Here is a 67,924-nt window from a genome sequence, read left to right on the forward strand (position 1 = left end):
CATCAAATAATAAAAGAGATATGAAATGCCTCTTTCAAATAATGAAATACAGTAGGTTTCGATTAGATTTGAGGAAAACATTCTTCTCTGTGAGGGTGGTGAGGCCCTGGTAGAGGCTGGCGAGGAAAGCTGTGGCTGCCCCATCCCTGGAGGTGTCCAAGGCCAGGTTGGATGGGGCTTGGAGCACCCTGGGATAGTGGAAGGTCCCTGCCCGTGGCAGGGGGTGGCACTGGGTGGTCATCAAAGTCCCTTCCAACCCAAACCATCCTACCGTCTCTGATAATGTGTCGGGGAAAGGGGTGACCAAACCCGCAAACTCTCCCTTCCCCGGGGGAAGCGCTGCCGGGAGGGCAGCCCTGAGGCCGCTCTTTAGGGGCATTCAAAGGGGGTTTTATTCTTTCCACAGCAAAACCGAACCCACGCCTCGTGTCAGGACTCGATGCTACTTTTCTTCGAACGCAAGAGCCTCCCTCGGAGCAGGGGGGGTGGCCCGGCACCCCAGCTTTGACGCGCAGCCCTGGTGACTCAAGCCTGCGTCAGGGGCTGCGTGGCCCTTCGCGTTGATTTTTTTTTTTTTTTCTTAATTTATTTTTTTTAAATCGCTTTTCCTTTCTTTCTGTATTTCCCGGGAGCCGAGCGGAGTTACCTCCCTCCGGCGAAGGCGAGCGGGGCCGGGCGAACCCAGCGCGCATCCACCGGGCGGTGGCGGGGCGAGGAGGGGGGGGACCCGGAGCGGAGCCACCGGTACCTCGGAGCTTCACGGCAGCGCCGTGCGGAGCCGTTCCCGGTCACCGCTCGCCTTTCCCGGTCACTGCCGCTCCCGTTTGCCCGGCTCCCCGCTGCACCGGCAGCCTCACACCGGCCCCCCCGCCGCCCGGACTCGCCATTCCCCCCCCCTCACCGGAGCGGGGGGAAGCTGGGTGATTTCTACCGGGAATTTGCGCCGTTTCCTCCGGGACCGGGCCAGTTTCTCCTGGAATCGGGTCGGTTTCATCCTGCCAGGGAGCCGCCGCAGCGCCGAGGTAAGGATGCTCCCCCCGACCCCCGCTCCGGGCTCTCGCTGCCGGGGGTCTCCCCGCCTCGCCGGTGGCTGCCGGCTCCGGGTGCCCCCTCCCCAGGGGGGTCTTTGGGAGGGGGGAGATGCTCAGGGCTAGGTTGAGGAGGTTAATGGAGGAGACACCTCAGCCTGGAGGCATCAGGCGTGGCCCTAAGGGTGGAGGGGGGACATTTAGAGACAGCAGACGGCTTAAGCCACTCCAGGGGGCTGGGGGTCACCGCCGGGGGTGGCACTGGGTGCCTGCCCGGCTCGTGCTGGTGGGGGGCTCATCCCGTTTGAGGATGGGTGGAAATGGAGCCTCCAGGTTGACCTTGACAATAACATTGGGAGAGGAGAAAGCATTCGGCTGCAATGAATATTTCAGTCCCGGCCCCTGGAGTGGTGGGGGTTGTTGCCCCTTCTTTTATTTTCATGCTGCTCCCTGAGTGTGGATGGTTGGGTTTGAGGTAGAAAAATGGGGCTTGGGGTCGTGGTTTTGTGAAATTCCCGGTGTTGGGTGTGGGGAGCCCTTGGCCCACTCCGTGCATGCTGGGTGTACCCAAAGATGTGTTTTTTGGGCTGGCGTCTCGGCCAGCTCCAAATTTCCGTTGTCCCGGGAATGTGGGGCTCAAAGCAGCTGAGAAATCTGCTCCCAGCTCTTTGTAGAGGACCCAGAAGGTGAAATCCTGCTTCCTGGATCACGCCTTGTGTCTGAAGCACCTGGGGTTTGAATCCATCAGGAGCTGATGTAACTATTTCTGGTCTTGGTAGGAAAAAAACCTGGAGCACCGCGGCAGCTGAGCTATTCTGGGCAGGGCGGAGAGTTCCTTGTGAATATTTCTCCAGAGGTGTCAGGACTAGGTCAAGGAACCTGGCTGGGGGTGTGACTGCTCCAAGGGAAATAAAATGTGGGTCTGAGCTGTCCACTGGGATGAATTGGAGGTGGCTCTGCTAAAATAAAAGGGCTCAGTTTAAACCTGGAGTGACTCCACTGCTACTTCAGGCTTGCACAGAGCAGGGAATCTGGAGTTACACGAGAGCTGGAGTCATGAGGATCAAATTTACCCCAAATCAGATGCTGACCTGTGCACGTCCAGGCGAAACCATCGCCTTGGGAGGAGAGGCCCTGCCTTTACCCCGTCCGGGCTGTGTTTGGAGTTGTTTGTTTACAAACGTGGCAGCAGCTTCATGAATTACACCAGGAAAAAGCAGCGCTTACGGCGGGGTTTGGATGCCACCCGTTTGCTGCTTTTTAGGATGAATCTTGGCTGGTTTGGGGTGCAGTCAGTAACCTTTGGCTGGAGCGGGTGAGTTACGACGGATCGCGGAGATCTAAGTGGAAAACGATCGTCTGGCGAATCAAACCGAGCCCTGGAGGAATCATATGATGGTTGGCTTTGCTCTGGTGTCACGTTATTGCAGCTGCGTGTGTTTTCGTGCCACTAAATGAGACATGAAAGGAGGCCAGAGCTGATGAATCAAGGGGCTCACACGCTTCGTGACAAACCCGAGTGCCGAGGCTTCTCCTCCGCCCGTGTCCCTCTTGTGACCCACGGGCAGAACGGCCCCTTCCGGAGGTTTCTTGGCACCTACCGGGGACAGGAGTCACTGTAATGTCACAGCCTGTGTGAAAACCTCCGAGGTGGGACAGGCACCCACCCGGGCTGGGCAGAGCAGCCCCCTCCGGGCTGGTGTAGCCCCATCTCTGCTTTCCTGAGGAGGAATTGGGGGTTATTTATAACATCTGGGCGCTGGCGAAAGCCTCCGGGGTGGGTGTAAGACAGAAGCGGGGGCAGCTCTGATTCATCAGCGCTCCTGTGTCATGATGCTAAAGCGGGACGCGGTTTGCACGGGAAGGACAAGGAGCGTCCCCGGCCCCTGCGAGGGAAATGCCGGCTGCGTGGCACCGAGCTGCCCTCAGCCCCAGCCAGCCCACGGCCTGGGGAGCTTCCCTCAGGTGCCCCCCGTGCTCTCCCATCTTCTCACGCTGCCCCCATCCGGAGTTTGTGCCTCCCCAGGGGTGGGTGTGAGGAGGGGACAGACCTGGTGGCACTGGGTCACCCCGTGTCCTTTCCGCAGGGTGGTGGGAGCCGGGTGCTAATTAGCAGGGCTCGTATTAACGAGGGGAGAATGGGAGCAGCCCTAAAACCCTTCCCTGTGGAGCCGGAGGCCGAGCAGGGAGGAGCAGACCCCGGGATGGAACCGATTTAAGGTGGAGGTGTCTCGGACCAGCCTTGGCTGGTGGAAAGGGGAGGTTTGTGTGACGGAGGCCATGGGAAGGTCCTCGGAGCAGGGCAGGGGTGGGTCAGAGCTGCAAAAAAACTCTGCCTTGGGCAAAAATCTCTTCTTGGGGCTTTGAAGAGAAGTTTGGATGCTGCTGGGAGAGTCCTGCCCTTGGTTTCTTGTGGCTTGGAAGAGCGGGACGCTTCCCAAAGGACCAGCTCTGCCAGGGCAGTCCCCATCCCACCACAGAGGCTCTCCTGACCTCAGGGAGCAGCAGGAAGGGGCCTGGAGCTGCTTTTCTCACGACTTGGGCTCGAAGTGGGATGTGCATCCAGGTCTCCTTCCCTTGGCTCTTGGCTGTGCAGCGCAGAGGGACGACGGGAGGGATTCATGGTCCTTCCCTTCTCCTCTGCTTCCCGGGTTTGCTGCTTCCGGGGTGACCTTGGATCTGTCCCTTCTCCTCCCCGTTCCAGTGTCCCCATCTGCACCGAAGAGCTTGGCCCTGGGTGCAAGATTCCCCTGGCTCTGTGTGTGCCAGGGAGGATGAGGAGCTGCAAATTGATGCTCAGATCTCCAAGCATGAAGCTGAGAGTAGATTTTCCACCTCCTGAAATCCCTCAGTTCCTCTGTCCCCACTCCTCCCTCCCTTCCCTGCTCCGTGACCTTGACGGGGCAAGCTGGACCTTCCCGGGCCTGGGGAGCTGGATGCTGCACCAGGAACATCTTTCTCCTCTCCTTTAGGAGCTGTGGGGGATTTGTGTGGAAGCTGAGGGGGGAGAAATGGTAATGGTGGGGCAGGGAGGGACCAGCAGAGAGTCCCCAGGGGTTGAAACGCTAATTTTTAATTCACCCAATCTCATCTTGTGGCTTTTCCTGCCTCAGTTTCCCCTTTCTGGACCCAAACAAGGGATAAATGTAGAATTTGGACACAGAGAGGAGAAATTCCCCCTCGCCACATCCTTTGGACCCAGAGCACATTTGCTGCTGGTGGCTGCTCTCCCTGGATTCTGCAGTAAATCCCCATCTCCTCCCTGCCTTCCCCTGCGCTCCCAGGCCCAGCTGAAAGCTTTGCTGACACATTTCCAGCCCATTTATTGCTTCCCAAGAAAGCAAGGATGGGCTGAGGCAGGACACGTGGCTCAGAGCCTCCCTCCTCCCCTGACCCCTTTGTGGTGCTGCTAGCAGGGCTGGGGGATGTGGGGGGGGGGGGGGGGTCTTCACTCATCCCAAATAGCAGCTTCTTCCCCGTGGATGCTTTTGGGATTGATGGGAGCCTCTGGGCAGGGTTTAACCCTGGAGCAGGAGCTTCTCCATCCCTGCCCTTTCCCTGGTGGGTTGAACCCAGTTTGTCCCATGGCAAACCCATTCCATGTGCCTTGGATGCACTGCAGTGGTGGTTCCCATGCCAGTCCAAAGGGATGTGGAGCTTGAGGCCACCCTGTGTCACCTGGAGAGGAGGACATGGGCGGGGGACTCTCACTCTGGGCGAGCAGGAGCCCTGGACTCAGCCCAGGGCTCAGGGAACAGCAGCTGCTTTGTGAGGAGTTAAATCTGAAGGTATCCCCTGGGACTGTGGAAGTGGGAATCCTGCTCAAGGACACACCCAGGGACACGGAGCAGGAGGAGGTGAGTTACCCCCAGGGACAGCCCAGCCATGCTCCCCCAGTGTCTCCCCTCGTGACGCCTGTTTGGAGACACCAGTACTGACCACTGCTCAAACTGGTCCTTTCCCTGCTCCTGCTGTGGGAAAAGCCGTGTTCCCTCTCTGGGTGGGTGGCACCAGCACTGGTTTTTACCTGGGCAAAGCTGTGGGTGCAAAGGCAGCCCTGGTCCGGCAGCACGAGTGAGGTTCTTGCAAGCCCTGGGCTCTGAAAGACCCTAATCTATCTTCTAAAGAGAGAGAAAAAATGCACATTTAAGAAAATTAAGGTCATGGGGACTAAGTAAACAAGCTGAATCTCCATCTGTCAGTGACAGGGTTTTCTATCTCTCTCCAGCCCGGAAAGCTCCTGGTTGTCAGCTGATCTGCCTTGTCTTTCTCACAGGGTGGTTGTTATTTTTGGCAGATGAATTTTTGATTAAATTCCCCTTTCAACCAAAGGAATTTGCGGAAATACCTTTCTCAGATGGATTTGGACTGTGCTTTTTGATTTGAGGGTGCAGACCTTGGGGCTGATGAAAGAGGCTGGGGAGATTAATGGGAGGAGCCCTGCTGACCCCGCGTTCCCTGGATCGTGTCCCTGTGCTGCGGGGGTTGGTGGCTCCGTGCGGGTTCTGGCCGGGCTCATCCCACAGCCCCGGCAGGGATGGGGATGGCGAGGGCTGGCTGTGCTCATGGCATCGCTGCTGGGGGTGATCCTCCCTTCCTTCGGGCCTGGATCTCTGCCAGGCACCACCACCATGCCCAGGCTGGGGCTGAGCCATTGGGAGATGGCAAGAACTCCCCAAAGCAGCCATGGGGACACTGGGCCAGAGCCATTCCAGGACCAAGATTTGGATCTCTGCTACGGTTTTCCCCTCTGGTTTAGTCTGGGAGCAACTCCTGTGGGCAGGGAGACTCGTACCTCTGTCCTTCACCCTCGTCCCAATGTTCAGAGAGGCCTTCCCCACCCTGTTAAAGCAGCCAAGCACCCCAGCTGATTCCCCAAATCCTTTGGGAATGTTGGAGTGTCCTCCAAGGCTCTGATAGGGCTTTGTAGGTGCTGGAAGGACCCTGCTGCTCCAGGATGTGGGTCCTGGTACCTCTCAGCTCCTCAGAATAACGCAGAGGAGACCTAAACTGAGGAGAGGAAGAGGCTGAGATCCAGAGGGATGTTGTGGGGTCTGTCCCGACACCACGGTGCTGGCCTGGCTCAGCACCACCTTCCCTGGAGCTGGGCACCTCCGAGGGGTTGAGGTGTCCCAGGAGAGCTGTTTGGGGCACTGAACTCTGAGCTTGGCCAGCACATCCTGGATCTTCTCGGCTCTATCCCGAATCCTAAGAGACGCTTTAGCCCCAAGGCCAAGTGCTCCTGGCGCTCTGAGTCTCCCTCGCTCCGAAGGAGCTGCTGAGCAGGCAGGGAGCAGCAAACAACCCGTGGGTGTTCACCCAGCTCTGCACAAATCCACGCAGAGCCTGACCCAAACCTGATGGAAATCCTGTGCTTCCCTGGCTGCTGGATGAGGCCCTTCCCACGCTCTGTGCCCGTCCCCATCCCGGCTGAGGATGCTCCAGCCCCGGGCAGCCGCGTGCCGGTGATTGAGCGGTTTATGTGAATGAGCCCTCGTTAGGAAATGAAACATCGCCGGCTGGGCTTGAAAGGATAACTCCAACGGCTTCTCCGGAGGAGCCGGATCCAGGGAAGATGTGGAACCGAGGTGGTTGCCCGGCAACGGATGCAGCCGACAGTTGAAAATAGATTTTTTTCTTATAGGAACAGGGCCTGGCAAAGGGGGAACTTCCTTCAGGGGTGAAAAAACACCTAGGGGAGGGTGGGTGGAGGAGGAGGTTTCCTGCTCTCGGTGCTTTGCTCCTGGGCTGGAGCCCCGTGCATGAGATGGGGATGAGCTTTGCTGCCTGGGCTGAACCCTCTGCCCTGGAAAGGGTTGGGACTGGGGGCTGAATTAGATCAAAAATGTCCAAAGGAAAGAAGAGCTGGGAATGGCTCTGGAAAAGCCCTCAGGGTGGAGGGGACATGGTGCTGCTGCCCAGCTGGGGTGGGACAGGTCTCTGAGCACAGCAGCATCGCTCTGCCATGGCCCAGCCAGCAGCGGGGTGTCCCCTGGGATGCAGAGGACAGGGAAGAGGGAAGCGCAGCTCTTCCCGAGCTTTTCTGAGATGAGGGATTTATTATGGGACTTCTGTGTTTTCTCCCCTGCTGATGTAGCACCACAGTCCAGTCTAGGGCAGGAGCTGCCCATGTGACCCCAGTTCTCCCAGTACGGAGAGGACGGACATGGTGCTCTCCCAGTTTGGGGATCCCCAGCCCAGTGGAGCAGATTTCCACGATGTCCCCAAGATTTTTGAGGCTGGGTGAGATCTGCAGGGCTGGGCTGGGCTGTGGGCACCTCCTGAGGTGCTTCTGTGTGGAATCGCTCCTCCTGACCCTCGCTGAAGGCTGGGGAAGGGAAGGGGCCGGGATTGACGGCTCTGCCTTGGCTGCTGCTGTTTTGCAGCCGTTACCTGTCGTGAAGCTGCCTGGGGAGATTTAGCATCGGGCTCCAAGGCTTTTAAGTCACTCCTGATAACTTCCTGGGATGCAGAGACAGCCTGGGAATTTGTCACTGCCCCCTGAGCGCTTCCAAGCTGTCATGGAGCGAAGCCTGGGCTGTGCTGATGGTCAGGAGGGGAAGGAGCAGGGCAGGGAGGGCAGAGCCTCAGCGAGGGCTGAACGTGGTGTCAGGCCTTGTGAGGTTCAGCTGCTGCTCTGGAGGCATTAGAGGGGACAAGAGGTGTCACTGTCCCCTGGAGCCCAGGGAAATTCCTCTCTCTGGGACCCAGGGGCCTCTTCCCCATGAATAAGAAAGCTGTGGCTGCCCCATCCCTGGCAGTGTCCAAGGCCAGGTTGGATGGGGCTTGGAGCAACCGGGGACAGTGGGAGGTGTTCCTGCCCATGGCAGGGGTGGGGTTGGATGAGCTTTAAGGTCCCTTCCCACCCAAACCATCCTGGGATTCTGTAATTCTCAACCAGAACGTTGCTCCTGGCCCATCATTCCTGGAGAAGGGGACCCTCCAGGTTCAGGTTCAGGTCCCCAGGACATGGGGGGACGGGCACTCTTCTCACCTGGTGCTGCCGGTCCCGCCAGGACACCTGGGGATGAGACAAAACCAACTGACCCCAGCTGACCCCTTCCCCACCCAGGTCCTGCTGATGAAGAGGAGGTGAGGCCCGAGCTGTAGCTCACACCTGTGCTGCTCCCTGTGGGACATTCATCCTCTTCCCTCCTCCCATCCTGTCCCCGGGGCCGCCGGGAGCCATCCCGATGCCGAAGAACAGCAAGGTGACGCAGCGGGAGCACAGCAGCGAGCATGTCACCGAGTCGGTGGCCGACCTGCTGGCCCACCAGGAGCCCGTGGACTACAAACGCAGCGTCCTTAACGTGACGGGGGAGACCTGGGACAAGCAGAAGGAGGGAGATGAGGACCTGGACGCGGAGAACCGGCCGGCGTGGAACAGCAAGCTGCAGTACATCCTGGCGCAAATCGGCTACTCCGTGGGGCTGGGCAATGTCTGGCGCTTCCCCTACCTCTGCCAGAAGAATGGAGGAGGTGAGAGATGGGGCAGAGGTGGGATCAGCCCTTGGAGAAGGGGGTGTGACCCAATCCTGCCTCGCTGCACGTTGGGGTGTGGATGCCGGCACAGGACAGGGGTAATTTGGGCTCTAAAATGGGTTATTTGTGTTCTAAAGTGTGTTGTTTGGGCTCTGAGGGGGTGAAAGGGCTGCCAGAAGCTGTGCTGAGATGTGGGAATCTCCAGGACGGCCTCTTCCTAAAGGTTGTCCACCTGCCAGGTTGGGAGCCAGGATTTCTGGCTGCAAGCCCTGATTCTTGTAGGGACTATTTGGAAATCAGGGCCCAAGAGGGAAGAGACAGTCCCTCCATTTCCTTGGGTCCTGAAGCCACATTTTGTGGTTCCATCCCCTTCCCAAATCCTCCTTCCAGCCAGCCCCTTCTCTCATCCCACCCCACGCCTCCTCCTCGGGCTTCCAAGAGGGCCAGGTCTTTCCCAGCTGTGCTGAGACCCACCACCCTCCATGACACTGACAGCAGAGTGGGTTCCTCATCATTAACCCAAACCCAGTCCCTTCCCAGCCGTGTTGGAGGGAGCCAGGCCCAGCCCAGGGCCCCCCTGAGCTCTCCTGTTCCCAGTGCTGCATCCTTCGCCGAACCTGCAGCGCTCTCAATAATTAAAACATCTCCGGTGTCATCGTCAGGATGAGTCATTCTGCCAAACAGAAACCCGTGCAGTCAGCACTCCCCCCCCGGGGCTGCTCACCCCCATTCCCTTCCCTTCCCGCCTGGGATGGAGCCGGCTGTGCCTGGCTCCTGCACCCCAGCACCTCCCAGTGCCTTGGTTTGGCTCCAGGCTCGGCTCGGTGCTGGCACAGCTCAGCTCAGCATGGTGTGTTCGCCCCAAATTCAGGGCTGGGAGAGGTCGGTACAGCCCCCCTGGCTTCATTGCACAGCTGTCCACACCTGGCCTCTGACTTCCAAGCAAGTTCTCCTCAGTAAATGAGATTTAGAACCAGCTCAGGCCCAGAGGCCAGAGAAACAGCATCCTCCTGCTCTGTAAGGACTTAACCCAGCTGTGCCTCCGTTTCCCCACGGGCACAGCAATCAGTAATTAACCCTAATTAGTGCAATCAATGAAAATCCCTCATCTTACACTGAACTCTCTGCTGTCCTGCGTATCCGGGGGGCTCTGGCCCCAGCTGTGCAGGTGCCGGGTGACAGGAGGTGCAACCGGTGTTCCCGGGCTGGGATTCGTCCTGGTGTATCCCTCAAACCCGGGGCTGAACTTGCTGTCTGTGTTTGGGGAGCATTAAAGAAGTGGTTTTAGACACAAGCCCGGATGGGGTGTGGAATGGGGATGGGAACTGAGGCAGCACAGCCCTGACACTGCAGCAGCAGAGGAGATGAGCGGTGGGTTTGACCCATCCTGTGATGGGATCCAGGGGCACCGAGCTGGGCAGGGAATGGGGCAAGCAGCTGCTTTTAGGAGCTCCTTGCTGCGATAGAACATCTTTCTGCAGCAGGACTTAAAATAAAAGGCCTTACAAGCTGCCCCAACCATCGCCACAATTCCATGGATGGGGAAACTGAGGCACAGAGCTGGGAACTCTGAGCAGCAGCTTGCTGAGCTTTGCAGCGGTATTTCTTCTGCCCAAGTGGCACCATCTGTGTGTCCCATGGGGCAGACAGCAATTCTCTGCCTTTTCCTCCTGCCATGTCAAACCCCCTTGGCAGGGATTCCCTGCAGGCCGTGAGGCTGCTGCGGATGCAGGAGCTTGGGAGGGGTGGACAGACCATTCCTGGTCGCTCTGAGCAGCTCCAGGATGTGGTGGCGGTGGCTGCTTTCTCTCCTGCTCCCCGAGCAGGTGTCTGCGGGGGAGAACGGCTGCATGCTGGGAGCAGGATGGGCTGGAGCCAAATTCCCAGGACTCGAAGTGCCGGGAGCCAGCATGGGCTGGCAGCGCTGCCCAAGGCTGCTGCCCACCTTTCCAGACATCACAGGAAGAAAATCTCCAGCACTGGACAAATTTGCATCTGAATCTGTCCATCTGTCTCATCTGCACCTATCTGCAGGTGGAGATACCCAGGAGAGCGTTGCAGAGATGGGATGCTCGTGGTCCTTCCCGAATTTCCCTGAGCTCCACCTCTGCTCTCTGCCTCTCCTTTTACCCTCCCGATCACCCTGGGCTGCTGCACCTCAATTTCTCTCCCTACCGGCATTTTTAACACACCATCCCCAACCACTGCTGGCGCTGATCCGCTTTGCAGAGTCCCAGCTTGGAGCAGCACTCCCTGCCCCAGCTCCTGCCCGGGGCCGGGGAGTGGCGGCTGTCCCCGGGGTGTCAATCCAGGCAGGAATTTCGGCTGTCTTTGGACCGTCTGCTGCCCTGCTGGAGCCAGGCACATGCTCCCGAGCCCATTCCTCAGCTCCTGGCAGGAGGCTGGAGTCATTGCTCAGCCGGGCGCTGCGGCGTGGCTCATCGCATCCTTTACGGTCACCGGCTGTGCTTCGGGAGCCACCGCCTCCTCTCCAGCCTCAGCAACCAGACAGGCACTAACCGAGCTTTTAACCCGAGTCGTTTCTACCCCTCAGACCGTGCAGGGTGGCACACGGCATGGTGGTGCTGCTGCTGGGAATGTGGGATGTCCAGGGGGATGTGTGGGGACAGGGGGCTCGGCTGTGCCTGGGGGATCGGGAGGGCTCCCGTGTGTCCGAGGTGGCCGGGAATGTGGCCGTGTCCCCATGGGTTGGCCTATGGAGGTGTCTCCTTGCACAGGGAGATTTGTCTGTGTGGATTCAGGGAGTCTTTGGGGGCCTTGGGGTCTATCCCACACGACTCACACTGGCAGGGGAGGCTGCACCCTTCCCTTCCACATACGTGTTTGCTCCTCTCCACAGCTTCTCCTCTGGCCAAGCTCTGATCTGCATTCCTGGATCACAAAATCAGGGGAAAACCACGGAAAATTTAGGTTGGAAAAGCCCTCTAAGACCATCGAGTCCAACCATTAACCCAGCACAAGGCCACCTCTAGCCCATGTCCCCAGGTGGCACATCCACACAGATTTTAAATCCTTGCAGGGAGGGGGACTCCACTGCTGCCCTGGACAGCCTGTGCCAGTGCCTGACCATCCTTTCCATGAAGAAATTTGTCCGAATATGCAACCTAAGCCTCCCCTGGCGCAACTTGAGCCTGTCCCAGCTCTGCCCTGCTTGTCCACCCCCGTCCATCTGTCCTTGGCTGCACCGGAGCAGGGAGATCCATGATGACCTTTCTGTCCCCTTCCAGGTGCCTACCTGGTCCCATACCTGGTCCTGCTCATCATCATCGGGCTGCCCCTGTTCTTCCTGGAGCTGGCAGTGGGGCAGCGGATCCGCCGGGGCAGCATCGGCGTCTGGAATTACATCTGTCCCCGCCTGGGAGGCATCGGCTACGCCAGCTGCCTCGTGAGTGCGCCCAGGGCACCCCTCCAGCCCCACCTCGGGGTGTGTGGGATGAGGCAAACCTCGAGGAGCCCCATGGGGGGGGGTTGAGAGGCCAAGAGGTGTTTTTCCAGCTCCACTCACGGCTCTAGGGCTGGTTTGGGAATGGGCCCATCCCCTGATCGCAGCAGCCTCGCTTCCCTCCGCTCCCTGCGTGGCATGAGGGGTGCCGGGGACGGTGCCACTGCCCTGGGGTTTGATGCCATGTCCTCCTCCTTCCTCCCCCCCAGGTCTGTTTCTTTGTTGGTCTCTACTACAACGTCATCATCGGCTGGAGCATCTTTTACTTCTTCAAGTCCTTCCAGTACCCCCTGCCCTGGAGCGAGTGCCCCATCGTGAAGAACGGCTCGGTGGCCGGTGAGGGACGGGGAAGCTCGGCTGGGAGGAGCAGTTCCCAGGGAAGGGGGGCTGTGGGACACTGTGGGACACACATCACCACCCCCAACAGAAGGTGGGGCCACAGGAGGTGGAGGTGTCTCCTGGGGCCCTGGATCCTCTCTGGCCCAGCTGCCCTGACCATATGGAGAGCTTTCCCTTGGGTTGGGTGTCTCCCATGCGCTCTCTCCCCACTGATGGGATTCAATGCCAGTTTGGGAATCCAGAGTCCCCACTGATGGGATTTTCAGGCTGCCTCAGTGCTTGAGGCCAAGATCTGACCCAGGACCATGGAGGGAGGCAGCGAGAGGCAGGCAGAGGCTGCTCCATGGCTGCCTGACTGAGACATGGATGGAGCTAATGGTGTTTAATAACACCTGAGCATCAACCTGGGACTCTCTGAGAGCTTTTATAGCAAATGAAACTGTCTCTCCCAGTATTTAACATCTCATTTTCACCTGGCAGTGTTTTTCTGTCCTGTCTCTTCTTTTCCCTGCTAAGAATGAGCCCCATTAATTTCTGCCCCTCGGTTTCCAGAGGTGGGGGTGACTCTCCCCCTCACGCCCTCCTGCCTCTGCTCTGTTGCAGTTGTGGAGACCGAATGCGAGAGGAGCTCAGCCACCACCTACTTCTGGTACCGGGAGACCCTGGACATCTCCAACTCCATCTCTGAGAGCGGGGGGCTGAACTGGAAGATGACCCTGTGTCTGCTGGTGGCCTGGAGCCTTGTTGGCCTGGCCATGATCAAAGGCATCCAGTCCTCAGGGAAGGTGGGTATTGGTGGCCACCTGAGCCTGGCCGGGCTCTGTCTTGGAAGCAGGAACCTGCCTGGACCACACTGTCCTGCCCCAGTCTGGGGTACCAGTGGAATGCTGTGTCCCCTGGGATGCTCACACCCACTCCATAGCTGGGCTCACCTCTGGAGGGATCCAGAATAAGATCAAAAGAGGGTGTAGGGAAGAGCTTTAGCTCAGCTGACACGTGCAGCCAGGGCTCAGCCACACCAGGGCAGAGAATCCACCTGAGCTCCAGCACTTCACAGAGTCACAGAATCAATTAGGCTGGAAAAGACCTTTGAGGTCATCGAGTCCAACCTGTGACCTAACACCACCCTGTCACCCAGGCCATGGCACTGAGTGCCACATCCAGCCTTTCCTCAAACACCTCCAGCGATGGTGATGCCGCCACTTCCCTGGGCAGCCCCTTCCAATGCCCAATCACTCTTTTTGTGAAGAACTTCTTCCTAATGTCCAGCCTAAACCTCCCCTGGTGCAGCTCAAGGCTGTGTCCTCTTGTCCTGTCGCTGGCAGCAAAGCCCAACCTTCACCTGGCTGCACCCTCCTGTCAGGGAGTTGTAGAGAGGGATGAGGTCCCCCCTGAGCCTCCTTTTCTCCAGGCTGAGCCCCCCCAGCTCCCTCAGCCGCTCCTTACAGGACCTGGGTTCCACACCCTTCCCCAGCCCTGTTGTCCTTCTCTGGACGAGCTCCAGCATCTCAACATCTTTCCTAAATTGTGGGACCCAGAACTGGACACAGCACTCGAGGTGAGGCCTCACCAGTGGTCCTGCTGATCCAGACCAGGTGCCATTGGCCTTCTTGGCCATGTGGGCACCCTGCTGCCTCATGTCCAGCCTGCTGCCAGTCAGTACCCGCAGGTCCCTTTCTGCCTGGCCACTGTCCAGCCACCATCCTGATCCGAGGGGCATCACAGTTTATTCCTGGGGAGCCAACCCCATCCTGGGGAGGGAAATGCTCCCTTCTCCCCACTCTGAGCTGTCCGTAGGTTGGGTGGGAGGGTGGCTGAGCCCAGGGGGGCAAGAATTGAGGCTGTGCCTGTGTTCACCCCTCTTGCTCCAGGTGATGTACTTCAGCTCCCTCTTCCCATACGTGGTGCTCGTTTGCTTCCTGGTGCGGGGACTGCTGCTGCGTGGGGCAGTGGATGGGATCATGCACATGTTCACGCCCAAGGTGAGAGTTCCAAGCCCAGCAGACTCCAAGCAGGTTCCTCACCTGGCTGATCACGCCCTATTTTCCCTTATTCTCTTATTATTCCCCTTATTTTCCTCCCCACCCCAAAAATCAGAGTGCCAGCCCCAAATCTGGGAATTCCTGATAGATCATCAGGATGTGGAGTGGCTCCCAAAATTCAGGGTGTGGCCAGGACAGCCAAGAGCCTCACAAACTCACCATCCTCAGCTGCCCAGCCACCAGGGTGGGGGGCACAGAGGTGCCCGAGGGGATATATAAAGATCTAATGGAAAGATGCTGTCTGGCAGCAAAACCTCTGCTGGTGGTATGCACTTATTAATTAACCAGCTAATTAATTAATTAAGCAGAGATGTAGATGAATCAGCTCGTCTGGCGAGGCTGTTAGAAGATATTAATTAAGGTCCCTTGACGAACAACGCTGGGAGGCCTCCAGGCTGCAGCTCTGGCTCCCAGGAGAGGGGGAATGTGGTTGGGGGGGTATCAGGAGTTAGAACAACCCCCCAGCCAGGATGTTGGATTTCCATGCTCCAGGTGCTCTGGAAGCAGGAGAAGGCCGTGGAGGATGGAGACCCATCGCTGGGCATGGGGTGGTTCCCTGGGCTGGGGGGACAGGGACATGGAGCCCCCAGTGTGGGCTCTGGGGCAGGTGGAGTAGACAGGGACGTGGTCAGGTCAAACCTTGTCCTGACCTCTCTGTGCCTCAGTTTCTCCCTCTGTGGGAATGACAAGAAGGACCCGTGAGTGCTGGGTAAAGCCAGACCTGACCATGGCAGATCATGGAATCACGGAATGGTTTGGGCTGGGAGGGGCCTTAGGGATCATTTCCTTCCACTGCCCCATCAAAGCACCCCCAGCTGCTCCAAAACCAACTCAGCCCAGAGGCACAGCAGCCTTTTGATGGAGCTTTGGGATGGGTTGTGGGGCCACTAGGCCACCTGACTCCTTCTTCTGTCTTCCTTCCAAGCTGGACAAGATGCTGGACCCCCAGGTGTGGCGTGAAGCAGCCACACAGGTTTTCTTCGCCTTGGGCCTGGGTTTCGGGGGGGTCATTGCCTTCTCCAGCTACAACAAGCAGGACAACAACTGCCACTTCGATGCCACCCTTGTCTCCTTCATCAACTTCTTCACGTCCGTGCTGGCCACCCTGGTTGTGTTTGCTGTGCTGGGCTTCAAGGCCAACATCATGAATGAGAAATGTGTGGTGGAGTAAGATTTGCTTTTTCTCTGTTTTGTTTTTGCTGGTTGTGGTGGGTCTGGAGCTGGATGATCCTGGGTTTTGGTGGACCCAAGTTCCTGATGGTTGAGACCTGGATTTCCAGAGATGTCCCGCTGTAGCTGAGGGAGTTGGATGTCGCTGTTGTACTGAGAATGGCAAAAGGAACGACACAGAATTCAAGTCCAGGATAAAATGGGATTATTTAATGAATTACAAACTCGTTTATTTAACTTGGTTCACAATAGAGAAATGATGATTGGCCCATCAGTCAACCACCCACCAAAGTGGTTGGCTGAAAGGAATAGTTCCCATTCTCAGAATATTATTCTCAATGAACCAAAACAATAGCCACAGTATTCCACAACAACCTGCACCTGCAAAATAGTTTACAGAATAGCAACCCGTTCCTCAGCTAGTTTGTGTGAGAATGGAGACTTTCACAGGAGGCTGTAAAAAGCTGGAAAATTTCTCTGCTAGCTTTTTTAGCACCTACAGTTGGACATTCAGCTCCTCCAACCTAAAGTCCAGTCCCAAGACGGGCTCTCAGTCTGCGGATTGAGCGTGCATCCAATGTGTCTCAGGTGCCCTGCATCACCTGAGAGGTTCTGCTCTCCCTTAGGAACGCTGAGAAGATCTTGGGCTACCTGAACACCAACGTGCTGAGCCACGACCTCATCCCACCCCACGTGAACTTCTCCCACCTCACCGCCAAAGACTACAACGAGATGTACCGGGTGATCATGACGGTGAAGGAGGGGCACTTCAAAGAGCTGGGCCTGGATGCCTGCCTGCTGGAGGATGAACTCAACAAGGTACCTGGTGACACTCCCGGTAGGACCAGCAGGTCCCCCGCCCCATTGCCTCTTCCTGTGTCAATCCTGAGCACATGGATCTGGAAAAACAACTTTTAGAGACCCTCCAGGCATGGGGAATCCAAGTCCCTGTGGTTTTACCCAGCACACAGGGGTCCTCCTGGGGTGGGAGAAGTTCTGTCCAGTACAAGTCTAGCAGGGTCATCACCAGTTCATCACCAGTACCAGACTGGGATTTTCCTTCCTTGAAGAGGGTTTGGTGAGGGAGACCTGAGACATCAGGGGCTTAAAGTCTGTGTCCTGACAAGTTTCTTCTCATCTTTTGGTTCTCTCCCCACCTCAACAGTCGGTGCAAGGGACTGGGCTGGCCTTCATTGCCTTCACAGAAGCCATGACCCACTTCCCAGCCTCGCCCTTTTGGTCCGTCATGTTCTTCTTGATGCTGATCAACCTGGGCTTGGGGAGCATGATCGGGACCATGTCAGGCATCACCACGCCCATCATCGACACCTTCAAGGTGCGGAAGGAAGTGTTCACAGGTGAGGTCCCTTCTCCTGCAACCTCCTTGGGAAGGGGTGGGGGAGTCCCCGTTGCCTTGAGGAGTCACTCCAGAAGAGTGTGGACATAGTGGGGGGTGAACTGGGCCCTGCTAATGCAGGGAATGGACTTTGTGGAGGTCTTGGTGTCCCTCAGGGGGCTCTGCTGACCAGGCCCGTTTGCTCCCCACAGTCGGTTGCTGCATCTTCGCCTTCGTGGTGGGGCTGATCTTTGTGCAGCGTTCTGGAAATTACTTTGTCACCATGTTTGACGATTACTCGGCCACGTTGCCGCTCACCGTCGTGGTCATCCTGGAGAACATCGCTGTGGCCTGGATTTACGGCACCAAGAAGTAAGGAATTTCTGTGCAAAAGGAATAACTGTGCTGTAACTCCTGACTGAAAACCCCTTCCAGCTCTTTTCCACACGGCTTTCTCTCCAGGAGAAAATGCTCCAAGGGCAGGAATTTGGTTCACTTTGATCCTCCTGCCCTGTCCTGGTGTAACCCAGCCCCAGGAGCGGGTCTGTCTCGTGGGTATCTCCTGTTGGTTGTGATGCTCAGTTACTTGTGATGACCCTTCTTTCTGAGGTTTCCAGGTCCTTCTGCAAGTGGATGCTGTTCCCCTCTGTGTGTCTCGTTCAGAAGTCGTCCAGAGCGAAGGCAGCTCTGGGTAACGCTCAAATGGTCTTGTCCTGAGGAGTTTTCCACAAGTTCTTCAGGCTTGAGGGACGCTGAGATGCTCAGCTGGGTTCTTCTTCAGGCTCTACCTTGAGCATCAGCGGGGCTCCTGGGAGGTTGTTTCTCACTCGAAGGCGGGGGATATCACGATTCCATGTCTCTCCTCGGCAGGTTCATGCAGGAGCTGACAGAAATGCTGGGTTTCCGGCCCTACCAGTTCTACTACTACGCCTGGAAGTACGTGTCTCCCATCTGCATGGCCGTGCTCATGACCGCCAGCATCATCCAGCTGGGAGTCAGCCCGCCAGGATACAGCGCATGGATCAGAGAGGAGGTGAGCGCAGCTCCCTCCCCTTCCCCACCCACGTCCCAGCGGAGCAGGGGCAGCTCAGAGCCACAGACCGCTCTGTTCATGCCAGCTCCGCTCATTCCTCCTTCCTCTCCTGCTGGGTGACATTCCCACCCTGCTCCTGCCCTGGGAGCGGTCAGGTTTGTTCACGCTGCCCAGATGTCTCCAGCCAGCTCTGCCCATGGGCTGAAGTTTGTGTTAATTTTGGTTGGCTCCCACAGCTCCGCACTGTGCTCAGCACCCTGTGTGAGGATCCTTTCCCTCCACCTGAGCCCACCTTCATGTGGTGTCCCTGAGGATGGAGTCTGGCAGGAGGCAGCAGGAGCTGTCTGGTGCTTTGGAGACGTTGTACCTGGTGGGCATCACCTCTGCTGCAACAACCCCGTGACGTTAATATCTGTCTCTTCCAGGCTGCTGAAAAGTTCCTGTTCTACCCAACCTGGGCCATGGCCATCCTCATCTCCCTGATCATCCTGGCATCCCTCCCTCTGCCTCTGGTCTTCATCCTCCGGCAGTTCCACCTCGTGTCGGATGGCTCCAACGCTCTCTCTGTCACCTACAAGAAGGGGCGGATGATGAAGGACATCTCCAACTTGGAAGACAACGATGAGACCCGCTTCATCCTGAGCAAAGTGCCCAGCGAGACCCCGTCCCCCATGCCCACACACCGCTCCTACCTGGGCCCCGGGAGCAACTCCCCCATGGAAATGAGCAGTGCTCCCAACGGACGATACGGGAGCGGGTACCTCCTGGCCAGCACCCCTGAGTCTGAACTGTGATGGTTGCCTGCCAACCACCCCCACCGGGAGAGGAGGGCACTGGGGAGTGGATCCTGGCTGTCCAGGCAACAGGAAAATTAATTACTAAGGAAGATGAAGAAGAAACCCCTCTTAAAACCGTAAGCAAAGCAGCCATTTCTGAGATGACGTCGGGAAGAAGGGATTGCAGGAGGGGCAGGACTCCTCTGACAACCCTCGGTGGAAAGGCAGGACCCCTGGACTCATCTCCGGGGAAGGGAGGAGGAGTAAGAGGCGCTGCAATACCTTTCCAAGAGTTGTTCTCATGCAGCTCAAATCTGAAGCAAAGAATCTCTCTTTTCTAAGCAGCTGATGGTTGGAACAAGGACCTGGCAGCAGGTGGGAAGCCAATCATACTTCCTCCTGTCACCCAGTGCTCTTCCCTCCCTGTCTGTTGTCCTTTAGCCGGGAGGAGTCATGGCCTTATTCCAACGAGCACAATTAACCATCGATGTTCATAGCACAAAAAGGTGCTGTTGTTGTCACCATCGTTGTTGTTGTTGTTGTATCTCCTGTAGGTTTTTATAGCTGTGGACACACCCAAATAACCCCCCAAATTCTGGCCAGGGTTGGCAGGGAGCAGCGTGGGGCCAGCTGAGATATTGGGGTGGGTAAGAGAGGGCATGGGGCATCCCTGGAATCTTTATTGCCACCAGCATAGGGATGGTGGCTGGGAGTTGCTTGGGGGCATGGAGATGTCACAGCCATGGGATGGAGCGGCTGGGATGCTCCGTGGGCTGGTGGCGATCGTGCTGAGTGGCAGGAGGACCCCTGAAGTGACAGTGGTTTGGATGTGTGAGCCTGTGTGTGGTCTGGACGGGGTGAGCGTGCTGGGGGTCACGAGCGCTCTCCTGGAATTACTCCTGACGTGTGGGATGCTCTGCTGATCCAAAATCCCTGGCACGGTGATCATCTCCTCTCACTCCTCTCTTTAGATGTCCCCGAGGGACAAGCAGAGGAGCTGTGGGACATCCAGTCCTACCACACTCCTGGTTTAGCTCTCAGGAAACCACCCCCTGACCGCCCTCCCTTGCCCCTCTGAGCTGTGCAATGATTCTCTCTGGACGTGCCTCCTCATTTCTCTTCGTGTCCCATCCAAGCCAGGGGTTTGGCATTGCCTCCTGTCACACCCCACAGGAGCTCACCAGCCTTTGGGTGGGGGTGACCAGCTCCTGGGGACCAGAGGCACCCAAGGAGCAGCAGCTCTTGGGAGCCAGTGCCAGGTGCCAGGTGCCCAGTAGCTCTTGATCCAGGCTGGGGAGCCCTTGAGAGAGTCCAGGGGCCTCTCTCGTGCCCATCCTTGCTTTTGGGGGCTCACATTGATGTGACCTTACGTTGTTTCTCCCCATGCTGTTTAGGAAAGGGTGAGATCTCCCAGCTTTGGGTCTTTCCCACCGGGACTGAGTTTCCCTGAATCCTACACGTAACCAAGCACTCTGCCAAGGGTACTGGGATAACCTGGCATCATCCCCCTTTTCCTTGCGGACGGGGAAGCAGCTGCCTCCTTGCACACTCTCTCCCCTCTGTCGCCTCCAAAGGCTGGGGGAGCACCTCAGCCTGGGTCCTGCTGGGCTCAGGTTGTGCATGAAGATCTTTCGGGCTGCTCTGAAGGCCACGTTTGTGGGTGCTGGTTCACGAGTCCTTCTCTCCTCCACTTTCCTGTCGATTGCTTTTCTTTCACCTTGATTCTCGTTTTGGTTGGAACTGAAGGCAGAAAGCAGCTGGTCCATTCACCACACCCCTGATTCTCAGCATCCCTGGGGCCAGGAGGTTCCCACAGTGACATCTCTTGTGGGTGTGATCCTTTATTCACAGTCTTCTCCATGGGCTTGGCTGGTCACCTGGAGACTCTTCCTGGACAATTAGCTCAAGTCCTTCATTAACCATTTTTCTGGGGGGAAAATGGAGGAATGGACTGAACCAAAGCAGCTCAGTGATGGTTCCAAGGGGCACCAGATCTGCGAGTCAGGATCAGCCATGCTCCTCCAGCAGTTCCCCCTTGCTCATCCCCTCCCGCATCTTTCTCCTTCCTCTGCCCATGCAAGAGAGACGCAGAAATGTCCCCATGGAATCTCTGGAAGGGAGCAGCCCAAATCCAGTGGCATTTCCCCATCATTAGGCAACACGTCCCATCCCATTTCTCACTGGGTCCATCCTCACCTGACCAGCAGAACAGAGGATGAGTCAAACCCTTGCCCAGCATCACCTCCCCATGCCCCCGAGCCCAGGGACCACATTCCCACCGTAGCTCCCATGGAGTTAACGGAGCAGGACACCTCCCACAGCCAAAACGCTCAGTCCCATGTGCTCCCATGGCACGATGCTCCTCGAACCCTCGGGGGAAGGATCCGGCCCTTGGTCTCTCCCACCCCCGTTCCCAAACCAGCCAGGGAGGCACTCGCTTTCCTCTCTTCTCCTTGCATCATCAATGAGAGGCAAAGTCAATAAGAAGGTAAAAGAAGCTATATTATATATATATATATATATATATAAAAAATATATACAGAGAGAGGAGACGGAATAATAACCTAGAGATTCTCTATTTCTATTGTATATTTATTCTGTAAATGTCACTGTAAATGCTGTTAAATGACAAATCGTATTCCAAAGTGGCCCATGACCTATTTTCATTCCCAGTGCTGTACAGATCAATTCTCATTCTATAGCAGGGCATATTTTTACCTTTTTATTTCTTGTGCGTGGTGGGTGCACGTCCCCTTCTCCCCCCCAGCCCCAGGGTGTCCAGCTGTCCTGGGGACCCAGCAGGGAGGAGGAGGAGGAGGAGGAGGAGGAGAAGGAGGAGGAGGAGGAGGAGGGACGACACCTTTACTTTTATCTGTGGAAATACTGTACTTTGTCGTGGCATTTGCTCGGTGTTAGACACGGGGTGTTGGGGGGAGTGTGTGTGTGTTAGGTTTTAGGAGATCCGTGTTGTCGCCGTGGGAGCGTGCGCGTGTTCGTCCGTAGATGCCGTGCGTGGGGTGTGCGCGTGTCCGTGTGCGTGGGTGGCTTTAGGATTCACTTCTGGCTGTACTCGCTCACTTTTGGAGCCTGCGTGGGGGTTTCTCCCGCTCGCCGGGGCAGGTTCTCCCTCCACACACCTTCTCGGGGTCCCAGGCTGTGGATGAGGCCGACCCCCAGTGGCTTTTAGCCCTAGAAATCACTTCTTTTCCTCTTTTTCTGCACAGAGGCACAGGGAATAGCTGCTAGTTGTGAGCACAGGCACTTTTTAGTTTTCCTTCAGGCAGTGGGGCAAAGAGGGGGGAACTGCTGCCGATATCCCTGTCCCCCACATCAGCTCCTCGATGGGTTCCCAGCCCAGATCCTGCTGCTCAGAGCAGTGTGGTGCCCCTGGCTGCGAGACGAGGAGGTGCTGGGTAGGTCGGGGGAGGTCCAAACCGTGTCCCCTCTCTGGGGGGAGGGTGTTCAGTGGGTCTGGAGAGGGCAGAAAGGAGGTTGCAGGAGGGGCACACCCTGTGGTGCTGGAGCTGCAGGTCCAGCCTGTAGGGCTGGAGTTGGGATGCTCCGTTCCCCAGGACTCTGCTGCAGGGGCTGGACCTTGACCCCGGTACAAAGCAGAGGTCAAGGCAGGACTGGAGCCGGGTCCCCAGGTGTCCCAGGGCTCCTTCCCCTCAACCCCTCCAAAACAGCCCCTTCCTCACCTCTCAGCTCCCACCCAGACCCCGACAGGTCACATTAAGCCCCAGCACCTCCCAGGAGCAACTCCCACTGCCTTCTAATGGCCCCCGCCTCTCCCGAGCGTGGCTCTCGCCGGCAGGAGCGGCGCCGGGTGGCCTTGGTGGCCGGGAGGAACATGGCACAGCCATGGGAACACGCAGGATGCGGCTGCTTCCCCTGGGACAAGCACAACACTGGCGAAACCCTCCTGTACAGGTAAAGCACAGACCTCCTAGTGACGCGTCCCGTGTCCCCTCGTAGCCGCAGTAGTTCCCTCGTGTGCCGGGCGCGGCCGGGCTGCGCCGCCCGGGCTCCTCGGCCATCGGGAGAAACCCTGTAAGAGCTGTATCGGAGTCTGATTAAAAGTCTCTTCTTACCAAATCTCTCCTCACCCAGTCTCTTCTGTGCCTCTGTTTCCTTTCTTGGGTGGGCTTTGGGGTCTCTCTGAGGTTTAGGGTGGCAGAGACACAAAGCAAGGGGCCCGCGGGAGTCGAGGTCTGTCCTTCCCTGTGCTGTCCCCACTATTGTCCTGCAGTGTCCCCTCATCCCTGCCTCCACCCAGCATCAGCCGCTGCAAGGGCCTTGCTCGGAGCGAGCTGTCTGTAGGTGCTTCAGGAGCCTCGTGGAGGTTGTTTCCCATCCTGGGCCAGTTTAACCAGTACACATTGGCTTTCCAGGGCACAGGGACTGGTAAGGTGCAGCGCCTGCTCCTCTGCGCAGTGCCCTGATAACAGCGCTGGTGGCTTATCCTGAGTGCTGGGAGCCCTGCGAGTCTGGAGACCCTTCCTGGAGAAGGCCCAAAGGTTTCCAGCAATCCCAGATGACTTCAGCTGCTGGGAATTAGCTGAGGTTAGCTGGGGAGCAGGGCTGCCTCTTCCCTTCTCTCCCATCTCTGGTAGCTTCTTTGGCTTCTCCAGGGCTCCTTCAGGAGCCTGAGGAAAGGGGGAAAGAAATCAGGAGAGATAGATCCAGATGAGATCCCTGGCACCGGGGATGCCACGGGGACACTGCCACGGCCGTGAACTGAACAGTGACAGCCCTGGGGAAGCAGGGAAGGTCTTTTGGGCACCATCTGGAGAGGTTGGTGCAGGACTGGGGCGAGCGTCGGACATGGCTGGAGGAGCAGCACTGCCCGGGGAGGGGACAGGAGGTGGCACAGGGGTATCTGTGTCCCAGAGGACATCCAGGGTCCAGCTCTGTGGGAAAACGCCCCCCAGGAGTGATGAGCAGGACAAGGGGACACGGAGGGCAGCTCTGACCCCAGCACAGGCCGGTTGTGTGGGAGCAGGGATGGAGATCCCAGCTCAGGGTAAGGCCCAGTGCTGGACTGGAGCCACGTGTGGTGTCACTGCAGTGCTGAACCCACCGAACTCAGCCCATCCTGCACTCCCAGGGGCTGAGAGAGGGTCTGCAGGGGCCAGAAAATCCCAGTGCCAGGGGCTTTCTGAAAACAGGAGAGAGAAACAAACTGGAAAGGGTGATTCTGGCCCTTGGGGGCTGGAATAAAGACACAGAAATGGGCCCAAATGTGGAATTTAAGCCAAACACTTTCTATTTTAAAAACCGCATAAATATTGAATTTCCCGTGACAGCGAGGGAGGGAGGTTTCAGAGCCTGGTGGGAGGTGAAGGATGTTGCTGTCGGATGTGGGGGTGGGTTTTGGGCGTCCCATCTCCAAACATCTCTGGACCGGGCTGCGGGCACGAGGCGGGTACGGACACGAGGTGGAGCTGCTACAGCAGCCTCTGCCGAGATTCCCTGAGCACCTCGGAAAGGAAAAGGACATCCTGACGCGGAAAGACAGGGAAACCGAGGCACGGCCCCAGCTCACGAACCGCTCCCGCTCACTCCAAAGCCACACAGTCCCCACCACTGTCCCCGCTCCAGCCCAGCCCCCTCCCTCCCGCTCCCAAATTGCTTTTATGGAGCGAAATTGCATCAGCGCTGCCGTGGATGGAGCCAGATTCTCCCCAGACCCCGCCGCGCTCCGCCGGCCGTGTTTTCCCTGCCTGGGCTCCAGCCGGGGCGCAGGACACGAGGTGGCACTGTGTGACAGAACACGGGGACACGCCGCCGCGCCAGCAAGCCGGGGAGCATTCCCTGCCCGGGAATCAGGGCATGTGCCAGCTCCCCTTGCAGGCTGAGGTCATGGAGGGATGGGGCTGCAGACTCTGCCAGTGTCACCGGCACTGCTAAAATGAGCAATTGTAGTTAAAAATTCACCTGGCAGAGGCGGAGAGCAGAGACAGAGCTTGTCCATGGCTTGTGACAGCTTTTTAGGGAAGACCCACCTCCAAGAGAGTGTCCAGAAAGGTTTCTTGGGGATCCCACCCCGGGGAGGGGAGTGCCGTGGGTGCCACCCCAGGTCCAGACCTGTGACCCACAGGTCAGAGATGGAGCTGTCCCACCAAAAACATGAGGGCAGAGACCTCCTTTGGAGCATCCAGGGGTTCCTGAGGACAACATATCCTTCATTAACAAGATTCTGGGCTGCAAGGACCTGGAGAGGTTGGTTTGGCTATTTCTACACCAAAACAGGATGGTCTCTCCCTAAAGTGATGCAGTCCAGCCTCCTCCTCTGCCCTTCCATGGACGGAGGGATCCCAGCGTGTCCCCAGCCTCCCTGTGAGGCCACTCAGCCCTCTGGGCATCCCGTGCTCCGCTGTGCTGCTCCCTCCCCACCGCTGGGGATGCGCCCGATGTGCTGGACCATGGGCCAGGCTCAGGGTGCTGCGCCGGGTCAGGGGAAGAGGCCATGGAGGGGAGGGACCCAGAGACCCCTTAAAATGTTCCCAGGACCCACCCAAGGCTTCCCAGGTTAGAGCTGATCCTGCTTGAGGTCTTCCAGGTCCTGCTCCTCATTCCATCCTTCGTCTGGATGTTCTCTGAGACACCGTGAACCTTGCAGGACGTCCCTGCAGAAGTGACTCCTTCTTGCTCCACAAAGGCCCTTATTCATCCAGCTCTTTCCATTTTCTCTTCTTCTCTCTCTCTTTTTTTTTTCCCATGGACATTAAAAATCAGAAGGCATATTTAGAGAGCAGACAGCTTTGGGCGGGTGTTGCTGGCTAAAAGATCTCTTCCTTCCCCAGAAACAACTCATTTGTCTGCTTGGCCACCTCCTCCCACCCCAGGAACGGCCGCGCTTGGGTGCACGAAGCTCTTCCTGGCGGGATGAAAGTCGACAGATAAAATATTAGCATCAGGTCGCAGCATTCCTTCCTCCTGGCCAAACTCGCATTACGCCGATGAGGAGCCGAGCTGCGATGCCTGGCTGGTGATGCAAGGCTCGATTTTTCCAGCACGGTTTTCCCTTGGGCTCCAGGCTCTCCCGCTGGTGCAGCTCCGGGTGGTTTGGGTGTGGAGCTACGCCAGCCTCCACCCGCTCAGGATCCGGCCCTGGAAGCTGTGGAGTTGCAGTCACAGTTGGAGCAGGGCTGTCTTGGTGGTAAGATTCGAGCGTGGCTCTCGTGCCTCGTGGATTTTTTTGGGTGGAGCTTTTTCCCCAGCCACCCCCAGTGCCCCCCGGAATTCAGGGGCACATCAGTGAGGGGACAAATCTGGGCAGGGGGTGAGGAGGGGACCTGGTGGGGTGACAATGCACCACACAGCCCGGGGAGGTGCAGAGAGGGGTGCTGAGGCAGCATCCTCCACTCCATGTCCCCTCGCCCTGCACCAAGAACTCCCTTATCCGAGTGCCGACCCTCCTGGGTGAGACCCCCACCCCAATAACAGGCCTATGCTGGGCTTGGATCCCTTCTATGACCCCAAAGTACCCCCCGCCCCCCAGTGCAGCAGCACCAGCGGTGCCAGTGCAGGAGTAAACAGAGCTGGCAGGATGAGTCCCTCAGGTCTTCACCTGGGTGACAGCCTCGGCCCTGGGGCACGGTGCTCTTCACCTCCTCCCCAGCCCCAGGAGCCGGGGCTGAGCATCACCAGCACCCCGGGGGTGTCGGAGCCCCCCAGGGAGGGGGCTTAGGGGAAGGGCTCCGCGGGCTGGGGTGGTTGGTACCCCGAGCCCCGGCGGCCGCTGCGGGAAAGGGGCATCTCACACGCAGGAGCAGAAACAGGGCGGAGAGATGCTCGGGGAGGGTGGTGGGAGGGAAGGGGGGTCAGGTCTGAGTGCAGCCTCCCAGCTCCCCACCGGCCCCGGGGTCGGTCTCTCCTGACCTCTCGGTGAGCGAGGGATTGCGAGCCAGGGAGGGATGGGATCTGCGGGAGCCTCTGCCAAGAGCTGGCTCCAGATCCGCAGGCAGCTCTGGGCTGCATTTCCCCTCCGGCGCGAAGAGGAGCTGGGGTGTCCGGGGTTCACTCCTCGCTGACACCGACCCCCCGAGACCCTCAGCGGCACGTCGGGCCCCGCGGGGAGGTGAGCCGGTGCCGCGGGGTGCGGGGGCCCTGGGGGTAGGCGGAGGGTTGGGCTGGGGGTGGAGGGGATGAAGGGAAGGATGGAGGGATGGGAGGATGAAGGGAGGGATGGATGCGGGGATGAGAGGGAGGGCAGAGGCGGGGGGGGGGGGGGGCACCGGGCGGGCTGCGGGGCTGGGCGCTGGGGCGGGGGGTCTCCGGCCCCCCGGCGGGGCGGTGCCGGTTCCCGTAACCCCACCGCTCGCTGCCAGCCCTATAAAAGCCCCGCCGAACCCCGCAGCCGCTCCCGCCGCCTCCCTCGCGCCGAGCCCCGCGGGGAGGCACCGCCGGGACGCAACAGGCCCCCCCCCGGCCCGGCCACGCGTGAACGGGGACCCCCGGGGAGGGAGAGCGGGAGGGGAGGCGGAGAGGGCGCATCCATCCCCCCTTCTCTCCGCCGGGAACCGGGGAAGAGCCCCCCCGGCCGCCGCCTCCTCCCCGAGCCCGGCCCGGGGGGGGCGGAGGGAGCGCGGAGCCGCCGGAGCGGGAGGGGCGGGCGGCGGGGCCCCCCCGCGCCTGGCGCTGCAGGTACCGGGAGGGGGGGGGACACAGCGCCCGGCCGGGCTCAGCACCCCCCCATCCCTTCCCCAGCATCCTCCCGGCCGGGCCCGCATCCCCCCCCCCGGCTGCCGCACCCCCCCGCCCGCTCCTGGCCCCCTCCATCCCGCACTTGTTGCTGCCCGGCAGGGCTGGGCTGGCTCCCGGTTTAGGGCGGTTTTATTTGGGGGGGGTTGGCTTTGGAGGGGGTGGAGGTTGCAGCCTCCCCTGCTGTCCCCCAGCAGCCAGCGGTGTCCGGCGCGGCTCCAGCTTGCTCCCCCCGAGGCCAGAGCCAAGCCTGAGCCCCCCCCTTTTCCCCTCCCCAGTCCCATCTCTGTCCCCCTCTCCCGCCTCCGCTGAACCCCAGCTCCTCGCCCGGAGGAAGGGTGCACGTTGTGGGCATCTCTCATCCACCGAAATCTATGATCAGCTCGGTGTGTGTCTCCTCCTACCGTGGACGCAAGTCGGGGAACAAACCACCCTCCAAAACATGCCTGAAGGAAGAGATGGGCAAAGGGGAAGAGTCGGACAAGATCACCATCAATGTAGGTGGCACCCGGCATGAGACCTACAAAAGCACCCTACGGACTTTGCCGGGCACCCGCCTGGCCTGGCTGGCTGACCCCGATGCCCAGAGCAACTTTGACTTTGATGGCAAAAGCAACGAGTTCTTCTTCGACCGTCACCCCGGGATCTTCTCCTACGTGCTCAACTACTACCGCACCGGGAAGCTGCACTGCCCCGCGGACATCTGCGGGCCCCTCTTCGAGGAGGAGCTGACCTACTGGGGCATCGACGAGACGGACGTGGAGCCCTGCTGCTGGATGACCTACCGCCAGCACCGCGACGCCGAAGAGGCCCTGGATATCTTTGAGAGTCCCGAGCCTGGTGGAGGGGCTGGCGGAGAGGAGCCTGAAGAGGAAGGGGGTAGGGAGATGGCCCTTCAGCGCCTGGGCATGGATGACAGGCCCCCAGGGGCGGCGGGGGCTGCTGGAGGGGGTGGCTGCTGCCGGAATTGGCAGCCCAAGATGTGGGCGCTCTTTGAGGACCCCTACTCGTCCAAGGCGGCAAGGGTAAGCTCCCGAAATGCGCCGGTGGGGAGGCGGGATGGGGCCGTGCTGGGGTTGTGTCTTCACCTCCCCATCCCCGTGGGCAAGTCCGACTTTCCTGGTGGGTTACACGGGAGTCATGTCCCATCCTACAGGACCCCTCTTCCATTGTCTCCCAATCCCCTCCCAACCCTCACACCTGGGAGGGCTGGGCTGAAACTGGGGGCAAGCCCAATCCCTGCCCCCTTTGCGCCCTCGAGTGCTCCCTGTGCACCTCCTGGGCACATGGAGATGAGGGATTGTCCTTGGCAGGGCTGACTCCTGGCAGACTTTCAGGATGCTCTAGGATAGGATGTTTGGGTTCCTCTTGCTGGGCTGCACGATGCCAAAACCCACATTTAACAGCACAGTGGAGGTCAGGGCTGGGGATCAGGTCCTGAAGCAAACGGGATCCTCACGGTTGTCCCCAAGCAGCTCACGCTCCTCGTCTGCAGGAGCCGCAGCCCCAAAGGACACCCTGTTCCTGTGCACCCCCTGCCCGCTGTCCCCACGCCGGGGCTGCCCTCGCAGCATAGGGAGCCCACCAGCACGTGTGGTGCAGGCTCAGGCACCGCTGACACCCAGCACACCTGAGCCACGGTCCCACAGCCCCCTCAGCCACACGTGGCCCCGGGCCTTGGCACCGTGTGTGTGCACACGTGAGCACATCCACGCAGCAGAGACCCTGCCACCCTCCCTGGCCATGCCAGCGGTCCCTACCCACGGGCAGTGACGCGCCTGGGACGCGTCCCCCCAAACCAGGCGCATCCCCAGGCTCCCAGCCTGGCGCTCGGGTGCTGCTCTGCGCATGTGTCTCCTCTCCCAGCTGCTCATAGACCACCCCCAAAGCGCTGCCCACTGACCCCTCGATACCCACCCCAGCCCCTGGCACGCCCAGCTTATGGATCTGCCGCACACACACGGACAGGCAGTTGGGATCGAGATGAATTCTGGATGCATTGAGAGGTGTAAAAAAAGCCCCGTCAATGGTAAGAAATTCTGCAGGCATTTCACACCCACGAGCAGTGTGCGGGGCAGGGGTCAGTTTGGCAAGGAGGTGTTTTTGCAGCAAATGTTAGAGCAGCACACACATGCAGAGAATGCTCGGGCAGCAAGAGCTGAACCCATTTTAAAAGGGTACCTGCTCCTTTGCCCATCTCTGAGGGCTTTTCACCTCGGAGAGATGCTCTGAGTGGTGCAAAGCTCCAAATAAAAAATTAAACAAAATTAAAAATAAACCCAAGCACAATAATTCAATTCAATTTTTCCCCCCGGCGTTATTTGGTTCTGCTTTTCCTGTGTGCTGAGCTGCTCCTGGAAAGGCTTTATCAGGAGGAATGTATTGGAGGGAGCAGAGATGGTTGTGATTGAGGCCCAGCTGGGGCTGGAGTGGGACCAGTTTGTACTGGGAGCTCCCTGCTTCCTTCTCACCGCTCTGGATAAACGTTCAGCTCAGCAGTGCCATGGGAACGATCAACTTCCAGAGGTAACAGGAAAAAATACCAGTGCTATAGCTTGGGAAAACTGCTCTGGCAGAAGGGGAAACTGAGGCACAGAGCAACACAACCATCCCAAGTGAGGGCACCCAGCTCCTGGCTGGAGTCACCATCCAGCATTAGGGTGCTGCAGGACTCGTGAGCATCTCTGTGGGTTCAACATTCCTGGTGCTGCCCTGGCTTTTGGGCTGCATGAGGTTTGCGGCGGTTGGGATTTCTTTAATACCGCCCCATTTTGGGGTCTCCCCCTTTCTTTCCAGAGCCAAAGGGGTGCTGCTGGCTGCAGGGAATGTGCTGGAGCAGCCCAACAGCATGTTGCCAAACCTTGGGGAGCAGCAGTCCCAGGCTGTCCATGTAAACTCTCTCCCTCTCTGTGTGGCAGCTGTGACTAAGAGTCTCAAGAGCTGAATTTCTCCGGTCCTCGCTCCTCCTCTCTGTGGAGCAGCCCCTCGGGCCCTGACTCAGTTGGCTCCTGGTTATTTCCGTCTTTCCCTCCCTCCAGCACTTCTCCTCCTGAGCTGGCAGCTGGGTGAGCGCGTGGTTAGAAATCTCTGCCGTGTTTTAGCCTCTCTTCGTGCACCATCGATGCCCATGGGATCCCTGCTCCTCAGTCTAGTCCACTCCGGGAATATTTGGTCCCAGCTGGAGTTTCACACTTTTCCTCCCCATGAGAATCTGCTCTGGCTGTGATTTTACCTCTACTTCCAAACCCCTCTTACGTGCAGCTCCTCACTATTTTTTCCCTTTGCAGCCCAACTTGGAGACTCCTGACCTCACTTTCATGGGCACTTTCAGGCTAGTGACCCTCTGCGGGGTCATGGATTTTTTAGGAACACCCATTGTGAGCTGTTGAGTGCAGGTCAAGATTGTGTAGGCCACCAACATGTTCTGGAGGACTTGTTTGGTGGGAGTTCTGGTGTGTATTGGTAGTACTGGTTTATGCATAGATTTATACATAGATTTTATTTTATTTTATTTTATTTTAAAGACAGTTTTGGAAAAGAACTTGAGTTTGGAGCAGCGACTGGAGCTGAGGTGAGACATCTCGGGTCAGACACAGAACTGGAGCAGCATGCTGAGGGGGACACGATGGTTGGCACCGGCTTGAACCTGACTCTTCTATTTTTAAAGGCTGATTTTGCTCCTTGGGCTAAATCAGGTCTCACCTCACACTCAACAGCAGGGCTGCTTCATTACCCGAGTGTTCGCACGGTCTCACTCCCTTCCTGGGTGATTTTTTTTTCTTCCTACTTTGCTTTAAGTCTAAATTTTTACTCTTCAGGTTTTCCCAAGATTCCCCATACAGGGAAGCTCAGGAACGTGACTCAGCCCTCAGCTGAAAAGCGGATTATTTTGGCTGTGCCACGACTGTGTAGAGACACTTGTCTGGTTAAGCTGGCCTTGCTGTAAGATCCCACTTCTTGCTGGATCTGCTTCCCAAACTGCACACGGCTGATCAGCCTTCGGAGCCGCATCCCCGTGCGTGGTCCAGAGGGCTCTGACTGAGGGGTGAGGAGCATCTCATTCCATCCCCAAGCTGGTGTCTCTCACCGGGGCAGGAGAATCATCTTCCAGAGGTTTCTCCATCATTTAATGCCTGATTTAAACTTCACACCAAACTCTTGGAGGGCTGATGCTCTCTGTGGTGGACCCACACGGGTCTGCCCTTGGGGACACCCCTCAAGGATGCTCCTGGCAGGCTCGGGGCTGCCGCCACGGCACCGCTGGTGTCCAGGGCCGGGTGTTTCTCCAGCGTGACTCAGGCTGTCTCTGCTGCTGATTCACTCCAGCCGAGGATCCGGGCTGTCGCCTGGAGCAGGCTCACGGTGCTGCTCTGCCGAGTGCAGCCGCTTGGGTGGGTTTGACAGCAAAAGGTCACATCCTGCTTGGTGCAGGTGCAGCAAAGGGGCTGCACCAGGATCTGCTCCTGGGAAAGCCGTGCTTTTGTGCCAGAGGAAGGTAGAACAAGAGTTTTTCTGCTCACAGGGTTTTTTTTTTGCAGGGGGCAGCTTTTGGAAACAGATGCTCCAGGTAATGGGCTCACTGTGAGTGAGGGAGGGAGCTGAGCAGGATTGATGGGAGCATGACAAGGTGGTCCTTTGTGACCTCCAACGCATGCTGCTGGCCCCTCCTCACTCATATCCACAGCAAGGAGAAGGGAGGAGGAGGAGGAGGTGACATGGAGGGGACAAAGGTCTCTCTCTCGGGCAGAGAGGAGAAATGGGAACATCCCGGTGTCACCAGGTCCAGGCATCAGCAGGAGGCTGAGCTCTGCCTGCTCCTCTCCTCATCCTGCCCTCTCAGACCTGGAACTTCTGTGGGCACATCACCCACCACTGACCCTCAGGGAGGGGGCGAAAGGACATCTCTGACACATCCAGGCCCCAAAGCTCCCAGCTGTGAGCAGCGTGAGCCTGGCATCTGGAGGGGTTTGTGATGAATGCGGGGGAAAGCTCTTTGAATCTGTCCTGTCAAAATTCCCTTTTCACGTCTGTTCCCAGCGGAAGATTGCTGCAGTCCCAGGCTGTCCCAGGTTCCCTTCACCCCCACCACTGCCATTCCTGGCACATCTCCAGGCACAGCTGGAGCCCAGCACAACTTTTCCCGTACAGATCGTAGCACTTGGAGAAAGGTCCTGGACTGACGGCCCCAGGCTCTGAGGTTTTCTGTCAGCTCATGGGAGAGGTCTGGGGATCCCTCCCCATTCTCCACCCTTGGCCTTGGGGCAGTGGGTGGCAGCAGCCTGGAGTGCTTTGACCTCCTCCAGACAGAAGAGGTTGCCCCACATCAGCTCATGGCCGGTGTTATTTTGACTTTTGCAGGTGGTTGCTTTCGCCTCGCTTTTCTTCATCCTGGTCTCCATCACAACCTTCTGCCTGGAGACGCACGAGGCCTTCAACATTGATGTCAACGTGACGGAGACCCTGGTGGTCGGCAACACCACGACGGTCCTGCTGACACACAAAGTGGAGACGGAGCCCATCCTCACCTACATCGAAGGGGTCTGCGTGCTCTGGTTCACCCTCGAGTTCCTGGTTCGCATCATCTGCTGCCCAGATAAGCTTCTCTTCATTAAAAACCTGCTCAACATCATTGACTTCGTGGCCATCTTGCCCTTCTACCTGGAGGTGGGTCTCAGTGGCCTGTCCTCCAAAGCTGCCCGGGACGTGCTGGGCTTCCTACGGGTGGTGCGCTTCGTCCGGATCCTCCGGATCTTCAAGCTGACGCGGCACTTTGTGGGTCTCCGGGTGCTGGGCCACACGCTCCGGGCCAGCACCAACGAATTCCTGCTCCTCATCATCTTCCTCGCCTTGGGGGTCTTGATTTTCGCCACTATGATCTACTACGCCGAGCGGATCGGAGCCAAGACGTCCGACCCCACCGGGAGCGACCACACTCACTTTAAGAACATCCCCATCGGGTTCTGGTGGGCCGTGGTCACGATGACGACCCTGGGCTATGGTGACATGTACCCCAAGACCTGGTCAGGGATGGTGGTGGGGGCCCTGTGCGCCCTGGCCGGGGTGCTGACCATCGCCATGCCCGTGCCCGTCATCGTCAATAACTTTGGGATGTACTATTCATTGGCCATGGCCAAGCAGAAGCTGCCAAAGAAGAAGAAAAAGCATATACCCCGTCCGGCCCCGCTGGACTCCCCCACCTATGGCAAATCCGAGGAGAACTCCCCCCGGAACAGCACCCAGAGCGACACGTGCCCGTTGGCAGTAGAGGAGGGGGCGACTGAGCGGAAGCGGTCAGGTGAGACCCCAAAGATGGGGCTGAGGGAGGGGGAGACGTCCGGGAGCCCTCAAGGCAACGTTTTTGGTCCCCTGTGTCCCAGATCCCTGGGGATGGCGCAGGATGTGGCCCCCAGCTCTGGGTGGGTGAGACCTCGGTGCCGGGAGTCCCTCGAGTGGGAGGGTATTGGGGCCATGTTGGGGGACCAGGGCGCTGCAGGTCAAGTCCCCCGTGCAGGCAGGGGGGAAAGGCCATATCCTGCTTTCCCAAAGGCCACATCCTTCCCTCCTAATGGCACGGATCAAGTCACCATGGTGGGTTTCAAGGTGCCCCTGCCTAAGCCACCTCTCCCTCACAGTGACAGAGGTAAGGCCAGTTGCTCTGCTCCTGTGCTAGCCTGGTCATGCCCTTGGGACAGATTTTTCCTTTGCTTCCTCCCACCATAAATCAGGGAAACCTTCACCAAAATTGATAAATCCATGGACATTCCCTGGGGCTTGACCACCTCCTCATTCTTCTTCTGGTAGACAGAATCCCTGCGCTGCTGCTCCAAATCCTGAGCAAAACCAGTCCCTGGACATTCCTTTTTTCATCTCGCACTGAGCTGAAGTTCGGGGGTTGGCCAAGTCTTCCCTTTGGATCAGGAGAAGGCCCAGCCCCATCTGTGGGCAGCTGTGGGCACCATCCCTTGGGCTGACTTTGGGGGTCTGTGAGAGCCCTGCCCCAGTGCCAGTGCTGGCCATGGTGGCTGCTCTGCCCCTTTGGTCTTGGTTTGCTGCCAGTGGCACCTCTGGGGTCTCTGGAACAGGAGGCATCATGGTGGGGTTGTGTCCTGCACCAGCCCTGAGGTCAGCCCTGGGCAGCTGCACGTCTGGCCACACGTGTTTAACAGTGGTGGTCCTTCTCCTGGGGGGGAACAGGGAGCTCTGTGTGCCCCAAGCAGCTCTTTTCCTTTATAAATCTCCTTTTTCCACATGCCTGCAAATCCCACCTGCCCTGGGAGCCCTGGCAGTGGGGAGCAGTTAGAGCCAGGAGCTCAGGCCAGGCCCTCACGTGGCAGAGCATCCTCTCAGCCAACGAACCAGGCAGCCAGGGGACATAAATTAGCACTTCCCACTACCCCGAGCAGCCCGTTCCTCAGCAGTGTGAATTTTGGAGAGCTAATTCCCTCCAATTAGGTGGGTGGATCTCAAAAACCTGGGGTGGTTCATCCCCAGCTTTGGCTTCACACAGGTTTTATAACCCTCAGCAGGACTAGAGCTGCTTGGAATTATATCTGTCTGTGTGCTGCTCCCCTGGCTGCTCCAAAGGAGCATGTCCAGGCTGGGATCAGCACCTGAACTGGTGGGTGCTGCTCCGGGCCACCTGCAACCTGCTCTTCTGCCTCCTTGCACGGTCCTGCAAGCCCTTCTGGCCACCCTGAGCACTTTCTCCTGTGGTTCTGTCAGCTGCTGATGGGTCTCTGCCACCCCTTGCAGACTCCAAGCAGAACGGTGAGGCCAACGTGGTGCTGTCGGACGAGGAGCAGCCGCTGTCCCCGACGGACGAGGAGAAGCGGCCAATGCGGCGCTCCAGCACCCGGGACAAGAACAAGAAATCCTCCACGTGCTTCCTGCTGGCCACGGGGGACTTCTCGTGTGCAGCGGATGGAGGCATCCAGAAAGGTACGGCTGGAGGTGTGAGCAGGACCTGGGGAGGGTGAGTGGAGGTTGAGTGCAGCTTTGTTGGGCCGATCCAAGGCCGTGGTTCATCTCCATCCGCCCGCCTGGCTGTTCTCTGCTCCCCAAATCCACGTCTTCCTGCCTCTCCATCTGCTTCTCCTCCGTCCACCACATCTCTCCGTGCTGGCTCCACATTTTGTTTTCTCCTCCCCAGTGGTGCCCGTTTGGGGTCTCTGACCCTGTGCTGGCTGCACTGCCCTCCCTGGGGACAGAGTGCTCCAACCTCTGCCTCTCCAGCTCTTCTCCCTGGGGTTCAACCACTCATCCCTGGATGGTGGGAGCGGGACATCTCTCCTGGGGACACGGTGAGGTTGTGACTGAAGGGGACCAAAAGGTTTTCAGTAGGGAAAAAAAACCCCAGAGGCTTTTCCTTCCCTCTCCCCTCCGGTGGCTTTCAGTGGGTTCGAGCGTGGGGAGCCGTGATGCGTCAAGCGCTGCCTTGCCAGCAGCTCCGGGCTGCCAGAAAGGCTCCTCTGGGCTTGGAACAGGAGCTGTGCTAAGTGTTGAGGTTTTCCATGGGAAACTGAGAGGGAGATGAGTCAGGAAAACACAAAACCCTTCTTCCCATGACAAAACAAAATCTTCTTCAACCTGGTCCCAGACCTCCACCCATCTCCCAGCACTCCAGCTCCAGAGAGGGTGAACCCAGTGCCACGAAATCCAGCTGCACCCTCGATTGCTGGGATAATTCTTAGAGCACAGCTCAGTTTTCCAGCTGTGCAGCGTTTTGCGTGTCCAGGGTGGTGTGGGATGCTGTGGCTGCAGAGCTGACCTACTTCCACCTCCCTGGTACCAAGTGCTGCCTGTTGCTCACAGGGAACGGTGCCTGGGAGCTGGGACCGGGCATGGGATGGTGTGCTGCGCCTCTGAGCTGCTCCCCAAAACCTGTTGGTGCTTTGGAGAGCCTCAAGGGTTTGTTACTTTTGGAACTGCTTGGGATGGCACAGACTGGACGGGATTCAGGGAGGTGTTTGGGGCAACCACATTTATCAGCTGTAGATGTGAGTTGGTTGTTTCCTGCTGGGAAATCAAGGATTCCATTTGGCATTGCTGCTCAACCTCGGAAAGAGAACAAAAAGGAAAAGCTTTGCTCATCCTTGGGGTACCATCAAATATCTGCTTGAAACGCCTCATGTTGTCTCCCTGGATGTGCTTTTTCCTGTGGAGTTGGTCTCTTTTCTTAATGCCTGTTAATGTGGAGAGGGGAGAGAGCTTTAGTCCCACTCCAGACTGGGAGGGGCAATGCTGAACTGGAAGGGATGGAGGAGAGGGATGAAAGCCAGTGCTGCTCTTCCTCCTTAGAAAATGCTGAAGTCAGGCTTCAGCTGAAGCACTTGAGTCTGGTCCCACTGAAGCCAGGAAAAGTGGAGCAGCTCCAAGAGCTGAGGATCCAGAGCTGCTTTCACTCGCTCCCAAATCCCATCCCTGGATCACAGGAGACCAGGAGGTTTCTGTCCTCGTGTGGTGGCAGCAGCAGCTCTTTGAAAGGGCACTTTGGTGATCGTTCTTGGGGTGTTCTGGTGTCTTCCCTGCAAGTTTCAGAGTGCCTTTTACACTTTGAAATAGAAGGTGTGCACGGGTCACTTACCCCCATGTTGCTGCAATGATGCTGCACCTGGAGAAAGCTGGATCTGGGGTCCAGAGGGACTCCAGTGATGCTTGAGGCCTTTTGGGAAGAGGCAACCTCAGTACTTGTGTCCTGCTGGGGCTGTGGGACAGACGGGTGGGACACTGTCCTGGGAGGTCAGGGCTGGCCTAGTGACATGCTCCAGTATGGCCAGGGGTGACCAGAGATGACCAGAGGTGACCAAGGGGCAAAGCAGCCTCCAGCCAAGAGCCGTTGGGAGCTGCAGAGGCTCCTCTTCCCTCGCTCTTGATTTATCTCCTGCTGAGGCTGTTTGTTCTGGTACCGGGATGCTGGCAGCTCTGCAAATTGAGATGAGCTTGGTTCTGAGCCCGACTTGCTGATGGCCATCTGTCAGATCCTGGGACAGGTACTGGTGTCTGTGCAAGCTGTGGAAATCAGGAGGTGGAGCTGGTTCGGGAATGAGCTGCAGATCTCGGCATCCATTGTGGTTTAACCCCGACTCCAGCAGTTGGTCTTGTTGGGGCAGCTCAAAGAGAAGAGCTCCTCCTGCCTTTGGACCTGAGCCTGGAGAAGATTGAGCTGGATTGCTGTGGATTCCTATGTGGAATGTGTTTCTTCTTCCTGTGGCTGCTCCCAGGGGTATTGCTTTGCTCCCTGGCTGCTGGGGATGGCTTCAGACCCTTTGTCTCCCTTCAGCACTCAGGTCCCGCTCAGCAGTTCCCAAAAATGTGTCCTGCTGGGTGCAGACACCTTGGCATGGGGCTGCCTTGGCACTCGAGCCCTGTCCTCTGCTTGGACAGAGGGATATGGAGGCAGGATGAGTCCAGCCAGTGAGACTGGTTAGGATGGAACCATGGAATCGTTTGGGTTGGAAAAGAGCTCCACGAGTCCAACCTTCCCCCGGCACTCGGCCGCTAACCTGCGTGTCCAAGCGCTGCATCTCTGTGTCCCTTAAAAAGCTCCACCTCCTTCCTCAGCACACTAACACGGCACAGCAGCAATTTCTGGCTCTGTAGAGCATCGTGCAGCTGATTTTCACTCTGGTTCTTGCTGTCAGCGCAGGGCCATGGCTCGCACGTGGCCTGAGCCCGCAGCATCCAGCTGGGAATGCTCACGGCAGCATCCCCTGGAACTGCCTGACTGGGGGGCAGTGAGGACCAGCCCACGTTTGCACAGGAACATGGTGCCACACGAGCTGCGTGCCAGGCCTCTGTCCCCAACAACAGGACGTTCCTGGGCTTTGCTGCCTCCCTGCTTGACCCCATCCCACGTGCTGCCGGCTCCCAGCCTGCACCAGCGCCTGGAGCCGAGCTCCTGCAGGGAGCAGGCAGTGCCATGGTCCGGGGGGAGCCCCCAGGGGTCACACCATGCTCCTTTATTGGCAGCAAGCCCGCTTCTAAAGCAATCCCGGTGACTCTGGGTAGCCCCAGGGCGAGTTGCTGGGACCCCAGCTCTGTTTAAGCACCGTGGCAATCAGCAGAGCACAACCCCCCTGTGCGCTGTGGCTTCACTCTGTGGTAGCACCTGGCCCTAGGTGTGGTGGGGAAGCACGACAGCTTTGAGGGACAGAGTCTTGAGCTGCTTCCCAGGTGCTCCAGCATGCGTGGCTTGGGATAAGTTGATGGAGAGAGGATGAAGTGTTGGGCTTTGGGCAGGTTTGCCCTGAGCCCATTGCAGAGAGTCCCTGGGGAAATCAAACACCTTTATGCAGTTCTGTCCCAAAATGTGATGCTTGAGGCTTAATCAGAGCGAGCAGTGTGATTTGACCCTGTTTCTACGCCTGTTTGCATCCTTTTCTATTCAGCCTTCGGAGCGAGAGCCCCACAAAGCACAGCAGGTCCCTGCACTGCCGGCGGCTCCCAGCAAACCCCAACCCCACAACGCTTCCTGCCAAACTGGTGCTGTTTGGGTGCTGGATCCAGGGTTGCCCTGAGCTTTCAGGGACCGCTTGGATCTCAGCATGGTTGCTTCCCACGCACGGCTCAGGGCGGCAGGGAAACACGTGAGCTTTTCAAAGAGCCTCAGCACACCCAAGGGGAGGGAAGGATGAGCCCGATGCAGTTTTTCGGGAATGTTGTGGGGAGCAGGGAGGTCTTTGCATCCGCTGCTGTTGGTGGGAAACTCCCAGCTCCCCCCAGCTCAGGGCTGTGCTCGCTCCCCTCCTCGCTCGCTGTGTGGATCTGTGCCAAGAAGTAAAGAAGGAAATTGCTCTTCTCCTCAGGCCTGCTTCTGCTCCCGCTTCCACCGTGGGGATGGGGAGAGCTTTGCTGGAGTCAGCAACAGGTTTAGGCAGGAGTCCCTCTGTCCCCTGGAGCTGCCTCTGCTGCACAGCCGGAGGAGCTGCGTCTCCTCAGGGGGCTGAGAGATGGGAAGGGGTTGAAGAATCCCTGCTGGCTGCTGGGGCTGGGAGAAAAAACAAACCAACAAAAAAAGGGGATTTTCTGTAGATTTGTAGAGGCTGTGCCCTGGAGCGTTTCCCAGGTGATGCTCCTGTCTCAGTATCCCCCTTGGGGGGTGTGTGAGGGTGATGCTGTCACTGGTCCGGTGTGAGCCTGGATCCCTGATCCAAGCCCAAACCAGCACGGCCGGGCCAGCACCAGCAAAGCAGAACCCAAAGATGTGCCACGAACTCCTGGGGTGGGACATGGGGAGGGATCCCGAGCCTGGCACTGCCCAAGGGGACCATCCATCACCTTGTTTTTCTGCTGTCAGGAGCTGCCTCCCTCCGCTCCCCCCACACACTTCCATGGTCTTGCTTTCCCTGGAACGCGCTGGAGCCTTGGGAAGGCTCAGGCTTGGCTGGGTTTGCTCACCCGGGTGCTCTCAGGGAAGATCCAGGCGCAGGGACACCGGGCTCATCGCGGCTGGGAGCGTCATTAATTTTCCATATTTTGGCAGCAGATCCAGGGAACAGACTCATCCTTATCAGCAGTGCTTTGTGGACCTAAAAATTAAATTTTCAGTGCAAAGACTTTGTGTCTTTCCAGCAAGAAAAGTGGCTTTTGACCTGTGAGGTTATTTCCTCTGGCTGTTGCTTTTTCAATAAAAGCTGGAGAAATCCCTGGCTCTTTGGGGGAGTGTGAAGGGTCCCTGTGCTCAAAGAAATAGAAATATTTGCTCTTTAATGCAATTTCTTGTGGAAAATAATGAGCACATCTACCTGCTCCTTTCCTCACAGAAAGGTGTCAGCAGCAGCTTGCTGCTACAGGGGTGTAAAAACCAGAGCTGGGGGAATCACTCCTTCCCAATCCCGTATTTGTTTGAGTTCTGCTGCTTTTCCCCGTCTGCTTCAGCCCACAAAATCCCCAGACTCATTCCTCATTCAGAGCAATTTGGGAAACAAAACCCAGCACCCTACAGGAGCAATTTGGTCTCCTCATTGATGACTCTCCAGTCCTGGATTTGGCCGGTGCTGCTCGGTGAAGGGAGTGGGAAGGCCTGGAGGATCCACAGGAGCCTGCTCGCCCTCGAAAAGCCCTCCCAGCATTTTTTCAGGGGGTTGCTCGGGGTGTGGGGCTGGGTGACACTCAGCCTGGTGCTCTCAGCTGTCCGAGCCTTGGGCAGGAGGCTGCTCGGCTCTAACCTGTCTGTTTTCTTCACCGAGGCCATGGAAAATCCCGGAGCCTGAGCAGCATAGATGGTGTGGCAGGATCCGCGGTGGGCTTGGCTCCCCTGGCGTCCCGCTGCAGCTCCCCCTGCTCCCCCGTCCCCTCCATCCTCTAAACGGACCTCGCTGTGCCCTGCGTGTCCCTCCGTCCCTGTCCCCGCCACGCCGCGTCTCCGGTGCCCAGAGCAGCCCGAGCTGGGACATCTCCGCCCCGCAGGAGCTGGGTCTGACCCTCTCCAGCTGCCCCTGTAATGTCTGCACCCACCTTGTCTCGTGTCCATGTGTACGGACAGTCCCTGGAGTAGGTGTTGGGGTGCTTTTCCCCTCCTTGAATCCTTATTCATCCGAAATAAACCCTGCAATTCCCTCCGGTGTTGAGCCCTCCCCCCCGTGGGCCGTTTGCATTGGGCTAAAGGGTGGTGGAAACACAAGGAGGACGAGTTGACTCATAAAATTATATCTCATTGTGCTGGAAATGGCTGAATTCACATATTTTTAGGTTTTATTTTGTTTGCTTTTTTTTTTTTTTAAAACCAGCCTCAAGTTTCTGGAGGCAGCAGATGAATAAACCTCTATTCCCTGCCCAGCAGTGGTTCCCCTCTTGTTCTTTGCCTTTTTCTGCCTAAATCCTACTTGTTCTTTCCCATATTGTGTCTGCTTCTCCATCCAACCTCAGGGATGGGCCTGAGGTCCTTGGAAACCAGCCTCGAGATCCCGTGGAGGCTGGAGGGCCCTGGGAGAGGGTGCAGGGAGCACACAGAGGCTGGGATAATAGGCATGGATACTCCCATGAAGAAATGGGAAGTGGTGGGAAGAGCAATAAGGGTCCCTGGGAAAGCTGCTGCTGGTGTTGAAGAGTGGGGAAGTGAGAGACTTGAGGCAAAATGGTGCCTAAATGGATGGGGGAGGAATCCTTGTTTGGGATGGACGTGCGGTGGTGGGGCAGAACATTCCCGTGGGGATGGGAGCTGGGTTTGAACCAGGCCCTCCCCATCCCTGGGAGGATGAGGCTGGAGAGCCAAACTCCCCATTGTGCTGCTGGCTTTTGCTCACGTGTGCTGGTTTTTGGGGTGATTTTGGATGATCTGAGGTGTCTTCCCGAACTAGAACAAACCCTTCAGCCCCTGACCTCTGGCTCATTTCTAGTTCTGTCCAGCTCAGCCTCCCTGGAGGCGTTTGGATCTTGGAGGGCTGCAAGGGGCTGGTTTGGGGGGGTCCAGCCCTGGGCTTGACTCCCCCTCGGTGCTCTCTCAGCCTCTTTCCTCACTCTGAGCAAGTCAGGGCTGGAGCCCGGGGACTTTTCTGGGGAGGAGAGCTTAGATTTGGGTGTGTTTAAAAAGCAAAGAGCCCCAGGAGCTTTGCTGGGGTCAGACCCTTCCCCTCCATCACGGCCAAACCGGAGCTGGTGCTCAGGGAATGGTGAGGAGGGAGGGTGCCTGTGCGGCCGGGCTGGTCACAGCTTCGACTCGATGACCTTGGAGGTCTTTTCCAACTTTAAGGATTCTGTGATTCCATGGTCCTCAAAGAAGCTGGGATGGATTTTGGCAGATCGCACAGTCAGGACCCTCCTACTCCACCCCAGGTTTCCCATGCCTCAGTTTCCCTTGGTGTGGAGAAGGAGCTGCCAGGAGGAGCAGTCAGCACATGTCCAAACCAACCAACCTACCTACCTACCTTCCTTCCTTCCGAATTCCGAATTCCTTCCTTCCGAATTCCTTCCGAATTCCTTCCTCCCTCCCTCCCTCCCTCCCTCCCTTCCTTCCTTCCTTCTCCTTCTCTCCCTCCCTCCCAGCTGTGCGAGAGCCAAAGGGAAGCAGAAAAGAGGTGAAAACCTTGGTGCCTGGGGATGGATGACAGGAACTGAGCACTGCATAGACCTGGTGCTGGAGCCAGAATTTGTGTGGATTTGGGGAGAAATTGGGATGAGCTGCACCCATCCTCTGCTCAGGATGTGCCATACAGGCCTGGGGGGGTGATCCATCCCTCACCAGCAGCCCCTGCGTTTGTGTGTTGGGAGCAGCTGCCTTCCTTGGATTCCTGTAGTTCAGTGCATTCCCACAGCAAGTGGACGGGGTAACAGGGCAGGTTCATGGATCACCCCAAATTCCATGAACTGGGAGAAGGGGTGAGTAGAGCAGCACCATGCTGGCGCTCCTCCATCTCATCCTTCCCTCTGGAAGCAGGAGCAGCCGGAATATCCCCAGCCCCTGCCAGAGGGAAGGTCACCCTCCGTGATTTCAGTGCTCTTTGGATCATAAATGATTTATCCAGGGTCATGTGCTGACTTTGGGGACGAGCCAGGTATGAAACCCCGTCCCTTGCAGAAGAATCAGATCAAGATGCTCAAACTTTGGGGGTTGAGTCTCTTGGAGGCAGAGGATTAAACCCAGAGCAGCCACAGATCCCAGGACATCCCATCCTTGCCTTTCCCCCCTTCAGGCTCCCGAAGCAGCTCATCCCAACACCACAGTGGTTATTCGGGGTGGAAAACCTTTGGTGGACTCCCCAAAATCTCATTGCCACCAGAGCAAGGAGGGTTGGGCATGAGCTGACACAGAGCCGGCAGGATGCAATTTTTAGCTGGGGCGTTATGCAACCCGGGAGAAGGGATGACTAATGTGCAAAAGCTCCTCTAAAACAACCGAGCCCCGAAAGGGAGACGGAGGGATTTCAGTGGGAGGCACCGAACTGCTGAAAAACCCATCGCATCTTCTCCCTCTTCCTCGCCGCCTTCTCCTGAGCAGGGATTTGGGGGATGCAGGAGGGAGAAAACAGCTTGTTGTTATTTTTAGATGGGGTCTGAGTTGCTTTTGGGGGCGAGTTGGCACGGGTTAATCCCCAGGTAAGATTAGAAGAGGAGCTGTAGTGGATCAGAGGAGACCTCTAAATATCTCTGGAGCCCAGGTTTTATCTCAAACAGTGGCCAAAATCGGCTGCCTGGAGAATAGGATAAGAATAGAGCACGAATATACGATACTTCCCCTAAATATCCTCCCAGGGCTTATCTGTGCTGAGGGATCTGGTTAGGAGAGCACGTTCCAGCCCGGGCAAAAGGCATCGAGAGAAAGCCAAAGTGCTGGATTTATTCCCAAGAAACTGGAGCCCAACTGCCCCTGTCCAAGCCCTAAAATGGCATCTAAACAAAAATATCATTGAGGGGTGTGCAGTGACTGTCGGGGCATCCCAGCATGGAAAGGAGAGGTTCTCTGGGATGGGCTGGGTGTGCTGGGTCTCGTTCCCGGCAGGAGGATGAGCAGGAACACAGGGATGAGCACTGTGTGTGCTGTAGGAATGTGTCCCTCCCCTGTGGACAGCGGGATGTCCGGCGGCGTGGGACCAGCCGGAGCTTTAGTGCCCCGTGTCCCTCTCCCCGCCGCAGATGCAGACACGTGTGATGCTCAGCTGTGGGAACGGGGCCAGAGGTCAGGGAGTCATGGAATGGTGGGGTTGGAAGGGCCACGGGCAGGGACACGTTCCACTAGACCAGGTTGCTCCAAGCTCTGTCCAGCCTGGCCGGGGACGCTCTGGAGGTGCTGGGTGACATCAGGCTGCCCTGGCAGAGCCCTCACATTCCTCTGTCTGTGTGTCTGTCCGCTTTGGGACACGGACCAGCGCTGTGGGACGAGGATTGAACCCCTGTGACCACCCACCCCCATGCAAGGAGCCAAACCAGAGCAGCCTTCAGACTGGGGGGATTTGGGAACAGTTCCCCACTCCAGCATCAGCTTTTTCCTTCTCTTTTCCTTCTGGAAGACTCAGAGTCCAGCCCTGCGTGGAGGCTGCACCGTGATCCCGGGTTGCTTGCAAAGTACTAATTTTTATTGTTGCAACAACTGCTCTGTTTCTCGGGAGATGCCTGAGAGAGCTGAGAAAATAGAAAGGCCTGTCAGGCAGCTGGGCGGGAGGTGAAGATGTCAAGAGAGTAATTGCTCTACCCAGAAGGAGCCTGTTCCTGGCTTCCCCAGCACTGCCAGGAAAAATCCTCACTGCTTATTTGATGACAATAAAGAAAAATAGAAAATAAATAGCAACCCCATGGCTTGCCCGTGCTGACGAGGAACAGGGAGAGCAGAGGCAGATGCAAAATAGGATGCAGTTGAGCTTATAAATAGGAGCCTCCCAGCTCCCAGTCTGTTACTTCCTTACCTCCGCCCGGGCAACCGATCCCAACGTTTTACCCACGGAAAAGGTAAATGGAGGCTCAGAAAGAATTCTATGAACTTCTGGGGAGAGGGTCACACTTCCTCCTGTGTGGGACAGGCCGGGGCAGGGAATGTGCCCTGGTGGCTGTAAAAAAGTAATCACAGAGTCAGGGAATGGTTTGGGTTGGAAGGGACCTCAAATTCCATCCCATTCCAGCCCCTGCCATGGGCAGAGACACCTCCCACTATCCCAGGGTGCTCCAAGCCCCATCCAACCTGGCCTTGGACACTTCCAGGGATCCAAGGGCAGCCACAGCTGCTCTGGGCACCCTGTGCCAGGGCCTCCCCACCCTCACAGGGAACAATTCCTTCCCAAGATCCCATCTAACCCTGCCCTCTGGCAGTGGGAAGCCATTGACCCTTCTCCAAAGTCCCTCTCCTGCTCTCCTGGAGCCCTTTTAGGCCCTGGAAGGGGCTCTGAGGTCTCCCCAGAGCCTTCCCTTCTCCAGGTGAACACCCCCAGCTCTCCCAGCCTGGCTCCAGAGCAGAGGGGCTCCAGCCCTCCTGATGTTGGAGCCCAGGGCTGGAGGCAGCTCTGCAGGTGGGGTCTCACCTGAGCAGGGCAGAATCCCCCCCTTTCCTGCTGCCCACGCTGGGGATCAGCTGGGGGGGCTCTGGGTCGTGGCTGGGGAATGCTGAGCTGCTCATCCCCCAACGCCCCCAAATCCTCCTCCTCAGGGCTGCTCCAGAGCAAAGCAGAGTTAGCTCAGGACCTACCCAAACCCGCGCTGGCACGGCCGGGCACTGGCAGCACTTTGGGGTGTGTGAGGGGATCTCACAGCGGGAGGGAGCGAGGGAGGGAGGGAGGGACTGTGTGAACTCCCCGTGCGGGGAAATTCGGCGCTGATGGCTCTGGGAGCACCGCAGCAAACCTTGGGTGTATTTGGAGCTGGGTTGTGCCAGCTGTGCCAAGCCTCCTGCCTCGCCCAGGGCAGCACCCTACGGACGCTGGTGGCAGATCCACACCCAAAAATAGGCTCGAGGAAGGGGCTGCACGTCACTGAGGGGCCATGAGGGCAAGAGGGGAACGGAGCTGGTACCGATAAGCCAAGACAGGAGGGCTCTCTTCTCGTGGTGGCTTTGTCTGGGGGACAAAAAGATAAAAATCTGGGCTGTTGTTATTTATTTTTAGTCGTGCTAATTTTTTTCCAAGGCTGGGAAGCTGCTTTCCAAGGCAGGTCCCTGGAAGCTGTGGGCAGCAGGTCTCGAGCTAACACACAAAATGGCTTTGAACGGGGAGGAGGAGGAGATGGGAGTTAAAAGCCAAGTCGTGCCCCTGGTAAATCAATCGACCTGACGGGGAATGTTTCTAGCAGGACACGAGCCCTGCCAGGAGCTTTTAGCTGCTTGCAGGAGTGACTGAACCAAGAGCTGGGATATTTTTCAGCAGCCACTGCATGCATGGGCACTGCTGGGCCCCAAATTGCTGCAGGGGGATGGTGTTGGGTCTCCAAAGCGTTTTGTCTTGGGAGGTGGGGAGCTCTCCTGCCAGCTCGGGGAGGAGAGCTCCTTTAGTCCCTAAGGCTTTCATGGGATGTGAGGTTTGAAAAGCCTCCATGCCTGGGCACTGCTCACCCGAGCTGTGCAGTGATGCTCGATGGAGAACGAGACCTTTATGTTGTGGAAAACGAGGAGGGTTTGGAGCTGCGTTGGGTCTGCAGGGGAGGCAGCTGGGCCAAACCCATGAGCAGGAGCTGGGGGTGAGGTTTAAAGCAGAATTCCGCGGTTTATCAGGTGCATCAGGCGCTGTCTCCCTGCCTGACAGCCCCTCGCCTGGAAACTGGGCCCTGGCGCACGGGGAGAGGCGGTGGGGTGACTCAGAGCTCCAATCAATGATAATTAATTCAATGATAACAAATGAGAGGGAGAAGAAAAAACACTGCGGGATTAATGCACCAGGCTTGGCTTTGGGACATCTGGCTTGGGGTTGGCCTGGGAAGTTTTGGGCAAGAGCAGCTTTCTGGGAGGAGAGGGTGGAGAGGGATGTGGTGAGGGTGATGTTTTCCCCCTGCTTTTCATTTTTACCCTCAAAGTTGCCCTGACTCCACGCATGGTTTCTCTTGGAGAATCATTCCCCAAGTCTCCATCTCTGGCACCATTCTGAAGCTTTTTAAAACCATCTTTCCCTGACTTACCGATGCAACAGCAGCATTTTATCCCTCTGGAAAAGGCCATTTCATTTTGTGCTTACTCTGTTTTCTGCATCCTTCTAAGTCGGGGTCCCCTGGAAGCCCAGGGTCGTTCTCCCTCTCCCATTTCTCCCCCAAACCAGTCATGGAAGCAGCGTCTAATGCCGTGTTTAATATTTGTGTCTTTAATTGCAGATTCCTGCCAGGACACCCTCGCTTCCAGTTACCCCCAGGGTGAGGTGGTCACCTTCTCCTGAGCCCCAGCTGGATGCAGGCAGCACCCTGGCACGGGATGCCTTCTCCGAGGGGGAGGGATGTGTATCCCGAGGGATGCTCTCCCTCAGGCCAAGGGATGCTCTTCCTAAGGCTAAAGGATGCATTCCCCCAGGGATGTCCTCCCCAAAGCCCAGGGATGCTTTCCCTCAGGCTGGGACACGCATTCCTCTAGGGATGCTCTCCCTGGGGCCAAGGGATGCTCTTCCCAAGGGAGATGCTCTCCCCAGGGCTGAGGGACGCTCCCCCCAAAGCCCAGGGATGCTCTCCCCGAGGCTGGGACGTTCATTCCCCCAGGGATGCTCCCCCCAAGGCCGAGGGATGCTCTTTCCCCAAAGCTCCAGCTCCATCCCTGGGAGGGGGGGTGGCAGCTGGGTCCCCCCAAGAGGTGCCACAGAGCAGCAGGGCCGGGAGGGAGGTTGGGGACAGCCCCATTCCCCTTCCTGGTGCCAGCCCTGCCACGGCCACGCTGCCCCAGCACCCCCAGGGCTGCCCCCTCCCCTTGCCCACGCTTTCGGCTGCACCTCACCCCCCCACCTCTGGAGATCCAGCTGCTCACCGGGACATCTCCACCCGCGGCTGCGCCCGTGCTCTGACCCCTCCATCGTCACACGGCCACCCGGAACCCTCCCCCGGGGTGCCAAAGGCTCCGCTCCAGGTGCCACCATCGCCCCCTCCCACGGGGCCTGAGCCCACGGGCACGCAGGGCCGAGCGCGGCGGTCGGGGCGCGGGGATGGGGATGGGAAGCAATAGGAGACCGAGGTGTGGGGATCCCGGCTGGCCTGGAGGGGTCAGGGTCCTTCCAACGCTGTTCCATATCTCTGTGACCAAGGCAATACTACTCCTGTCTCCGTCTGTCCTGTTCGCATGCCTGTCCAACGTGTAGAGTTCCAATAAAGACATCCACGAGCTGAGTCAGCTCCCGTACCTCTCCTGCCTCCCTGTTTCCTTGCCTCTGTCTCCCTGTGTGCCCACAGAGTCCTGTCCCAGCCCTGGCTGTCCCTGGCAGTAGGAAAGGGAGACTTTGGCCATGGCATTGCCTGGATGTTGCCTGGATCACCTTGAAGGAGGTGATTCTTCCTCCCTTCTCTGCTCTCATGAGATCCCACCTGGAATGCTGCATCCAGCCCTGGTGCCCCCAGCACTGAAAGGACATGGAACTGTTGGAGCAAGTCCCAAGGAGGTCGTGGAGTTGACAAAGGAACTGGAGCTCCCTCCCCTATGGAGACAGGACGGGAGAGTCAGGGCTGGTCAGCCAGGAGAAGAGGAGGTTGTGTGGAGACCTCAGAGCTCCTTCCAGGATCTGAAGGAGCTACAGGGAAGATAGAGGAGGACTGTTCATCAGGAACTGGAGTGACAGGACAAGGGGAATGGCTTCAAGCCAAAACTGAGAAATTTAAGTTTGATATTGGGAAGGAATTATTTCCTGGGAGGGTGGGGAGGCCCTGGCACAGGGTGCCCAGAGAAGCTGTGGCTGCCCCTGGATCTCTGGAAGTTTCCAAGGCCAGGCTGGATGGGGCTTGGAGCACCCTGGAACAGTGGAAGGTGTCCCTGCCATGGCAGGGGCTGGAATGGGATGGGATTTAAGGTCCTTTCCAAACCAGTCTGGGATTCTGTGGTTCCACGTTGTGGCTGAGCTCCTCGCTCTCTCACACGGGTTGGAGCAGAGCCCCCACTGGGAAGCCCACGGCAGAATCACCCACGTGAGCCCTTTGGTGGGGGAAAGGCCCCGCAGAGCTGACACAGGCTCTGCCCAGCCCGGCCATCACCCACCAGCGCTGCTGGATCACCGCAGGGCCATCCTCGGCTCTCAGAGGGAACACCAGGATGAGGTGAACGGGCCGGTCCTGCTGACTCCATGGTGAGTATTTCACATCCTTTTGGGGAATATTTCACACCCTTTTGGGGCTGTACCCTGCCAGGCCCAGCAGGAGCCCTTGGAGAACTGCAGAGTTCTGGCACAGCTCCGGGTGCTCCGAATCACTGCTGCCATGAGCTGGGGGGGCTGCAGCTGACACCTTGTCTGGAAATTTGGGGCTCTACCTTTGACACCCTGAGGTCTTTCATTTGGGAGTGGTGGTGTGGGAAGAGGCTGAGATGGGTAAAACCAGGGAGGGAACTGAAAAGCGGCCGTGAGACTGGAAAGAAAACATTCCCAAATGTGAGCAGTTGGTGGCCAGGGGCCAAAGAGCAATTACAGAGAGAGCCTTCCTCCAAGAGGCTTCGCTTCCCGCTGCGGCTGCAGAGTCCTCGGAGTCGGAGTCCTCCTGCCGGGCCCTGCTCCGACGTGGCCGTGGGCACGGATCGATCACGGATCGATGCTGGGTGCCGGGGCTGGCTCATCAGGGAGGGTCGGTCAGGGGGTGCTGAGCCCCTGCATCCCCCGGGGTCCTGTCGGGGACCGCGAGCCCTCGGAACATCTCAGGAGAGCTCAGGACCTGCCCCCGGGTGACCTCGAGGGGACAGGGACAGCCCAGCCCTGTGGGAGGGGGTGTGGGGGCAGGGTGGTCATGCTGTGGGTGGTTGGGACAGAAGCGGCTGGAGATGAACCCCAGCAGCAGGATGAGGTCGCTGCTCCAGCCTGGACAAAGCCTCTTCCCATCACCATTCCAATTGCAACCTGTTCCTCTCTGATCCCTGGGCAAAAAATTAGCCAGGAGGAACAAACGGGTGACTCAGGGATGGAATGGGTGTGCACAGACCCCATGGGCCCCTCCCCTTCCTCCTTCTGCTTTGGGAGAGAGCAAAATCCCTCCACGCCTGACCCTGGGGCTGCAAGCTGAGAATCGTGGCCCCAGCCTAAATCTGGGGGGCAGGGGACGATGAATGGCCAAACCTCTCTGAAGCTGCACAAAGGTGATGAGATCCACGAGCCAGGTAAGGTCCTTCAGCCCAGGACCCCGTGGGGGTGTGGGAATGCAGGAGGGGCTGGAGCCCATCCCAACCCCCAGCCCGTGCAGGGATTCCCGAGCTCCTGCTGGGCAAAGCCATGGGAAACCCAGCTTCCCAACAGATCGTGGAGACACAGGAATGTTGTGGCGGGTGGGGGAATGGAGCTGGGGGAGGCCGGACCCCAGGTGATCCCAAACCCTCTTGGGGGAACACCAGGATCAGGTGTGGAAGAGCAACAGTTCCTGGAGGGAGCAGAAATCCCAAAGGGCAGCAGAAAGGTCGATTTTGTCTTCCAGTCCCCACGAGGAATCCAACCCATTTCTGGACCCAGGCATCCGCCCCCTCACTGGGCAGTGGGATGCTCCTGGCATTCCCACATCCCCACAGAGCAGATCACCCTCACCGGTGGGCGATCCCAGCCAAGCCCAGCTCCGGCAGCCCCAGCCCGGGGCTGGCAGGGATTTTGTCAGTGCCACTGCTTGTTTGGAGCCGCAAGACTTGGATTCGGTGCTTTTGGCACGACTCGGCTCCTGGCCCGTGTTCCTTGGCTCTGCATCCCTCTAGGTGCAAATCCAGCCAAGTGGGAGAAGGGAAACAAGGGATGAGGACAGAGCCTGGCATGCCCTGACACCAGTCCCTTTCTCTTCCCAAACAAAAATCACCCTTTTCCCCATCATCCTGGAGCATTTTTGTTTCCTTTCCTTTATTTTTGAAGCCAAGGAGACACGTGGAGCACCTGGGGACACGCGGCTGGGAGGGAGCCTGGGCAGCACGGCCCGATGGAGGAGGGGACAGTGACAGCATCCCTGGCTCAGGAGTGGGATCAGCCACCAGGTGCACTTAAAGGAATTTTAATCAACAAAAGATGGGGCTGTCAATAAAAACAAGCGCGAGGCTCTGGGGCACCACACCAAGGGATGAGAGCAGGGTTTTTAATCTAGGAAAGTACCTGCTGGGAGGGGGTGGCTGGGAAAGGAGCTGCAGGGAGAACCGAGGGGCCAGGTCTGAGCTGCCAGAGGGGCTTTCCCCCCGAGCCAGGGCACCCTGTGGGTGCTGCTGCAGCGGGAGCTGGCTCTGTCCCAGCACGGATCTGCCTGGCAAACGCTGCTCCACGCACAGGTGCTGAGCCGAGCGTGGGGCTGGGGGCTGAATCCCCCTGATCCCACCCTGATCACACGGAGATTTGCAGCTGCTGAACTCGGCAGTGTTCCCTGACTGCCACGGCCCTGCACGTCCCCTCCCCAGGGCTGCTCCTGGCTCCCCAGTTCAGTGCTGGAGCAGAGGATTTCAGCGTGGAGGGGAAGGGCTGGGGGTGTTCAGTGTGCCCAGTGCCCACTCTTCTAATGAGATGCAGTCCAATAAATAACTCAAGCCCCAAACAGAGTCTCTTTATCATCAAGAAACGAGCAAGCCTTGCAGCTTAGCCACGCACAGATTTTACTGCTCTGGCTACTCAGAGCCAATGGCCTTAATCCCATCCCTGCTGGAGGGAGATCTTAGAACCCACAAACACGGACCTAAAACGTTTCTTTTTTTCCCTCATCCCCGCTTTGCAGTATTGTAAGATGTGTTGAAATGCCAGATAAGCCAGGGAGAGAGGCTCAGGAGGGGTTCCTGGGGTGCTGGGAATGGCTGAGCCCTGGAATGGTTTTACTGGGAAACAGGCTTTGCCCACACTGAACAGGGCAGGGGGGAATTTTCCACTGCAGAACCCCATTTATCACCCACCCTGAATCGTCTGACTGTGAGCTGGGGATGGCATTTTCCCTGCTTCTCTAGATCCTGGTAGAAATAAAGGCTCAAAGCAGCATCCCCAGAACGCCGCCTGTTCCCCCCCAGCGGGAAGAAAAACAAATGTATAAATGCAGAGTTTCCCTAGAAAAATCAATCCCAGCTCTCCATCCAGCTGCTGGAACCTCCACAAAGCCACCTGGATGCGGGTTCACGTCCTTGCCGTGGGCTTTTGAGAGCCTTTTAATTAGGAGCCGGCACTAATGAAGGTAGGAGAGTTTCCTGGATGGGATGTTGCAGGGCAGTGCCTGATCCCGGCTCCGGGCACAGCTGGGGAGACCTGGGAAGCCTGGATTCACTCCCAGCCTGCCGCGAGGTCTTGCGCAAGCAGGCTCGTGCCTCAGTTTCCCCATCTGGGTGTTCCCTCCCGGGGAGTGCTGAGCTGCGGGGAGAATGTCTTTAAAAAAAAAAAAAAGAGAGAGAAATTAAGGAGGTGTTTGTGTATTCTGCAAAAAGCAGCTCTGGGAGTCAGCTGAGGACAGTCCCAGCTAATTGGGAGGGGAGAGCTGGACTTTATTTGCTTATTACGGCCCCGGGAGGGCTGGGCTGGCACAGGGCTGTGGGCACGGCGAGGGGCTGGCAGTGCCCACGGCCCCAGTGCCCCTTCTGCTGGACCTCAGGGTCTTTTTCTCGGAGAGGTGATCGGAGGGAGAAGGAAGAACACCGTGCCAGCAAGGTCACCCCTCCCTCAATTGTCCCCAGCCCCCTCGGTGGGGACAGCTGGCTCCTGCCCAGCCCATGTCAGTGCCACGCGTTGAGCTTGGCACGGCAGAGAACACAGCGCTCCTCCCAGCCAGCTGGGGGCCAGGGAAAACCTTGTTTTCCTGCTTTAACACTGGGAAAAGGGCATCTCGGAGAGGTGCAACACAGCCCCAAGGACCCGTCTGCTGCCTCCAGCTGCTCCTTCTCTATCCCTGGAGTGGGGATTTGCTCTCCCCCACCAAGCTGGTGCTCCTCGAGGGCTGAGACCCCACCGTTACCTCCCCCATCCCTTTTTTTTTTTTTTTTTTCAGCTGATTCATGGAATTTCTGCTCCGGCAGCACCGTGTTGCTTTAAGCTGTTTACTCGAGTTCAGGAGGCGACAGCTCACAGGGTATTTTTAGCTCTCCGGGTAGCGGAGCGGGATTAAAATGCAGTCAGTGTTACAGACGCTGGGGCTGAATCAGTATTCCTGCACAAGCGTCTCCGTGCCAGCGTTTTCCATTGAGTGTCTGAAAAACCCAAGTTTCCATGGAGACCCAGCTCCAGGGCAACCCGTTTTCCTTGCAAAAAATAATGACAATAAGATAAAATAAAATAAAATAAAATTTTAAAAAGGCAGCAGGTAGAGAGCGGGAGCAGGGGGTCGACCATGGGATGGCACCAGGAGGAGGGTGGTGGCTGTAAATCCCAATCCCTTCCCGCTGGGATGTTGGGGCGGAAGCAGAGGCGTGGGCGTGGGTGTGAAATGCTGGTAAAGGTGGTTGGGTGTGGGCTGTGCCGCTCGAGCCACCCCGTGCCCCTCTGGGGGGGTTTGGGGGCTGGGTGTGCTCCGTGCGGGGCGGGTTTGGTGCTTTGCTGTGGGGAAAAGGGGCAATGTGACGCCAAGGTTGGGTTTGGAAGGGTGGGAACAGGAATTGTCACCCCATCTCCTGGAGCTAAATGAGTTAAATCAGAAGATTCTCTCACCCGTGCTGGATCTGTGTCCTCTTCTGCCTCGAGGCATCTCTGAAAGGGCTTCTCCAGGGGCAGGTTTGTCTCCAGTCCGATGTGCGGGAGCAGAAACGCCCTCGGAGGACGCGAGGCTGGAGGTGTTGGCTCAGGGTCACACCACAGGACTGCCTTGCCTTGGTTTGCTCGTTGGCCATCGCAGAGACCTCAACCACCAGACTCTCCCATGGAGAAGGCACCGAAACGTTGGGGTCTCTGTTATTTTCTAGCTTGGAAAATTCCCCCCTGATTTTCCCCCCTCCTGCTGCATCTTCCTTGGAAATTTGGCGGAAAACTAAGAGAAAACTCTTCATCATTGCAGGGCTTTTCTCTGATTTCTCCTGCCTGTGCCCAGCACTGTGGTCAGGACTCAGCCCAGCTGGTGCAGTGACAGTGCTGGGTGGCAAAGCAGGGCAGCGGGACAAAACCCAGTGCTGCCAGTGTGGCACGGGAGAAGATTTGGCAAGTGGGACCCAGCAATGAGATGCTGGTTTGGTTCTCCCAATAACCACAGGATGGCTGGCCTGGGGACCCATCCGGTGGCACCCTTGGAGGCCCCCCTTAGTGGGGATGTGGACATGGGCCGGGTGCTGAAGCCAGCAGTGTGATTTTCCCGAACAAGCCACATCCTCGAGCCCGCTGAGATGCGAGTTGGAGCCATGGCGTTTCCTACCCGATGTTTTCCCCCTGCTCTGGTGGGGTTTTTCCATGTGGTGATCCAGCATGTGGAAACCTTGGAAACCCAACCTGCAGCCACTTCTAGCCACCCTGAGGGAGGCCGAAAAGCACAATGAGAGCAAGGACAAAGCAGAGCCAGCTCTCGGTCAGCCCCAGCACTGCCTCCCTGCACGGGAATGCTGCATCCGCAGGGCCAGCCCATGGGTGACGTGTAAGTGGTGCAGCTGCTGGGCAGGGATGGACCATCTCTGTGGGGATGAGCTGCTTCTGGGAGCAGAAGGCTCCCCAGATCCCGACCTCCTGGGATTCACGCAGAGGCAGAAGGCCGCGGACAGACGGGAGCCACCAAAGCCCCGGTGCAATCGGGCACTTCAAGGCCACGCTCTCCACAGCGCCGTTCGTTATTTCGATTTTTCAAACCAGTCATGAGCAGCCAGGGTTGAACAAATTGCTCCATTTTCAAAGCGGAATTTGTGCTTCGCCATCCATTACCTGGGGAAAAAACCCTGAGCTCCCATCTGCAGAGAAGCTTCCTCGCTTTCTCGGGGGTGTTTTCATTAAAAGAGCGATGGGTGTTTAACACCCCGTGTCCTCCGAGCCAAATCCAACTCCCAAACGGGTACCAAACCAAATGATTTTTGCTGCAGCTCCTCTCAGCCTGATTGATTAATATTTCTGCCCAAGCAAAGAAAATGTCCTGTGAAAAGGCTCCTTTTGATCTAAAAACTGTTGTCATCGGCTTTTTTTTAATTGAGAACCCCTTCCACTGGCATTAATAGCTGCTCCCCCAGCCCTGCCCTGCGCTCAGCATGCCTGAAACAGTTCCTATCCAACAGATGATTTTCCAGCATTGGAAACAGCTGACACGATGGGATTTCATCTCCATTCACAGGGAATTTAGGCAGACTTGTTCCTATTCAGGCTGTGCTCAGAAAATGGGCTGTTTTCCTTGTTCTCGGTAATAAAAGAGGAAAAAAGTCATTTTTCTGCCCAACTCCTTGCTTTTTGTAGTCTTGGAAACTGTGTCGCTCCCCGTGGAGTCAAGGGGGTGCTACCAGAGGCACTTTGGTGCTGCAGGGTCGTGGTTCAGCTCTTGGATCGTGGATTTGGCCAAGGTTTGGCACAGGTGAGGAGAGGGCCACCCTGTGCTGCTGGGATGGACATTCCTCTGGGATGCAGGAGGTGAGCCGATCCCCTGGGAATGGTGTCACCAGGGCAGGAGTGTCCCAGGGAGTCCCCTTGTCCCTGGGCTGGGGAGCACGTGCCAGGGGCATTCTCTTGGCGCTGCCAGAAGCTCAGTGGTAACCAGGGGCTGATTTTGTGTGTCTGAGGCTGCATGGAACACGTGCAAATGAATTCCCTCTTATCCCTGCCCAGGCTGCTCCACTGTCAGCCTTTGGTTTTTTCCCAGCGTGAGCAAGTCCCCAGCTTTTCTTCCTGCTCCCAGAAAATGGTATTTGGGGAACAGCCTGCAGGAAAAACAACCAACCAACCAACCAACCCCCCCAAACTAAACCACAGCACTCCAGATATCCACTGACTTTATTTCAGCAACCTGGCTGAATTCTCCGTGGGAGCCTGTGGCTCTTCCTGGAGAAAGGAGGATTTTTGCAGCTTTTCAAAGGTTGGTCTCAATGTCCTTGGAGGTGTTTTCCAACCTAAACGATTCTGTGATTCCCAGCAGTGATGGGAAGCAGGGATGGGCAGAGATATGTGATAAACCCGATGTGTTTAAGCCCTGGTGGGAAGCATTTTGCAGCAGAGCTTGGAGTCCCCCCTTGAGCATGGAGGGTGCAGGAGACTTGGCCAGGGGAAGAGGGGAGAAGCCCAAGGAGCAGCTTTCAGTATGGATCGTGGAATGGTTTGGGTTGGAGGTGACATTAAAGCCCATCCCATTCCACCCCCTGCCATGGGCAGGGACACCTTCCACTAGCCCACGTTGCTCCAAGCCCCATCCAACCTGCCTTCTGACACTTCCAGGGATGGATGGCTGCTTCCAGCTGGAAGAGATACCATCTCCTCCCAGACTGCCAGCAAGGGGAAGGTCAGCGGTGTCCGAGCAGCTCTGCCAGGCTGCGGCAGCTCCTCACAGGGTCAGCCCAGCATTGTCCCCTTTGAACGCGTTTCTGCTTTCCCTGCAAACCCCCCGGCCCCTCTCCAGGGGACCCCAACCCCCTGCAGCCCCTGCTCTGCATTTATAGCTGCCACTTGCAGCTCTTTTGTTGTTTTCTGCTGTTCATTTAAAAAAAGGCAGCTGACACCATCTCACTGTCCATGGAAGGGAACTATTTAGGGACACAACCAGTGGGTTTTGGAAAACTTACCATAACGGGAGAGCTGCGGTTCCTTCCAGCCGTGCGCCCTCCCTGCTCCTTGCCAGCCAGCTCTGCTCAAGGGGACACTTTAAATGGGATGTTAACAACTCCAAAAAATACCACAAAGCAGTTTCAGAGCAGAATAATTGGGAGTCAGCTGCAGCTGGGGGCTCTTCGTGCTTCCCGAGTGTTGTCCCTCTCAGAGAAGGACGTCACATTCCCGTCATTGGTCTAAGAGTCCTTGGAGCCAGTCGGGGATGTTGAAAGCCAGCTGAGCTGAGGAGCTTGGCAGGGCTGGGATTTGTGGGGAGAAATGGCCTTTTAAGATGCTGGGGCTCTTAACTCATCTGGAGCAGCGCTTTGGAAGAGATTAAGGAGGAGGAGGGAAGGGGCAAGTTCTCCTCTCTGGTCTTGGCTGTGGCCGTGATGGGGGGGTTGTGTTGGCTCTGTGCAGCAGAATGAGAGCTCCTGTATCCCAGAAAATGATAGGGATAAATTGGGGATAGATGGTGAGGAACCCCCTTGATGTCCCCCATCCTCTGCTAAAACCCCTCAGGAGACACCGTGGGTTAGAAGTTCCTGGTTGTGGGGCTGCTGCTCCGCTCTCCCCCTACTGCCCCTTGGAAATTCCTTGCTTGGAATTCTTGGGCTTTTGCTTCTAAATTTAGCCCTTTTGGGGCAGGTTGGGTATGGAGGAGGGTAGACGATAGATAAGGAGGAGGAGAAGCCCTTCTTTCTCCCTCGGTCCATCATCTAATCAATGGGAGCCCGACTTTAAAGGCTCCTTGTTCAGCACGGAGCAGACAGGGAACATCCATCATTAAAAATGTTCAAGGGCTTTTGTTCCTCTTTGAAATTGCTGGCAATGACCAGGCTTGGGGCAACCTGGTCTAGTGCAAAGTGGCCCTGCCCACGGAGGTTGGAACAAGAGGGGCTTTAGGTCCCTTCTCACCCTAACCATTCCAGGATTCCATGACTCTAAACACAGCCTTGCTGCTCCTTCCCCTCCTCATCAGCCCCCAGGCACCACAACAAGGAAAAGGAATTTAAATGCAGGAGATCCTTGGGCTGCTGGGATGTCCCCACCCCAAAATGCAGCATGCAGTAGGAATTGTCTTCTTTTCACGTTCAGCCCCTCTCCCCATTTCCCTCTGAAACTGCACAGATGTTACTGGAGCCAGAGAGGCCTTTGGGGATAAAACAGGGATGTTTTCCTCTCTCTCGTGGGTAAGAAAGCAGCTGCTGGGGTATGGCCGTTGTCCTAAAGCAGCTGTAACCAAAAAGCCAAGCCAGCGGGAGGGGGGTGATGTGCCCTGGGGTTCAGCTCTCAAATCTGCACCGCGCGTTTGGGTCGTGGTTTCTTTGGGTCAGGACCTGCTTTTGTCCCCTCTGCCGGACAGCTCCGGGGGCCGTATGGGGCCAGGACACTCTGCAGAAGACTCTGCTGCCGGCTGCGGGTTAGAGGTGCGGCCAGGGAGGCCGGGAGGGGCGGTGGGTGCCCGTGCCCAGGATGCTGCTCTCGGCAGATCGATGCTAATCCCGTTGTCTGTGCTGCAGAGCCGGAACCGCCCCGAGGGCCACGGGCAGGAGCGAGGGGTAAATCGGGGTGGCTCCCGAGGCACCCGAGTCCCTCATTGCTGCCAGCTGATCCTAAAAGAGGGGCAACAAGGGATCCTCAACTTCCACAGTGGGCAGGGAGCTGCTGTTGAGGGAAGGGCTGCTGGTTTTTGTGGTCGGGGTTTGTGCCCGTCCTCAAAACCTCACTAGGAGGGAGGAGAAAAGAGAATTTTCTTAGTGAGTCCCTTCCTTCATGAGCTCCGTCCTTTGTGAGCCCCAGCCTTTGCTCCTGGCTCCTCTCCTCACATTTCACTGCTGCTTTTCCCCTCCACATTTTCAGCCTGCAGGACAAAATCATGCCTGGAGCTGCCGTCCGCCCTTCCACCACAGCTGCCACCCTGTCCACATCCACACCCCGCTGCGGCTGCATTTCCATGGGATCAGACTCTTCCCAAGACGTGGGAAGAAACATTTTCCAGGCTTCTCCCTCCAGATTTCCCCCATGGAGGATGCAGGTGGATGGGTTTTGCCCGGCCTGATTGAAATTCGGCTCAGCACATCCTGGCTGGCGATCAGTCCTGCCCATCACCGCCCCGAGCCGCGGCAGAGCGGCTGCTCCGTGCTGATACGGCACCGAGCGGCTCCCGAGACCCCGGCCTTGGCACATCGGGCTGGGAACGAGCGAAATCTGCTGGGCTGGGGGAGCTAATTAGTCTAATGGGGGAGAAAATTGCTGCGAGGGGATGGGAATCATCCATCCACTTCTGTGCCCGAGGCAGGCTCGTGGACGCGGGTGGGAGAGGAGCAAATCGCCAGCCCCGGGTCCTGCCATCGATGCACTTTTTAGCCTCGGGCGCATCATTTAACTCCCAGACTCGGCTTTGATAGCCCAAATCAAGGCTGCTTTGGCTTTTTCCTCGTATTCTGCTCATTTTTGTGGCTAGAAGGGCCCGTTGTGTTCAGTAACTTTGACTTCCTGCATTAGACAGGCCATAAAATGCTGCGTGGTGCCGAGCCTTGTTATTAGCATTTATTACTGCGGAGGGAACGGGCTCGGCGACCGCAGCTCCATGGGTGGGGAGCTTTTTAAAGCAATCACCTACGGCCATGCAACCTGTTATGAAAGCTCTGCATAACCAGGATGGATTTGTTCTGTGGGTAATGAGAGGAAAATCAACGCCTCTTGACAGAGAAGAGCCTGGTGTGTTTGTTCTGGAAATTAGGGGGGTCGGCACAGCTGTTGGAGGTGTTGCCCCCCATCTCAGGTTCTTTTCCTTGTGCAGGTGGGGATGGTGGTGGTTGGCAGCCCAAGGAGCTGTGTTGGCTCTGTGGTGCCTGCCTGGAGCAGGGCTGGCTCCCTGGCTCTCCTTGTGGGCACAGGGAGCCGTGTTGGGATAATTCCTGGCTAGGAAAACGCAGTGCTGAACGCTTGATCGTACCTTTCCCTGATCATCCTCCGCTTTCACACCGTGCCCTGGGGACGGTCTGGGCTCAGATCTGCCTCCTCCACCCCTGCTGACCAAGAGAACGCTGATTTTAGCACTGAAAGCTCCAGTCTGGGCAGGATCTCACTGTGTGAGAGGCTTGAAGGGCATAAAATGGGGCCTGCGTGGCCAAAGCCGGAGTGGGATTTGGTTCTGGGTGGAAGGAAAGAGCCAGGAGAAGCCCTGAGGCGGGGGAAGAGCTCAAGATGGGCACTGGAACAGGCGCCCAGGGGGCTGTGGAGTGTCCCTCTCTGGAGACATTCCAAACCCGCCTGGATGTGTTCCTGCACCCCGGCGACCCTGCCTTGGCAGGGGGGTTGGACTGGGAGATCTGCAGAGGGCCCTTCCAAGCCTGACCGACCTTCCCACCCTTCTGTGATTCTGTGAGAGCTGGCAGTGTGATGGGCACAGGGTCAGGGGAGCACAGCTTGGAGGGCAGCTTCGGGAGGGATTAAGGGGCACCATGGTTGCTGGGATGTTCCTGAGGAGCAGAACAGGAGCAGGACGGATTTAGCACAGGAGCCACAGACCCTTTGGTCTTCATCCTTCTGCTCCCTGTGCCCACCTCTGAGGCTTCTGCCCACCCTGGCCCCTCCCCATCACTGTCAGCTCTGCCCCTGCAGTCCCTGCACTGCTGGGTGACAGTGCCACCACCTCCAACCACACCTGTACCTGTCACCCATCAACACGACCCCCAAAGTGACGATCTCAAGGGCTTCTGTGGACCAAAACGGTGTGCAAAGGGCTTTGGGGGAGGCTGGAATTTTTGCTACACCTGGGTATTTTTTTCCTCCTTCCTGCACAGTGGAGCCTGGGGAGGAGAAAGGATGAAAGGACCTGAGGAGCTTTGGGGCTGAGTCCAGCCCTGCAGCAGCTCCTGCAGGACCTTACCTGCTGCTGGAGAAAGGCAGTGAAGAGAGAGGGAGAGGAAGAGGGACAGCCTGAACTCCTGGGGATGTTCAGACCGGCTTCTCTCCCCTCTGATTTGGTTTAAATTAAGCCATCTGGTCACATTAAATGGTGAATTACCTCAGCTGCTGCTGCTCTCCCTGTGGGAACAGTGGCCATAGGGGAGGGAGAATGCTGGAGGGCTGCACCCCTGGCCCCCAGGAAAATGTGGATGCCATGGGGATGGGCGACATCTCCCCTTTGGTGTTCCAAGCAAACTGGAGCCGCTCCCCTGGGAAGATCACAGCCCTGCTGCACCGGCCTTGGAGGAGGGCTCAGAGCTGGTCTCAAATCCATCTAATCAAGCCAAGCGTGGTGTCCCCTCCTTGTCTGGTGTCCTTGGGAGTCCTTTTCCGGGCAGCAGCACCAGATCAAGCGATCAGAGCTCTCACGGCGATGCTGCGGCTCGGAGAAAGGGAGGGGGGCAGTTTAGCAGGACAGAGGGGCTGGAGCAGCCATGGGGAACGGCAGCCTGAGGCTGGAGCAGGACCTGGATTAGCCAAGGGTGGGATTTTGCTTCACTCCCGCCTGTTTCCCCTTCCTGGTTCTCCAGGGATGTCTTCAGGCTGCCCTGGGTGGGCACCCACGGTCGTGGGGGGGGCCCCTCTTCTCTTTGGGCAGCTCAGAGGCTGACCCAGACCCTGCTGGGGGTCTCAGCCAGGTCCCCCCAGTGTGGGCTGCCAGCCCCTGGTTGAGCTTCACTGCATGGCCTCTGCCCCTGCCACACTGGATGGTCACCTGTGCCAGTGTCGTGGAATCCTGGAATGGTTTGGGTTGGAAAGGACCTTAAAGCCCATCCAGTCCCACCCCTGACACGGGCAGGGACACCTTCCCACTGTCCCAGGCTGCTCCAAGCCCCGTCCAGCCTGGCCTTGGACACTGCCAGGGATCCAGGGGCAGCCACAGCTTCTCTGGGCAACCTGAGCCAGGGCCTCCCCACCCTCACAGGAAAGGATTCCTTCCCAATATCCATGTATTACTGTCCCCTGACACTTTGAACCCATTCCCCCTTGTCCTGTCCCTCCCTTTCCTGATGAGGGGTCCCTGTCCAGCTTCCCTGTAGCCCCTTCCGATCCTGGAAGGTGCTGCAAGCTCTCCACACAACCTTCTCTTCTCCAGGCTGAACTTTCCCAGCTCTCTCAGCCACACTCCCAGCTGCCACCTCTCCAGCAGTGCAGCACCCGGTGCTGTGCCAGCACCCCAAACCCAGCCCTGCACAGCCGGGGAGGACACGGGTGCTCGGTGCTCACTGCCAGCTCCTCGCTGAGACCCCGCTCATCATCACTGCCACGAGCTGTGAGGTCTTTGCTCAGGCCTGTGCCAGGGACATGCCGGCTGGGTGGACACAGGTCACTGTAAACCACCCTGTGCCACCAGTACTCTTTCAGGACCCTTCGTGGGAACAGCAGCACTGAGAGGGAAGGGCTGGGAGGCCAGGGGGAGGGGTGGGAGCCCATTAGTGCTGGGGGAAAGAACTGGGGTGGAAGAAGTGGCTGAGAAGAAAAAGCGACAGGCGGTAGAGGGGGCATTTGGGGCTCCAAAGTGCCTCTGGGTGCTGGTAAAACTTCCCTGGGAGCCCAGGGGAGGGATGGATGCTGGTCCTCAAGGGACAACCTGCCCACTGCAGTGTCCCAGCGGTGTCTGTGTCCCCAGCTCTCCCAGGGCCCTTGGAGAGCTCCTCTGTCCAGCTGTGCAATGGTCACTGTGGCTCTGAGCACGCCGGCCCCACTGACGTGCAAAGGACAACCACTGCACTGGGTTAAAAGTGAGTAGAATCACAGAATGTCCTGAGTGGGAAGGGACCACCAGGACCATCCAGACCAACCCCTGGCCCTGCACAGACATCCCAAAATCCCACCCTGGGCATCCCTGGCAGCGCTGTCCAAACGCTCCTGGAGCTCTGGCAGCCCTGGGGCAGTGCCCATTCCCTGGGGAGCCTGGGCAGTGCCCATCACCCTCTGGGGGAAGAACCTTTCCTGCTCTCCAGCCTGACCCTGCCCTGACACAGCTCCAGCCCTTCCCTGGGTCCTGTCCCTGCCACAGCGAGCAGAGCTCGGAGCTGCCCCTCTGCTGCCCCTTGGGAGGATGTTGAAGAACCCAGTGAGGTTTCCCCTCAATCTCTCCTTCTCCAGGCTGAACAGACCAAGTCCCCTCAGCCCCTCCTCATTAGACCCCTGCAGATCCTTCCCCATCCTCGTGGCCTCCATCGGATGCCCTCCAGTGGCTTCACATCTTTTTTATTCTGTGGAGCCCAAAAGTGCCCCAGGACTGGAGGTGAGGCTGCCCCAGAGCAGAGCAGAGCAGGACAATGCCCTCCCTGGCCTGGCCAGTGATGCTGTAAATAGTGACCGAGGCCTCTTCCCTGCTTTCCTCCTTCGGCCCCTCGGCCACTCTGTCTCTCACACTCCTCTCACACCCGCGCTGCTCTGAGCACAGCAGGAGCTGTCACTTGGCTCTGCTCCGGGCCACGTGCCCAGCCCTGGCTCGCAGCAGCTCTGGGTGTCCTGGACCTCCCCCAAGAGCATCTGAAAGCAATCCACCTTCCCAGAGCTCTTGGCAGCCGGGCTGGCTGATCCCAGGGCTCAGCGGGGCTGTCCCAGTGACCATCCTGGCAGTGGGAGGAAGGGGTTAGATCCAGACTGCAGGATGGGGCACTCGACATTCACCTGATAAAATGTTTCCTGAAGCTGTAGGGTTTCCTCTCCATGTCCTGGGTGTCTCCTGGGGTCAGGTTCCCCCTCTGAGGGGCATTTCAGGGCATCTCACCCCATCTGTACCTCCGTTTGTCAGCCTGTAGCTCACGGTTGCTGCCGAGCTCCTGACAGACCAGGATCCTGGATCCATCCCAGATTCATCCCGTGCTGAAATACGGATACAGGAGTCGATGGAGAATCTCCAGGGCTGAACATGCAACAGGACTTTCAAAGGACCCAGCTGAGAAGTTTTACAGTGAGCCACAGTTTCCCATCCTCAGTTCTTCCCTCCCATCTCCCAGCCAGGATTTGGGGAGATATTTTCCAACAAGCAGCCAAATCCTCATAGCAGCTCCAGCCTGCATCTGACTGAGGTGTGAGAAACTCCCTCAGTGCCAAATCCTGAGCATGCAGGCAGAGCCCGGGGTGGAAGGGGCTGCACCAGCTCACCCAGTTTGGTTTGCTGGGAACGCTCTGAGTGTGTCAGTGGTGGTTACCATTATTAGAATCTGATTGTTGGCAGCCCCTACTATGGGGTCATTTTGCACCAAGAAAGATCAGCCAGGTCTCTTAAAGCATTTTGGAGAGATTTGGAGAAAAATAGAAGCTCTGGGTGTCCTCAGGCCTTGGGATTTGCTCCTGTCCCTGTGCTGCTCCACCTGCCTGTGGGACAGTTTGGAGGAGCTTTAATGGAAATCCAGGCTGGACTCTGGTGCATAAACTCACCAGTGAAGCCCCAGGGCTGCTCATCCAGCACGGTGCAGATGCAGGTTAAAATCCTGCCCTGGGCTGGGGGAGCTCCCTGGGAGGCAGGGCCTCATCAGGGCCTCATTCCCTCCCTAGGATCCCCATTTTCTGGTTTATGATGGGCTCTTGTCTTAATTTTCTGTGGGATCCTGTTGAGTCAACACTTCATGAGGCTCGGAGATGCCTGAGCAGCCAAAAAAAAGGCTAAAGGTGGGTTGCAGGTAAGGAAATTTGGGAGGGAAGGTAGAGATGGAAAGCCATGGAGAAGAAGCCAGGAGCAGAGGAGCATTCCCCCTTTCCTGCTGGAAGCCGGCAGGCGATCCTGCTTCTTCCCACTCAACCCATCCGGAGGAGCCAGAGCAACCCCCCACGGACACCTGAGAAATGCCCAAAGCAAACGGGTCAGCATGAGGGGGAGGCTGCTGTGGCAGGATGAAACTCAGGGCTGGGAATTCATCACCTGTGAAAAGAACGGATGGGAAGGGCGAGGGGCAGAGCTGGAAGGGCAAATCCCGCCCGCGGGGAAGATGAACGAGCCAATGGCTCGAGACGAATGACAGCTTCTCAAGGACATCAGCGGGGGCAGGAGACCGGGGTGGGGATGAAAGGGTTAAACCAATGAACTGGTTTCTCCTCAGCACCAGCCTGGGGTGTTGCAGCGGTTTGTATTTCTCCCCGGCAGCGTTTCGGTGCGCTAACCCGTGTGTGCACACACACACCGCCCTTCCCCCGAGGGCTGCCTTGGAAAATAACCTCTTCCATCTGCGGGCCCTTATTAGCTCCAGGGACGGGTGATTTTCCACAGGTGTCAGATGAGAAAATTGAGATGTAAAGCAGAGAAACAGCTTGGCCCAAGGTGGAAAATAAATTGGGTTTGGGGCTCTGGCTGGACCCACCATTTTCTCACGGCAAGCTGGGATGTGCCTTTGCCTTTGAGCAGGGGCTGGTCCCACGGATCAGGACTGGGAGTAGATCTCATCCTGGCCATGTAGGTTCAACGTAATTTAAGATTACCGAGGTTCTGAAAGCCCCGTTTGGTGCCTGGGTGAGGCTGCAGAGGGGAATATTCCACCCTGGGTGCTCCTGAGTGCTGATTAGCAGCACCCTGAAGCCGGAGGGGGGCCAGACCCTGCTGCGCTCTGCCCTGGGCCAGCCCTGTTGCTATTCTTGCTCAGACCCGTCTGCTCTTTTTTGGGCTGTTTTTTGTCCTCAGCCAGTCAGGCACCCCATCTCCCAGACAGGAGAGATGAAAATGAGCTCTCGTCCTCTCTGGAGGAGAAGATCAGGGAGAGACACGGAGAAAAAGTGAGGGAAATTAAGCAGAAATAGCTTCAGGGGTCATTTAAAAATATCCCCACGACCGCCTTAAATATATATTTAGCAAGAATTCATAGTCCATGGCTGAAGGAGCTCCAGGCACCGAATGTACAGAGTGGTTTTTGATAAAGACCCACAGGATTTATCACAGCTTAGAGGGGAAGAAGGAGGAATGGAGATGGGATGGAGATGAGGGAGATCCCGGGGGCAGGAGGAGGCTGCAGGGTTGCTCAGCCACCCTCCCGTGCCTGTGAACTGCCCCCACACTGCATAAAACCACAAGTTGAGCTCTTTGGGTCTCTAAAACAAAGTCCTTTTCCATCAGGATCTCCCAGCAGCCAAATCCAGGTGTCCTGCTGATGGGGTAGGACTGGCATCCAACCTGTGGAGACCCTGTGGATCCCACCAGCCTGCCTGGGGCAGGTTTGTGGTGACACCACCCTGTTCTTCACGGCTCTCCTTTGGGAGTAACCATTCCTGGTGCCTCTGCCTGGAGAAGGACAGCCTGGCTTGGGTCCTCGTCCTCATGGAGGCTGGGAGTGGGTGAGGAGGTGTTGGACTGAGCCCAGCCCTTCTGGGAGTGAGCTGCTGATGGACCAACAGAGGGATGGAAAAGCATGGAATTAAATCCATAACACAATGTCCATGAGGAGACACAAGGGGCAGGTACGGTCCCATGGGATGAGGAGTATGGAGCCACCACGGGGATGAAGCTTGGTGGGTATGAAGCACCGGGGTGGCCTGGAGTGACACCGTGCGGGATTGAGATCCCAAAGTGTTTCCCAGCCCCCTGGAAATGAGAAGATTCCCTTGTTCCTCCGAGCATCCTGGGCTAAAACCCCCTCTGAGGAGCAGCCCTCACTGCCCAGGTCTGCCTAGGAGCCGTGCCACCAGCCAGCACCATGAATTATTCACGGCTCCTCCATAGGATGGAGGATCCCCTTACACCTGGAGAAGGGTCTCCTTGAGCAGCACAGCCTTGCCCAGCGCTGTCGGCTTGGAAACACAAGATCTTGAGAGAATTCAACTCGCACGTTCCTTCCCCAGGTCCAGCACTGCTCCAACGGCAAAGTCAGGCAAGGTTTTGACTTTGGGGCCCCGACTGAAGGTTGGTGGGTGTCTCCTTACAGACCTACAGGCCTTATTGATTGTCTCCTGCCCGAGTTCCCTCCCCATCCAGGCTGGAACTGTTCCCTTCGAGCTGACAAATGGAGCTGCCAGCCTCTGATTTATTTTAATTGACATTTTTCCCTTCTCCTGGTGACATAAAGACATGATGAATCCATGCTGGAGCGCCAGACATGGGATGTGCTGGGGCCTTGGTTGGGGCATTGCCCATTCCTACATATGGAAAACCTGCTCCCTGAAACCCCCCAGTGTGGGGAAACTGAGGCACTGGAGCTGGTTAGGAGGAGGTGGAAAATTGTTTGCAGGTGAGTGGGATGAGAAACCAGTTTTGGGCTGCCTGTGCATCACAGGGGATGGGAAGGGCAGCTAACAAGGAGAAATCCTGGAGTTTTGTGGTGAGCACGTGTGTCCTCAGAGCTGAGGGGTTCCAGGCAGCTTCTCTGGGCTCTCACCCGTGCCCTGGGGTGAAGTATCTCAGCACAACCCCTTTTGCACTTGGGAAGGTGTTGGAGAGGAAGGAAGATGTCAGGAGGATCTGGTCTGTTCTCCTCCAGGGCTGCAGGCAGGGCCCTGAAGGGACAGGGACGGATGTGCTGTTTGGCATGACATGCTCCACTCCCCCTGTGGCTGGAGCCTGTCACAGGGAAGAGCTGCCAGACGTGACACACACCACCCGGAAGACAAAGGGAGATGGGGATGATCCTTAAGAGGTGTGGAAGAGAGGTGCGAGGTGCCTGTGGCTGGCTGGCACATGGAGCTGTCTCCTGGGGCCATCTCCTTCGTCTCTCTGTGCGAGTGCCGGGTGCTCCACAGGCTCCTGCCCAGCACCTCCCTTCCCGGCAGCTTGTGCAAACTGTTGGAAAATGTCTTTTGCCGCAGGCTGTGTCCTTGTTCCTCCCCGCTGGGACACAGGGAAGGGCACAGGTCTCAGGGCTGGTCTCGCTGTCTGGCTCCTCGGAGCATCCTTAGCGCTGCCTCTCCCTCCCGGAGCAAGTGCCACTTGTCCTGCAAACACGTCACACGCAGCGGTGACGTTACAGCTCAGCAGGGCTGGGGGGGTCTCCCCCATTTTCCCTCCCTCTCCCTATCCAAGGAGAATCCTTTGCCAAAGGCAGCCAAGAGCCCTGGCTGGGATGGAGTCTCTGGTGTTTGGGTCGTTTTGGGGACTTGTGGTTATGTGATGTCCCCCCTCCAGAGCTGCCACCTGTTTGGTGTCTGCCCAGCAAGCCCCAGCTCATCCGTCATTCCTGGCCGTGTCACCGTGTGGTGACATGGAAATGGCTCCAGCGTTTAAAGGCGCCTGCCTGCCGGGATCGCTGCGGGAGCACAGATGGGCTGAGTCCTTCTGGGCCCTGCTGCTCCTCCCGAGCATGGAAAGGAACCGAGGCACGGAGTGGCGATGGACCAGATCCCTGCCTCTCGGTGGAAGAGTCTCTGGGGGAGCAGGAAGTAAATTTGGGCTCCTCTGAGCACAGGTAACGCTTGGAAGGCAAAGGCAGCAGCTTGCAGGGGGC

General features: G+C 57.7%; 2 protein-coding genes and 2 long non-coding RNA genes across 6 annotated transcripts; 3 read left to right on the forward strand and 1 right to left on the reverse strand.

Annotated features, from left to right (window-relative positions):
* The first annotated feature begins 509 nt into the window (after positions 1–509).
* Positions 510–22,764, forward strand: SLC6A17 (solute carrier family 6 member 17). Its single transcript, XM_032133508.1, has 12 exons — positions 510–1,022; positions 8,101–8,507; positions 11,759–11,916; positions 12,183–12,309; positions 12,916–13,097; positions 14,184–14,294; positions 15,280–15,521; positions 16,151–16,343; positions 16,690–16,882; positions 17,073–17,232; positions 17,731–17,893; positions 18,319–22,764. Exons 2-12 carry the CDS (start codon positions 8,222–8,224, stop codon positions 18,685–18,687), a joined length of 2,184 nt encoding a protein of 727 aa, XP_031989399.1. The 5' UTR covers positions 510–1,022; positions 8,101–8,221; the 3' UTR covers positions 18,688–22,764.
* Positions 22,765–25,528: 2,764 nt separating this feature from the next.
* KCNC4 (potassium voltage-gated channel subfamily C member 4) lies at positions 25,529–48,097 on the forward strand. Of its 3 annotated transcripts, none has more exons than XM_032133509.1 (5): positions 25,529–25,831; positions 27,654–28,400; positions 32,734–33,670; positions 35,128–35,313; positions 40,563–41,149. In XM_032133509.1, the coding sequence occupies exons 1-5, from the start codon at positions 25,664–25,666 to the stop codon at positions 40,679–40,681; spliced, it is 2,157 nt and encodes a 718-aa protein (XP_031989400.1). In that variant the 5' UTR covers positions 25,529–25,663; the 3' UTR covers positions 40,682–41,149. The 3 variants fall into 3 exon arrangements, with proteins under 3 accessions (XP_031989400.1, XP_031989402.1, XP_031989403.1); XM_032133511.1 differs by lacking the exon at positions 40,563–41,149 and adding an exon at positions 47,092–48,097 and having other exon boundaries at positions 25,532–25,831; XM_032133512.1 differs by lacking the exon at positions 25,529–25,831 and adding an exon at positions 26,021–26,752.
* A 3,378-nt stretch (positions 48,098–51,475) lies between these two features.
* LOC116455477 lies at positions 51,476–53,610 on the reverse strand. The gene is made up of 2 exons (XR_004244398.1): positions 53,523–53,610; positions 51,476–52,250 (listed from the first exon to the last, which is right to left on the reverse strand). It is a non-coding gene; the product is annotated as an uncharacterized LOC116455477 (long non-coding RNA).
* Positions 51,981–54,522, forward strand: LOC116455476. Its single transcript, XR_004244397.1, has 3 exons — positions 51,981–52,062; positions 52,867–53,755; positions 53,866–54,522. It is a non-coding gene; the product is annotated as an uncharacterized LOC116455476 (long non-coding RNA).
* The last annotated feature ends 13,402 nt before the right edge of the window (positions 54,523–67,924 follow it).

This window comes from Corvus moneduloides, chromosome 24 (genome assembly GCF_009650955.1).
Source record: "Corvus moneduloides isolate bCorMon1 chromosome 24, bCorMon1.pri, whole genome shotgun sequence".
NCBI lineage: Eukaryota > Metazoa > Chordata > Aves > Passeriformes > Corvidae > Corvus > Corvus moneduloides.

Coding starts and splice junctions, on each gene's coding strand:
- KCNC4 (XM_032133509.1), top strand. CDS start 25,664: ATGCAAGGCTCGATTTTTCCAGCACGGTTTTCCCTTGGGCTCCAGGCT. Junction 28,401..32,733: donor ACTCGTCCAAGGCGGCAAGG/GTAAGCTCCCGA, acceptor TGACTTTTGCAG/GTGGTTGCTTTCGCCTCGCT. Junction 33,671..35,127: donor GACTGAGCGGAAGCGGTCAG/GTGAGACCCCAA, acceptor CACCCCTTGCAG/ACTCCAAGCAGAACGGTGAG.
- SLC6A17 (XM_032133508.1), top strand. CDS start 8,222: ATGCCGAAGAACAGCAAGGTGACGCAGCGGGAGCACAGCAGCGAGCAT. Junction 12,310..12,915: donor GAAGAACGGCTCGGTGGCCG/GTGAGGGACGGG, acceptor GCTCTGTTGCAG/TTGTGGAGACCGAATGCGAG. Junction 17,233..17,730: donor TGGATTTACGGCACCAAGAA/GTAAGGAATTTC, acceptor TCTCCTCGGCAG/GTTCATGCAGGAGCTGACAG.